Below are 72,089 nucleotides of genomic sequence, written 5' to 3'. Positions count from 1 at the left end.
TATGCAAGGTGTTGTGGACAATTACATATATTCACTTTATATGTTTCATTATGATTATGTAAATTAGGCTCAAAAGCCCAGGAGCTGTCCCCCAGCATGGCAAGAGCCCAGACAAAACCATGACCTCTTATACACCACCTTTGTAGCTGCTTGCATCTGCCTACAGGGCTGGCGTCAGCACAGGGCTTACCCCTGCAAGTGCCGGGGCCCACAGAGCCTCTAGGGCCCCAATGTTCACCCCACTCACTGTAGTGTAAGGTGAGCACTGAACATCAGAAGACACACAGGTGACGGAGCAGGACCTGAGAGAGAAAAGGGTGAAAGACCTGATCACATGACCCGAAGGTCCTCAACCTTACAGTGTGGAGAGCAGCCTGATAGAGCGGAAGAGGGAGAAGACTGAGCTTTAAGTGCTGTGTATCAGTGTCTGTCAGTCTGTCAATGTCAGTCTTTGTCAGTCAATGTCAGTCAGTGTCTGTGTCAGTAATGTGTGTTTGTGTATGTTAGTGGTGTCTCAAATGATTGTGATATAGTGTGGATGATGGGTTCATAGTGGATGGATGAGGGGCCCGCTGAGGATCTGTCGCCCAAAGGGCCTGCAAAAACCTGGAGCCGACCCTGTCTGCCTACCCCATTCAACTGACAGCCACTAGATACAGAAGACATGGATGTGATTTAGCTGGGCTCTAAACAAGCTAGGGAACACCCCTGGACTTTTGAGCCTCATTTACATATTAACAAAAACGCTTGTATCTCAGCAGTGGAAGGAACTACAGAAATAAAAAAACATACCCAGAATCCCGGGGACTAGCCCTATCCAGGATTGGGCATCTTTACACCACACTGCTTTGCTGACACTGCATATATGCAGGAGTTTTGTATGATTTGAAATTGTACTTCAACATAGTAGCAAATTAGAGACGGCATGGTTCAGTCTAACCAGGATCATTGTCAAGATGCATGTGGCAATGTGTCAGGGAGGTGGCAGGGAGGGCACTATTGGCATGCAGCGGCTTGATCCCCTGCAGTTCCCAATGTGACCTCATAAGGTTTCCTCCTTGTCATTTTTCTTTTTTCTTCCCTTTTCCTAGGTGCCCTGTTACATACTGGTTCTGAGACTAGTCCAGAGAAGAAGACTGCTGTATCATGAGAAAGACAGACTACTGCTGATATTCCAGAGAGGAGGTCCATGTGCCACAATTTATTTTTTTGTATCTTTTTTTTTTTTTTTTTACGAGCTCTTGAGCCTAAGTAGCTGACACACTTGCTAATGCTAGAGAGAGGTTCCTGTGTTGAGTGATTGATCCGCCATGTAAAGGATCTCAGGAGAGACATGTCCAGGCCGGGCCTGGTCAGGAGGCTTGATGTCAGTATGTAATTGAGAAAGAGTCCCCAAGCTTCTAAGAAGAAACTACAAAGCCTGGAAGCCTGTAACAATGGTCTGACATGAGACTCTGAGTTAGACAGTGCTGGCCTAGCTGAGTGCCAATGAGTTAAAGCACACCTGTCATTGGCCACCTTCACCCAATCCACATAAAGTCATTCCTGCCACTGGGTACTAACTATGGATACCACCACCCCAGGTGAGTTCCAATCACCAGCCCTATTGAATCAGAATAAGGCTGATGCACAGAACTCATCCCATGTAGTTGAATCCATAGTCACCCGATCTTCTGGCAGCAGGAGTGCCTGCATGTCGGGTGATCAGGTGAAGAAAACTAATGACAGGTGTGCTTTAAAGGGACCGTGGCCCTACTTATTATATAGTGTTAAAGCATTGCGAAAAATAGTTTTTACCATTTTCATCTGTATTTGTTTCCAGATAATCTGTAAAGTCTTGAGTTGTTTAAGTAATATACAGCCGGACCTTATGATGTTATTTTTCGTGATGCCAGTGTCGCTTGGGCACACAGGTGTGATGGTACGCCTGCTTTTAGTTTAGAAGGCCGGTTGTACCTTGTTTACCTGTAGACAGTGTCCTGCCAGGCTGCTACGGGGTCCCTTGGGTTAGTGTAGTCATGGATGGCCGGAGTGGTGTAGTGACCCTCCCGGACTATTGGGACTGCCACTCACAGAAAGGGGAAATGTCCCAAGGTTGGGGTATACACTGTGTCGGTGTGAGGTGAAGAATCACAGAGTCTCTTTATCATAAATAATCTTATTTATACTGGAAAAGTACATGTGTGAAGCAGGTTATACAGTTTTGCTTTGACAGTAGAGGTTTCTCTTGAGAAAGCACTTGATAATACTTTTGGACGAACACTGGATAATACAGCAGCTAGATCTGTGAGAGGAATACAGCAGAGAGGAGGATGTTGTGAGAGTCTCAACCAAAGTAGTACTGTGCTCTGACGGAATATTGGAGGATGAGGTAGAAGAATACGAAGAAGAAGAAGAAGAAGAAAATACTTGTACCCCCTGTATTGACCTTTGGGTCTTCACACCACCTAATGCCCACCAGTGTCGGGTGACCGGTCCTATGAGGGTGACACAAGGCTCCAGACCTTGTTACCTGGGATAAGTGGAATGCTGAGGGTTCCCTGCTGACAACCGCGCTGGGAGATAGAGTTCCTAGGCTCTTAGCAACTTTGCTCTCTTCACAACATTTTCTAGGTTCTTTGGCTTTTTTGTGGATACTGTCCTGCTCTTTGACTCTCTTAGTCCACGGTGTGGGTTGAGGTTGTCTCTGTCTTGTCCTCTTCTGTAAGGGCTTTAACCCTGCATTGTGTTGTGTAGAGTAAACTGAGGGGAAACTGTTAGCTGTGTCTTGTCTTGCTCCCTACCCATATGGGGACCTGACTAAGACTGAACTTCTTAAGAGCAGGGGGACCTGGCAGAGGGCCAGAACCCGAAAGGGACCACTGAAGAGAGCTGTCTAGCTTGCATACTTCCTCTACAATGACCAGCTCAAAAGACTCATGCACTTCCTCTACCCATGTGACTTCCTTCCTCAACGTATCTAAAGTGCGCCGTGAGTGGGTGAAGAGTGTAATAGAAGAAGTAAGAAGAGAGGTGATAGGAGAGAAGAAGAAAAGATTCCCATAGGTTCACAGATCCATGTGACACACAAATAAACAATAACCCTTTACATACTTCAGCCTTGCAGCATCTGAGTACATATAGCAAAAACAGCGACATCTAGTGGCAAAACTTTATCACTACCTTCATCACCACTAACTAACAATAAGTACAGACTTTTACGAAGGGTGTAACCTATAGCAACACCCGTGGTGGGACACCACATACGTTTATCCTGGCAGGTTTACGTTCACTTACTTTAGATTTACCTACCACATCTGCTGGAACTTTGTTACAAGCATCTACTATTCTTAAAATCCAACATGCCTGTCCATCTGCCATAAGTCAGGCGTTCTCCATACATCAGGCTTTGCCCACATTAATGTGTATGTGTAGTTTTAGAGCCACCTAAACAAAGCAGATCTCCCTTTCTCTCTAGACTCCTACATATCTGTTTCCGTGTATAACATAGTCCTGTGGGCTTGTAGGAAACGCTATACATCAGCCATCTGTATGTAAAATACATTTCTGAGGAGCTGGTGCGTCGTCTCCAATAATTCCCGGATTGGTCCTGGACGCCCTAGTTAAATTAGGTCATAAATGGATTGAACTCTATTTAATTAAAGCAGCATGAAGGATATGCTGTCATTTCTCAGCAGAATCGTCTCCTATTGATGCCAGGCTATTTATTGCTGTCAGGGCTGTTGTGAAGCTAATATCCCCACTCGATAGCTACTAGATGGATAGTGTGTAATCATATTTACAATGACTTTCATTCTCACTTCCAAGCGCATGATCTCCATTTTTAATGCAGACTCAAACAATTTACATTCTTCATCAGATTTTGCACAGTTCACGATATTTCGTGGCCCTCGCAGCTTGCATGTGTGTGAACTGATAATATATTAATGTGCAGTCATTCTGCATGTGCCCAGCATATTTACTTTCTCCATTACAACAGGGATTGCTGGATTTATAGAGAATGAGGCCCTGGACAATGTGCATAAGTGTAACAATTTCCCCCATTTTATTCATCGCATGCAATTTCCATACAATACAGAAGCAACATGAGAATACCAGGAGCAACAGGAGAAAATATTGCTTTGCTGAAAGAGTAGTAGATGCTTGGAACAAACTTTTAGCAGATGTGGTAGGTAAATCTACAATAACTGAATGTAAACCTTCCTGGTATATACATATATCTATCCTAAGATAATAAGAAGGGATAATACGAAAAGGGCAGACTAGATGGACCCAGAGGTTGTTTTCTGCTGAGAATCTTCTATGGGGGAGATTTATCAAACATGGTGTAAGTGAAACTGGCTCAGTTGCCCCTAGCAACCAATCAGATTCCACCTTTCATTTCTGTGTCTGTGAGGAATGAAAGGTGGAATCTGGTTGGTTGCTAGGGGCAACTGAGCCAGTTTCACTTTTCACCATGTTTGATAAATCTTCCCCATAGTGTTTCTATACAATACAGCTAATCAGAGCCTAATGGCCCTATTCCACGGGTCGTTTTAGAGGAGCAAACGAGCGCTATTAGCGCTCGTCTGCTCCTCGTTCCCCGCTCGCTGCCGCCGCTATTCAACGCGGCTGCAGCGAGCGGGTGAGTGCGGGAGGGGCGGCGGGGAGCTGCGGGGGGGCTGCCCGGGGGATCGCTGATCGTCCGGGCAGCCCATAGGATATAGCAGCGTCTGCTGCCGATGCTCCTATTCAACGGAGCGACGGCCAGCAGATCGCTGCTATATCAGTCGCTTGTTTTTCAACATGTTGAAAAACAAGCGACTGCAACGATCAGCCGACATGAACGATGTCGGCTGATCGTTGCACTCTATTCCACGGAACGATTATCGTCCGTAGCGGTCGATATCGTCCGAAAACGAACGATAATCGTTCCGTGGAATAGGGCCATAAGTAATACCACCATGCACTACCTAAATAATACACAAATACAGTGTCTACATATTACCTCATATAGTAACTGACAGCTGCTGAAAGCTACAGGATGGTCTGGAAGCTTCTCGAAGCTTTACATACAATAGTTCCATTAAAACTGGGCTTTACCTATAGCAATCCCACCCCATCCCCCAACAGTGGCCCCCAGATAGTGGAGAAACTAGGATGGAAGTGAACTATGGTATAACAAGGCATAGAAAGGAACTCTGGAAACAAACACAGAGCATACACTATAATCCACACAATACAGAAGCCAGAGATCTTTAATAGTAATAATACCGCCAAGTGCTTAAATGGTAATGATAATCAAGGCGAACCTCATAGAGGGATTAAGATTAAAAATTGGAAAAATATATAAATATGATAATGTAAGAAGTGGAAGGCCAGAGGCTGCCATATTGGAAGGCCAGAGGCTGCCATATTGGGCCGAGTGATCCTATACAGGGTTATACGCTCCCAGGGGTGGCCTAAGTGTCTCCTGTAGTGGTTAAAAGACCAGGGGGTTATGTCCCCAAGGGTATCCTGCTGAGAAGAGGGAGCTAAGTAGGGGAGAGAGCCCCATAGGGTCTGGATGATATTTAGAGAGTGTAAAAGTAAAAGGGGTTCGGTGTGTAAGTTGGAATGAGGAGAAGGGACTTGTCTGTGCCTGCTCTCCCCACTGCTTCGCTTAGGATCCCTTGGTGATATTGGAGAGGGTAATCCTTATCTTCTACCTATGTTGTTAATATATGGTGGTAAAGGTAATTAGATACAACGAAAACACTGATGGAAATTTTTAAGTGTTTGTTATATGTGGTATGCTTAATAAAAAGATTTAAATATAAAAAAAAATTATAATTATACCGCCATATAGTGCCATACAATTATATAACTATACTATACTATTATGACCACTTCCTACTATCAATGTTGATCAACAAATGTGTAATAGCTGATATCACAAGCCCCGGAAGTAAACAAAGCCAGTGCAGATATACCATAAATGGGGGTATTACTCTGGGTTACGCTACAGCAAGACAATATAAATACCTACAAAAAACATACTGTACCCAGAAATGATATAATCAAAAAGGAATTTTATTAATCATGATCAAAGATAAAATACAATAAAATCATGAAATAATTCAGGACAGCTGATTGCAAAAAACGCATGGGAAAAGTGCATGTGCTAAAGTGCCAGCAAGCAGAGTCTTACGGTAATACAAAAATTAATAATAAATAGTTGGGTATCTTGACACAGTGGGTTAATCTATCTATAAACACAGTAGGACTCTCAATACAATAAACGACATGTGTCACAAAGTTAATGCCATGGAGTACCCTACTGGTAGAGCATTACCTAAGGTGCTGGTTCACACTCTGCCCATGCGATGCGCCCCTACTTTCAATGTTGGCAGATTAGGAAGAAAGTTGTGTATGGTGAGCCACCATGGTGGGTATGTAAAGTGTGTGATAGGCTGTCCGCACACATATCCCTTTTTGCTGTTATGGGTTAAAGGGGTTATTTATTACAGTTGCAAAAGGGATGATTATTGGCTTTTGAGCTGACGGTGGCTGTATTTCTAAAACTGGGCCGTTTGTAGCCTGTTTGCATGCTGCGGTGGTAGAAGTAAGGCTTTGAACAGCGGATCATATATATCACAAAGTGCTATATGCATCATGCAATAAACAAAATTAACGGAGGCAAAGCATGCATAAAGTATATAACAGATGTTAAAAAGGAATAATTAGCTTAAGGTGAAAAGATAGAAAGATAAGATGCAAAGTGCTAGATAACAGTGAGTAATCACCTTAGAGGCAATATTAGACACATAATAAGAAATGAAAATTTCATGCACATGAACCATGCAGCTCCCTTACCCACATGAACACCCCAACGCACGTTTCGGTACGCCCTTCATCAGGAGAGCAATTTAGCTTTTTGATTTAATTCATGCATGAACAGTGTGGCTTCCCTTTCCTTTTGTTGTGCTGTTTGGTCTGTGTTGTCCTCCTTGTTGTATTTAGAAGTTTTTATGAATTTTTTTGTCCTATAATCATGTTTTCTATACAATTGTACTAATAAACTTTACTAATCATTTATAAAGTCGGCTCAGATGTTTCTTCTTTATGAGGAATCTTTTTTTTGGTCAAGTGTGAACATAGCCTAAGTGAGCACTGATCTGCTAGATCCGTGCTCACTCATAAAGCCTATTACATGGCCCAGGGCTACAATGACAGCGTTACCCATGTTTGTGCAGCCTTTGCTTCATATAGTAAATAATAAACATCATACGTACCTGCCCACACTGATGCTTCTACACCCGTCTCTGAAGTGACAGGCTGCTCAGCCAATCACTGTATGAGAAGGGACAGCGGCGCAGCCAGTGATTGGTTGAGTGGTCTGTCACTTCAAAGATGGGTCTAGAAGGTTCAGCACCAGCTCTGATCAGCTGGGAAAATGCAGGAGGACACCAGGGAGCATGGGCAGGTAAGTATATTTGTTTATTATTTAGTATATACTTTCAACGTTCGGTGACCATGCACTTCCTATTACGTGGATCAATGCACAATGTTGGCGGATGGTAATTTTTCAACATTGTCTTTATTACACAGGGCAATATGTTCCCAAATCGGCCTGATTGGGCAGATAATCAATTTCCGAACCCAACATCAAGGACACCACATGACCTGCATAAGATGTTCCCTGGGGGAATGGATACCAACACTACCGCCCCATTTTCACTGTGCCAGCCTATAGAGAGCGAGATAGTGCTATGGAAGGCCATCTGACGGTAACAGGCAGCCCCAATAACTCTCCATCTAAGTTTCCTAATTTTTTTTTATTTTAGATGCACTGTAGCAATACAAAAATGTCTGTGGAAATGCAAATACCCTATAAGTGAAATCAGTGAGATCTGATTGGCCTCAGCGTGAGAACATTTTTGCGCCATGAATTAGAGAAGAGGAAAAAACAGATAAATTCACACCCCATTTGGAGACAATTCTGTGAGTGATATTAATAGACAATTATCGCCATAAACAGCAGTCACTTCTTCTCCGCACAGTGATTTCTGTGCTCTGAATCTCAACTCGCTCCTCTGTTGTAAAGAACCAGCGCTGCGAGCAATCACTTGTTGAAAAATGATCACAGGAACACTTATCCATATCTCAGCCTAAGTATCCCATTAATTTTAATGCTAAAACTGCTTTGGGAAATCTAAACTAATTATTATTCCTATTCCTAACTTGGGAGAAGCCGCAAGATATAAGCCCAAAACGCGTTTCTAGTTGACACGGCTCAAGCCAAACTTGCGGTGATTGAAGTTTCCTCTTTTACAAAGAAAAGGCTGCAGTGCATCAGCTATACCCAGAGGCGTACCGCCAACCCAATATGTTCTTTGTGATACATGGGTCGACTCTATGTACAAGCAGATTTACAACAACTAGTAATTGAAGGTGTACGAATATTAAGTTGTATCTTAGTAATCCAAAAACCTGATTTCTGGCATGCTGAAAGTTGCAGATGGAGGACCACAGGTTGCTAATTTCTGGTGTAGAATATAGGAGAGAAGGATTCTATCAATGATTATGATTCAACAATCTTGAAATTAATTTCGGGTCATCCATTTAGATACAGGGTCAAAGGTTATTTCAGATTCCGAAATGCTCCAACTGCCAAGAAAAGTCTTGTATTTGATTTTGAGATCTCCTAGGACTGTATATAACCTCTTTCAAGCTTCTAAAAGACAGGGCAGAATGACTTATTTAGAATTACCTGCATTTATGCACTGTGGCCAACATGCGAGACACGTGTAAGGATGTGATGTTTGACAGCTGAAACTGCCATTTATATAGGTCCCTTGATTATACTAAGTAAATGTGCAGTGAAATAACAGGGTCATCTGTGAACCATCACCATTACGTTTTTCCTGTTCCCCTGAAGATGACAATTTTTGCCGTGAAACATGTTGGGGGGGGGGGGGCACTGACAGCATATCGTTTTAGGTCCAAGGTGCAGCAATTATTTGTAGTGGAGTAACAGATATTCTGGATGTTTAGGGCTCTCAGCGTCAGGGTATTAGTGCAAGAAATACTCACATGGGTTTAACAGGATGACTAATATCCATTTCTTATGAGAATCTGCAAGCCTATTTTAAGCGCCAATAACCTTAAGAAGATTTTATATAAAAAAGAATCTAATAGACAAAAGAAAACCTAAACATAAAAAAGTTGACTTTCTGACATCAATAGCCTTCTACATTAGGTGTCTGTGGTGCGAAGCAGACATTGTGAATACTCATGCACTGACCATATTGTGGTTTTATTATATAATGTACGGCGTATAATCTGCCATTTCATTAATAATATTTCCAGTGGATTCCATGCTATACTCTGATTCTAAGATGATCTTATACATGATGATGATGATGATGATGATGATGATGATGATGATGATGATGATGCTATTGCTGTACACCTTGGAGATTTCTGATGTACCAATCCCATTTTTATATTGATGTTAGTTAAAGTACAGGGTCAACAAGTCAAACGTTTCAGGACACCATTTTATTTTAAAAACAAAAGGGAAAATTTCATACTGTATCTGAATACCCCAATATGGGTGAGGGAGCCTATTATTTAAGCTATGTAAAGAATATGACCGCCATCTTGAAAGCCACCATATTGTATCAAAGGCAATTTTTTTTCAATGAAAAGGTGGTCATGTAGCAATATCTCTTGTGGTTTGAATGATATCAACACAGAAAGTTGCTTTGTGTTTAGCTTCAGCTCGGTGTTCAGCATCAGGGACAACACATTGAACACGTCAAATATCTGTGCTTTGCAGGGAATGTTCCTAGTTGGTGTTGGTACTATCTTGCTTCTTTAGTTTTTTTTATTTTTTTATAAATTCTTTATTTATAAGAATTTTTCCAATAAAACAAACAATAGTACAATCAGAAAGAATTATCTCTGAAGATGGAAAAGTAGACACACCCTCAGTATTGTGGGTGTGCTGCGTCATACAACAGTCGAAGGCAGTCCATAACCATGACATTAAACCATAAATCACTCTCATAACAATGAAATAACAATCCAATAAGGGTGAACAAAAAAAAAACAACAACAATACTATAGTGACACGTTAGAACACTAAGACAGGGGGAGACAGGACATAGACAGACCACAAACCTGGGAAGGGGAGGGGGGGAGGTAGGATAGGAAAACCAGCAAAAAGAAAGAAGGGGAGAACAAACTATTTCTCACTAGGAAGGTGGTCAGGTTGTCTGAACATTAAAGGATCTATCATAGTATTCATCCCATAAGGCCCATACTTTTTGACACTTCTCCATCCGGAGCTCTAGCGCTGCCGTCATCATTTCCATCCTTCTAATTTCCAGTATACGAGCAGGGAGTTCAGCCGCAGAGGGTATGGAAGTCTGCTTCCAATATTTGGCCAGCAGGCATTTCGCAGCCGTCAGAACGTGGAGGAGCAGTCTGGCTGTATCTTTAGACATAGTTTTGAGCGGTACATTCAGAAGAAATATCATGGGATCCAGTGGGAGAACTGCACCAAGGACTGCAGCCAGTAGACCCTGTATACCCTCCCAAAAGGGGCCTAGCCTCGGACAGTCCCAAAAAATATGTTGAAGTGAGCCATCTGCAGTAAGGCATCTCCAACAAGTGGAGGGGGTCTCTGGGTATAGACGGTGGAGCAGTTCTGGGGTATGGTACCAATAAAATAAGATTTTATATTGATTTTCCCTGAAGGAGACACAGGAAGATGATTTCGCCGCTTGCGACCAAATAACCTGCCATATAGGGGGGGGGGGGGGGGGAATCTGTACATGGTGTGTCAGGAAGGGGTCAATTTTTGCCACCTATGCTGCTGATTACGTTTCCTGCCATTGGCTAATGTTGGCCCATCTGACTTGTGCACTTTTGAAGAACAACTAGAGAATTATAGGTAAAACAAAGACCAACAGGTAAATCTAGTCTTTGACATTTTTTTAATTATTGAAAAATAAATATATTATAATAATATATTAAATAATAAATATATTGATATTTTGAAGGGAAAATATTTAGAAGAGTGCAAATATTTTTTAACAGAAAGAAGTTAAAGAGTTAAACCTATAACACCAGTAACTATTCCCCATACAACAAAACCATTCCCCATATTCAAAACTTTTTCTACAAATTTAAAATGCAAATATTTACAAAAAAACTTTTGAAAATAAATAAATCTAATAGATTCAATTTAAGTAAAAAGTTCTAAAACTTTTCACTTGTTAATTATTGGAAGAATATGTTTTTTTGTTTGTTTTTTTTAGTAGATAAGGAAATGCTCTTAAACTTTTTATAAAGAGAGGCAGAGGCGCCTGGAGGATATCACACACAGAGCTGTATCTTTAAAGGGGAAAAAAAAAAAAAAAACACTTGCCACCCACTAAGCAGAAATGTGAAATCTGAGAATGGAGGCATCAGGAAAAGCTATTGGAATACAAGAGGAAGGAGAAGGGAATTCTCACACACACAAAGAAAACCTGTGGGGTGGGGGGGACAACAGCTTCACAGCTCTGTATGAAGGAGGCTGCTGATGACAAGGGCACAGTCACATCCAGCCAATCTATGTAGGTTATTGTGCATTATATGACGTTGACTCCAGCCTGAATTCGCACGCCGTGCCTTTATCCCCGGAGAAACTCGCTGCCTCTAAAGTTTGGATGGACATAACTAGGGCATCCAGCCACACCAGTCTGCGGACAGCTCTGCTGCTCTCAGCCCTCAGCACAAGTAAGTCCTCAGCACTCCCCTCCCTTTGTTACTTTGTTAATTAACTTGTAAAGATGTAGCAGAGCTGAATTTGTCATCTAACACTGAGAAAAAAAGGGATATGCCCAAATTAAAAGTTATCACTTATCCAATGGCCTGCCACTCTTGTTATTGGTGGGGGTCCTAGCAGTCAGCCAGCTTCCTGTGGATAGATTATAACTTTTTGTCTTGGGATGACCCCTTTGAACATAGCGTACAAACCCAGCTCTGCTACGTCTGTGGCCGTGCAAAAATACAGATATCTTGGATTTTAATATATTTGAGTATGGACAAAATATCAGTTAACAATAGGAAAAAACTTGTTCAGTAGATAGACTGGAAATGATGGGGCATGGAGGCAATACATGTGTAGAAAAGATGAGTTTGTCATTTGGCACAACTCCCTGTGTGTTGGATATCACTGAATGTAAACCAACAATTAGCTGAGAAAGTTAGCACAATGCTTCAAGGCACAAACTCAGCTCCGCTTCAGTAACATAGGAACCTTATACAGTACTAGGTCATATGGGGACAATGGGAAACATTAGGTTGGATTTGTGACTTGGGGCAAAACTTCTGCCTGCAGCTGTCAGTGCATGATGGGAGTTGTAGTTTTGCAAAGTTGAGGAGCCATAAGTTGAAAAATGTTGATTTCGAAAATTGGGGTTTGGAGTGTTATTGGGGTGCTCAGGGTTCAGGTAAAGCCATGAAGTACAATATATTGCTTGCTGCCATAGTGTCTCCTCTATAGATCTAGTCCCTGAAATTAACACATGGTTGTATATTTGTATTAAAAATTACTCAATAAATAAATAATAATAATATGAAGAAGAAGAAATATTTCTGGATTATTAGAAGGTCATAAACAAGTATATAATGGTAGATAAATATCTACACATCTGCTTTATAACTTTGCTTTTCTGGATTACTGGATTATTGGATTTTCTGGATTACTGGATGACAATTATTGGAACGTCTGTGTTATCATAAGGGGTTGAGGGTTGGCTCCCCAAGACATAGTAGAAGCACATAGCAGACGACAGGACAGCATGCTGGTGTACACACAGACTGACCAGAGCACCAGCTGGAGGAACAGCTGTATACACAGTGCAGATCTGCCTCTGTATTGGCCGGGGACAGGTGTATATACAGTGTGCTGTGCAGAGTGTTATTTATTGTAAGCCGTAAAGATGACCATGTGATCAAAGGTCAGACAGCCATAAAGAGAACCTATAAAACTCATTTATAGACATAGAATAAAGCGCAACCTTACTTTACAAATATCATTTAGTGTGTGCAGTGTATACTGGATGAAGCTCTGCGCTGTACCGTCTGCTGGTGTCCTCTGCCATATATTGCCATACGTTTGCCAAAAAATACAACAATAGTTGTCTATTTAACAATGCTATCTAGTGATAACACCGCAATACACTGCAAGAACATTATGCTGCACTGCCAAACAATGTCTAAGTAATACCGCCATACAGTGCTGAAATAATACCAACATACAGGGACTAAATACTGGAGATACTGAAGCACTCAATATCCTTATAGAAAGTTTACTTCTTTATTATAATGTTTCCTTTAAGGGATATTCCCATCTCAATGAACATAGTTGCACGTGTAGGTCTTGTCAAGTTAAATATATTTGCAGATGCATTAATTTAGTAAATTTGCCTCATTCCCCTGATATGGCCAACACATTGTTTAGGTTACCGCCACCACTCTGCTTCAAAACCAGTGATTTGGCTGCTGTATATAAAGCTACAGCATACGTGTGTGTGTGTGTGTGTATATATATATATATATATATATATATATATATATATATATATATATATATATATATATATATATATATATATTAGAGTGGTGCCTTAGATTACGAGCATAATTCGTTCAAGAACAGCGCTTATAATCCAAATCCACTCTTAAACCAAAGCAAATTTTCCCATAAGAATTCACTGATATGCAGACAATTGGTTCCACACCCCAAAAATAATGATTTATTATTCTGAATAACATGTAAAACAGATGAAACAAACATTCAGAAACAGCAGAATATGTGATATTATAAGTTACTGTACAGTAATGGAGAGGATGAGAAACACCAGGGAGGACAGACACTGCAGGAAGTATGAAGGAATGAGCAGGACAGATGTGGGCACATACATGCAGCATTCACTGTCCGGGGAGAGAGGGGTTACAGCTATGGAGAGATTACCTCCACAGTCCTGTCCCCTGATGTAAGCCCCAGCCTGAAGTGGATCTGCTCTGATTTTTAAGGTGAGGGAGACTCCCTGGGTCAGAGTACAGGGCTGTAGACCTCGCTATGCAGACAATACCCCTCCTTCACTCGCGTTCCCACCCAGTACAGGGAGCTCTTAAACCAAAGCAATGCTCTTAAACCAAGTCACAATTTTGAAAAACTGTGAGCACTTCAACCAAAATGCTCTTAAACCAAGTTACTCTTAATAAATATAAATAAATATATATATATATATATATATATATATATATATATATATATATATACTGCGTCTCTATACATATACACCAACCAGACCACTCCTTGTAGAGCAGAGTGGTGGTGGTCGGGAACCAAGACAATGAGCTGTCAACAATGAATGGGAAAGAGCTACATATCAGAAAAGAAGGCATTTAGCATATCTCCTGATATAACCACCTTTTTCATCCTGTTGTTGAGGGGAGGGGAGGGAATTCTCTCCCACTGGGGGCGGCCCAGTCTGCCTTCTGTGCTTCAGCCCCGGCCTGGGACTTGTGGATAGAACCACACTGTACATGGGAACCGGATCACGGTTCGAAAAACGGGCCGCGGCACCGGCTTCCCTTTGAGAGCGCCGTTCTATGGGTCAGATTAAAGAGGCTGTAGAGAACAAATAGAATGTCCTGTGCTATGGAGGACTCAGTATAGGCCTGAATTATGTGATGTCCCATTGATTTCATGGGTCACCTGTGATATATTATATATCTCCTACAGGGTCACAGCAGTTAATTCTTAGAAGATAGCAGCATCTCCTGGCAATATCAGCTAAGACAACAATATTTACCTCCTAGCTGCCCTATATATTAATAGCTATGGGTCTTCACGTGAGAACATCAATGTATTTGGTGATGAGGATCCACACAAAGTCTCCATGACAATAGTGCAGCTGTTAAACAGTTATCAGTAATGCAGCCTCAGGCTTCAGGCCTGTAATTAAGATCAATGATATTGATAATGTACCTTCAAGGTATTCTGTACAGGCCAGAGGTCGCATTAGGCTAAGTTTTAAAATCCCCAAAATGGACATCTATGGACTGGACTCACTTAGTAGTCATTTTTTATGTTTTTGGGCTCATTTATATTAGTGTTAAAGGGGTATTCCCATCTTAACTAATTTAGTTATACTTGTAGGACTTGTCAAGATAGTAATATTGTTCAGTGTTAGTAACTGTACTCACTGCGCTTACTGACAGCAGCTCCCTATGTACTTCATAGAGCTAAAGTCAGACTCCCCTCCCCAGGCTGTGTCGTCCTGTTCTATCGTGTGTCTATCCAAAAAATGGCCGACATGAAGAAGCGTGTGACCATGTCCCGCACCCAAGTATCCAACACTGAGCCTGTATATGCCTATGGTGGACACTGGGGAGGGTGGGGCATGGTCACATGCTCCTCCATGTCGGCCTCGAAAAGCAGTGGCTGGACTGATGTATACACGTACATGAATATAATGTAACTGTATAGAGATATAGGTGGAGATTTATTAAACATGGTGTAAGGTGAAACTGGCTCAGTTGCCCCTAGCAACCAATCAGATTCCACCTTTCATTCCTCACAGACTCTTTGTAAAAGGAAAGGTTGAATCTGATTACAGCATGTTTGATAAATCTCCACCTATATCTCTATATATACACCAGCCAGACCACTGCTCTTAGAGCAGAGTGGTGGTCTGTAACCTAAACAACGAGGTGTCAACAATGGGAGGGAAAGAGTGGGCAGGAGAAGGAGGCAAGTAAATGAATGTATTTGCAGAAGTATATAACTAGATTTACCCTACAAGTATAGCTATATTGGTTGAGATGAGAATACCTTTTTATCTTGGTTGTCTGGTGGTCAGCCTTTTTTTCTATATTGCTGTGGGTCCATATCCTTACCTGTGTGGCCCTCTGTGTCCTCTTCTGGTGCCACCAGTATCCCCCGCTGACTGCAGAGCTTCTACTTCCGAGACTAACTTGTTTCTGGAATGACAACCTGCTCAGCCAATCACTGGCCGTGGGGGCTGTCCCGTCTCATTCAGTGATTGGCTAAGTGGGCTGTCACTCCCGAGATGATATAGTCTCAGAAGTGGAGACTCTGCAGTTATCGGGGGACACCAGTGACACTAGAAGAGGACATTGAGGGCCGTACAGGTAAGGATAACATGTTTACTGGTTTATATGCACCAGCAGCAATAAATTTAAACAGGCCGATCGCCGGACAACCCCTTTAACTATATCAGTTGAGATTGATGCCGTCTAACACCTGGTTCACCAAAGTGAATTTGGTCGTCAGAACAGAGATTTCCTGTGATGAGGAATCAGGTTGAGAAGCTGGTTAGGAAACAGGTGTTGGTGAGCAGATATTTTCCACCATATGAGTAGGTTTTGCCATGGAAAATCATTCATACTGTGGGAAGTGTTGAAAGGTTCCAGAATAGGTTTTGCATTTTTCCCGACTGATAACAGAAAAAGACAATAATTATAAGAATTAACACTGATGGCCGACAACTTTATGAAATGATAAATGAAGTATGGATTATTAGTGAACCCAGACTAAGGGTCATTATAGGATGGCATCATTAGAAGATACCGTAGGCCGCAGTCCAGTCTAAGGTTGCCTTCACACGTACTGGATCAGGCTTGCTTCAGTGGTTCCCAGCGTCTGCACGTCCCTCTCAGCCAATCAGTGCGCTGGGACCCCCAAAGCAAGCCGCCGACCAGGTAATGTATGCTCTGGCCAGCAAGGGTTTGAATTACACACACTGCTGCAAGGGTGTATTCTCATAGAAAAGAACTGGCAATGGATCCACAGCGGATTTTGCTGCAAATTCGCAGAGTGAAATCCGCTGTGGATCCTGTGCAAGTGAAGCTACCCTAAGGCTGGTCATACACGCTAGCTGTTCTCTCTGAATGCCTTTATAAACATGCATGCTCATACATGTGTTCTCAATAGGGAGAGGAAATAAGTCACTGCCAGACACCTCATTCGGACAGAGCAAGTTGACATTTCAAGCTGGCCGTATACATTAGATTAATATTCACCAATAACAGAAGGATCGGTGGTCCATATAATATGCATGAAGACCTCCTGACTCTTCGGGTTATTGGATTTTTGGCAAGTCTGATTCTATTGTTCTCAGGAAAGATAAGCTGTCTGGTAGTGGCTTTCTTCCCCCTTTCCCATTAGTTGCAAAACTACAATTCCCATCAAGCCTGGATAGCCAAAGCTTTAGCTAGAATATGTGTGGGGGGATCTGTATTAATACCGGTCAACCAAAGAACTCGCTTACTTGTCTGATCAGGTATTTCTATGTATTAAGAGCAGGATGCACTAGGGAGTGGGGATCAGTGTCAGGTGAGTACATGTATTTTACTTTTTCATCTCACTCTGGGCTTAGTTAAGTACAATGTGAATTCTCTGAGCAGCTCCTTTAAAGGGGTGCTCCATCGTGGGGGCACTTTTTTGGGGGGACCGGGGAGGAGGTGGCTGAAATAAAAGACGTCCACTTACCTCCCCGGTTCCAGCGACGGGTCCCGCATCACTGCGCTCCGGTGCCCGGTTCCGGCTTCCGGCTGTCTGGCGCGGGCCCGAGACGTGACGTCTCAGGTCCGCTCAGCCACTCAGTGAAGGAGGCGGGATCCTTTTGAAGTCAGCTCGGATCCCGCCTCCTTCACTGAGTGGCTGAGCAGCCCTGAGACGTCACCTCCTCCCCGGTCCCCCCAAAAAAGTGCCCCCACGCTGGAGCACCCCTTTAATATCTAGGACCAACATCTCAGATTTGTGGTATGATACAGATTTCTGCTCAATAATCAGTTAAAACGTAACTTTTTTATTTAGTAATGGTAGCTTCACACATACCGGAACTGCAATGGAAATCCGCTGCAAATCCTGGTAGTGTGAAGTTCAATGGGGTTACATACCCGGCCCCTTTAACCCCCCGCAGCCCGTAGCATACATTACCTGCTCAGTGCGGCGGCTGCATGTGAGGCTCCCGGCTCCCATCGGTCCTGCTGCTGCTGTGCACTGATTGGCTGAGCAGGACCGACGGGAGTCGGGAGCCTCACATGCAGTCGTGGTACCGAGCAGGTAATGTATGCTAACCCCATTGAACTTCACACTACCAGGATTCACAGTGGATTTCGCTGCAAACTAGCAGTGTGAAATCCTCTGCAGATTCGGTACGTGTGGGGGCACCCTTAAAGTGTTTTTGAGTCTTTTTCATGACTGATTAGTTTATTTTTGGTTTCATACTGTAAAAAATCATAAAACCTATGACTTTTCCAGCTTAATTCTTTTTTAATCACAGGTAGAAACCCTAAAATAGAGTTTATATTTTTATCCACTATCACCTAGTAGTTATTTTAGTATTTTAGTGACCTAGTTTGGGGGATTGCGTGGGATTAGGCCATATAACTGTATTTTTAAAGTGAAACTTCATCAGTGAGACCTTTTTGACACTGTAATATGAGGGAGACAACCAGAGGGGGTGCCAAAAAGCCACTTTCCTTTGGCCATGGTGCTTAGATACAGGACTAGGACAATAAATGAAAACTTTGCCCCAGGCAAAAGAAAGCCTCATTGTAATAAATGGACCCAAGCTCATCTGATGGGTATGGAAGCACTTTCCATATTTTTGGCATAAGAGATAATTTCTAACATCTGGTTCCTTGCACTATTAGAGGATTACTGCACAGGAAATAGCCCAGAAGGTTATTATGCACAGTCACATCTTTTACGCTATGGATGACAAGGTCAAAGGTCACTTCCTGTGAAACATTAGTATCCGGTCCACATACTAATACACGTCTAAATCCTTATTTCCTTCCATTCCTGCCAGATGACTTTAAGTTTACATTTTGTCAAAAAGGGCAATTGCCTGGGGGTCTTCAACACCTTGGGTCTTCACCTTAGCCGTACATCAGAGGGTTAGATGACATCATTGGGATCTGCCGACAATTATGTGATGTTTCTGTTCAATATAAGATAACTACTCACTGCCACAATGGGAACCAGGTGGTTTACCTTACAGAGCATTTTCTAGACTGGATTCTTAAGACCCTATTACATGGGGCAAATTATCTGCCCAATCAGACTCGATTTGGTTTAATAAACATACATACTTACCTACCCACGCTCCCCAGTGTCCTCTTTCCCCTTCCCAACTGACCAGAGCCGCTGCTGAAGCTTCTACACCCATCTCTGAAGTCAAGGTTACTCAGCCAATCCCTAGCCAGTAATAGGCACTGTAAGCGGGCACCAATCAAGTAGATCGGCGCTCGCTTATGTGGTAAATCGGGGCATGTAATACGCCCTTTAGCTGAGAACAGGACTAGTTACAGGGTTTGCAGCTCTTCGACTGATAATGTTCTCATTCACTGACATCACACTAAAATCTTGAAAATGCAGAGGAACTGATATTATAAAGTTGTAGAACTTTTAATTATACAATGATTCTGCGTAGTTTACATAACATAGAAACCCCCTTTAAGGCCATTTTCATATGGCGGTATTTTGGTTAAAATTAGGAGTGGATACTACATGAAAAAGAAGTATTTAGAAACATTTGTACCTCCTCTGTTTTCCGGTCCCAGTTCCATTTTTGGATTACAACTACTGAAATCCTGTTGTGTGAATGTGGTCTAGGTATGACTTTTATCTCGTATCATCACCGTCGGAGGCCCCTCTACAACCATATACTGATTTCTGATTAGGAAATACATTGTCCTGCGGAGGAGCTGGGGGCCACATCAATGAGTTTGGTCTCCAGAACTTGTGGTCCTGCATCATTCATGCACATGTCATTACATAAGCTGGATGTCACCAGTGTCGCCAGGCTTTGTGGCCAGTCATTTGCACTTGACAGAACATTTTGTATCACATTTAGCAAACTAATTGGCTCCCTTAATATGTAAATGTGCGGAGAGTAATGGAAATGCAAATGATGAGCGGCTTTGTTTCTTTATAAATCAAGTGCAAATTAAGGTCAGTGGGATAGAGGTTGGGGGGAGGGCAGGACATCTTTATTTATTTGACAATCTTTCATCTACTTCAAGAGTTTAGCTTTTCCTCTCCCTTTTTCATAGGATGTTGAACTTATTTTTAAAGACTTTGTTGGTATAGATTCCATATTCTTCTTTCTTTTCTTATTGTCTTTTTGATGTACAGGAAACATGGCCTCTAATTCCAATGGTGACCTATTTCGTCTTTTGACTTTGTGGAGGTACCTCGTTTTTGACCTCAATAAAAGGGCATCTTGAAATTTAAAGGGATACTCTAATGCACATTTGACATGTATTGGCTAAATCCAATGGTAGAAGTGGCTGACCATCTCATGTGTATGGTAGCCTCTTGACTAGTCTTGAGCGGGTCAAAATGTTCAGGTTCGATAACATTATCCAAACCCCAACGCTCAGAATTTTGATTCCCAACAGCTGCAGAAGTTGGATCCCACTCTAGGAAGTCCTGGAAAACATAGATAGAGCCATAGCCTATGTTCACACAACGTTTTTTCAGCTCCGTTAAAATGACATCTGTCATTTTGAGGCTAAAATAATGGACGTTGTGGCCTCCCCTTAGGGCCCTATTCCACAATAACGATAATCGGCCAGATCGGCCCCATTTGGCCCGATTCGGCCGATTATCGTTTGGTGAAATAGAGAGAACGATCAACCGATGATCGTGTCATCGGCTGATCGTTCATTTAGGGCTAGACCTAAAATCATCGTTCCCCCACCGCGCATCCCTACAGTTGAATAGCGGTACGCGGTGGGCGACCGACGATTTGACAACCAGCAGCATACATTAGCTGTCAGGTCTTCTCGGCGCTGTCTTCATCCCCGGGTCCCTCGCGCTCTATCTTCAGAATGGCAGGTCAGCTGACAGAGCGCTTAGCCAATCACAGGCCGGGACCGCCGCGGCCTGTGATTGGCTGAGTTTGGCCAGTCAGCTGACCGGCCATTCTGAAGATAGAGCGCGCGGGACCTGGGGATGAAGACAGCGCCGAGAAGACCTGACAGGTAATGTATGATGCTGCAAGGGCTGCAAGGACATCGGTAACGATGTCCTTGCAGCCCTCGCTCAACGATCATCGGGCCGTGGAATAGGACCCTTAGAGCAATGACTGGTGTTTGTACATTATTCTAGTTTGGGTTACTAATTGCCCTTTGGGTGTGGCTTAATTGCAAAGTCCATTGAATTTAATAGTAAAAGCAGAGACAAAACGGTGACAAAACTATTTGTGAACAACTAATAACAAAGGTCCGCTGTTTGCAAAAGATGTCCAAATATAATGATCATGTTCATTATTTTGACATCCGTGGTAAAATGTCTGTTATTCAATACATTGTGTGCACTGGACATCAGTCTTCCCGTTGACTTTAATGCATTGCATTGCAGTAAGTTAAATCGCACCAATAACTGACTTTTTTTAAAATATCAAAATCGTCCGCCTTTTCTCTATTTTTGACGTTGTGTGAACATAGCCATAGGCTGTTCTCCTTTACAGAGGAAGTTGGGGAAGACAAAAAGTTTCAACTACCCAATCCTCTTGTTCTTTAGCAGATAAGCTGTCCTCTTTCTACTCAGAACATGGAAACATTCAGACACGCTGAGCATTTAGGTATATGGGGGGATTTGGAGAGATTGTCGCTAGTATTCACCTGCCATTAAATAAAAATTGTTAGTACAAAAAGTTGTTGATAAGTGGCACTCTAGCAGGAATGGTAGTTTAGGCTATTGGCAGACTTTGACAGATGTATGGGTGTTCAGCCATTATTTCTCAACAGCTTGGCCTTCTTATTAACGCAATCTCAGGACTTCTGGTTATGGGGTTTTTCGAAGGACCAGGTCTACCGTGACAGAAGGTTGGGAATCGTCAGCATGTTGTGGGGATTAAACCTGAATTAACATTGGAAAACCAAAGGGGACATATTAGACATTTGTAGTGTAAATTGCATAACTATAGGGCCATCTATCTGCAACTTTTTGTACAATTTAATAAATAGCAAGTACCCATTGTCCAATCTTTGTCTCATCTGGAGCAGGGGAATGCCCTCCGGAGCCAGAGTTTGGAAAGTTTACCGGGTACTTTGTTGATTCACCAAAAGAGGAACAGCCTTTGCCTTTCAGTGGAACAGCCTTTGCTTTTAGTGTACATGCTGAGCATATTCTTGGAATATAGCAAAATATCTTTAGAAGGTGTTTGGTTAACTCTATGAAGCTTAGTCATTGCCAGTATCTCCCCTCTGTACTTTCTCCTGAACTTCTCCAAGAACAAACAGGGAATTAAGGATTTCTCCTGGCAACCGAGTCAGTATTTAAAACTTCAAGTCTTATTCTGGAGGAGGTGAGAAGTTTTGAGACTTAGCACCTTAAATGTGCAAATCACACATGTGGCAGAAAACAACACATTGCTGTACTATAGTAATTTAGTTAGAGGTACTACACCGAAAATTAATTCGGGGGGGGGGGGGGGGGGGGGGGGGGTTACAGCTGATCTCTGAGCCAAGACCAACAATAATGTCTGTGATGAAATGGGTGATACATGGGGGGGCTGTGATTAGCAAAGTATCTCTCTGCAGGTACATGAAAGGTAGACTTTAAATTGCATAGGGGGTGGGTACTAAGATACTATTATTACCGCTCCGGTCTTCTATCTGTAATCACTATCCCTGTTCAGCTAATCAGTGGCTGAGGTGGGTCACCACCCCCACCCCAGCGCCACCAACATGGCACAGTTAGTGCCCTGGGGTCCAGACTGTCACTTTAAGATTAACCAGGTACCCTCCACTCTGCTGAGAGGGGGGCACCTAGTTAAAGGGGAACTCCGGATAAGAAAAACTTGTTTTCTATTAAAAGTACATTAAAAGTTATATAGATGTGTCTATAGAATGTTTTACCGTATATGTACGGTTCTGCCACACTGGTAGCTGATAGAAATCCAGGAAGTGAAAAAAAATGGCCTATGTGCCAATTCACATTGTCTCCTGCTCCTGCTGCTATCCCCCCTTAGGAGACAAATCTTCCATGCCTCTGTCTCACATTGTGTGTGTTTGCTGATGATGCAGACAGGTGGCAGGGCGTGATGTCACAGGAGGCTTGGCTGGATCCCACAATCCCCTGAGTGATTCACCATCTCTGACCGAACAGAAGCAGCTGCTGCACTAATTTTACTGATTGCAATGGGTGGGGACTGTGATGGTCACATGAGGGAAAGCATTGCATTCTGGGAAATGCTAAACCAGGAAGGACAGAAACACAATACAGAGAGCCCCCCCCCCCCCAAACAAATGGATTTTTGGTAGCTTAACACTGGGATAGACAAGTAAGTAATGCGTTATGCTTCTGCAGAAGTTTCATTATTTTTAACCTCTTCCTGGAGTTCCCCTTTAAATACTTGAGCCTTCCTTTGTTTTCAATGTAACTAGGAGAGATAGAAAACACTGGGGGTGCACATAATGTGTTACCGCAAACTTTAAAATTGGAGTTTATCTGTGGCTCTAGAGCCGCTCACCTGGTGTTACAAGCGCGACACCGCAGATCACTTGATTAAACACAATGCTTCTTGCAGCCAATCCACAGGGCCGAGGGATCCTGATTGCTTAGCCAATAGTTATTGAATACGTATAGGTTCTCAAAGATAAGGTAATGGGTAAAGTAATTTTTTTCAGTTCAAGATTTGTCACCTGCTCCTACGGCAGTCTTTGGGTAAGCCGTACTAACAGTAACAAGTCTTGCTAATGCTGCCTTCTTTGAACTCTTGACCAGGCCCGCGGCCATGGTTCACTTCTCCCGTCTTTCTAGCCGACTGAGCCATGCAGGTAGATAACCGCTCCATATATAATGCATAAAAGAAAATCACATTAATTAAAAATTAGATCCATTAAGAAAATGATCTGTTCCTTACCAGGCTCCTCAAGCGCCATCTTCCATCTTATAATATGGACATTTTCAATTAACCTTTTATGCCTCATGTAACTAAATGGGAAATAATGAACAAGTGTTCTTCATTCTAACACCATGGAAATAAAGTTGAGATTCTCTGCCGCTATTCTACGGGCCACCAGAGAAAGCGGCCGTTGCATTCTGTCATCTACCGCTTCAAGGGCGGCTTCGAGGATTGCCTTTTTACTCTGTGGTTCTGAGACATTAACCCACTTTATGGACAATTTGATTATCAACCTGATTTAATGAATCCGTTCTTACCTTGTAATTGGTTAATATCTAGTGTTCTACACAATGAGAGCCCGGTGGAAGCTGCCTCATCCCCGCAACTGCACACAATTAGATACAGAAAATTAGGCTCCATTATTAGCCATTTTAATTGAAGTTGGTAACTAGTAATGAAAGTTGATCTTTGTCTCTTGGCCCAGTGCTGGACTGTGAAAGAAATAATCTCATCTCTTCTCAGATAATGTGACTTTCTATAGGGAATGGCCTTTAAAAAGATAGAAATCTGGGAAATGACTTTAAAGCTGTTTATCCAAATGTAATTATTACCAAAACAAACATTCGGCTCCATGGAATATCCGAGAATTAAGATTAATTACAGCTGCCTACAACGACGGGGTATGCGAAGCAAAGGACACAGGAAAATAACACAATAGAAATGAAGTATTAAACTTCCGTGGTCGAAAGTGATGGATTGTTGAGTCGTCCTGAAGAGTTTCTAGGGACGTTAGAAGCAATTGTCTTTATATTACTATAAATATTTACCTAAATAAAACATTAAGAAGAAAGGGAATATGAGGTGAACGGTTCATACTGTAAGTAGATAATAGACTGTCTCATAAGATGACCCACTTACCTGAGTGTAAGGGGCAGCATTTTGGCCAGTATGCCTCCCACTAGTTGGAAAATATGGATTGTTGAGTTATTATAGTGCTTGAAAAGCACTATATTGTAATCCGTATTCTTCTTCTTCTTCCGTTTCTTCTTCTTCTTCTTCCAGCTATTTTTCTGCGCATAATACAGCCCGAACCGCTTTAAACACACGAACCCTGTCCTGCAAGCCCCCCTTGTCCTGCAAGCCCCCCCTGTCCTGCCAGCACCCCCCCCTCTCCTGCCAGCACCCCCTCCTCCGTACTGCCAGCCCCCCTCCGTCCTGACACCCCCCCTCCGTCCTGACACCCCCCTCAGTCCTGTCAGCCCTCCCTCAGTCCTGCCAGCCCCCCCTCAGTCCTGCCAGCCCCCCCTCAGTCCTGCCACCCCCCTCCGTACTGTCAGCCCCCCCCCTCCGTCCTGCCACCCCCTCCATCCTTCCAGCCCCCCTCAGTCCTTCCACCCCCCTCCGTACTGTCATCCCCCCTCCGTCCTGCCACCACCTCCATCCTTCAAGCCCCCTCCATCCTGCCAGCCCCCCTCAGTCCTGCCACCCCCTCCGTCCTGCCAGCCCCCCCTCTGTCCTGCCAGCCCACCCCCCCTCCGTCCTGCCACCCCCTCTCTCCTCCCACCCTCTCCTCTTACCCTCTCCCCTCCGTCCTGCCACCCTCCCCTCTTACCCTCTCTCCCCTGCCACCCTCTCCTCTTACCCTGTCTCTTCCGTTCTGCTGCCCCTCTTACCCTCTCCGCTGCCACCCTCCCCTCTTACCCTCTCTCCCCTGCCAGCCTCTCCTCCTACCCTCTCTGCTCTCCCCTCCGTCCTGCCGCCCCTCTCCCCTCCCCTGCCACCCTCTCCTCTTACCCTCTCTGCTGCCACCCTCCCCTCTTACCCTCTCTCCCCTGCCGCCCCTCTCCTCTTACCCTCTCCCCTCTGTCCTGCAGCCCCTCTACTCTTACCCTCTCCCCTCTGTCCTGCCGCCCCTCTACTCTTACCCTCTCCCCTCTGTCCTGCCGCCCCTCCCCTGCCACCCTCTCCTCCTACTCTCTCCCCTCCCCTGCCACTCTCTCCTCTTACCCTCTCCGCGGCCACCCTCCCCTCTTACCCTCTCTCCCCTGCCACCCTCTCCTCCTACCCTCTCTGCTTTCCCCTCCGTCCTGCCGCCCCTCTCCCCTCCCCCCTGCCGCCCCTCTCCCCTCCCCTGCCACCCTCTCCTCTTACCCTCTTCGCTGCCACCCTCCCCTCTTAAAAAACACACAAATAAAATGTAAAAACAGTACATAAAACACTAACACTAACACTAACACTTACACGTGTAAAAGTATAACACTTACACACCCCTCTAAGGATGCCTTCACACACACACCGGATCCGCAGGGGATTTCACGCTGCAGATTTGCAGCAAAATCCTCTGCGGATCCAGCCCCAGTGCATCCCTATGAGAATACATACACGCAGTAGGAATGACATCCCGCTGCGTGTATGTAAGTTAACCCCCCGATGGCCGGAGCATACATCACCTCCTCCCCACTCTGGTTTGCTTCGGGGGTTCTCAGCAGGACATCCCGCTCAGCCAATCAGTGGGAGGCGGGAGCCCCGAAGCAAGCTGGAGCGGGGAGGAGGCAAAGTATGCTCCGGGCAGCGGGCGTTAACTTACATATAGGCAGAGGGATGTCAATCATAGGGATGCACTGACGCTGGATCCGCAGTGTGCGTATCTGGTGTGTGTGAAGACATCCTTAGGAAAAAAAACAAAATGGCCCACAGGTTGTTCTCGGCTGAAGAGGCATTCGCCTGGATTGCCTCCGATACTGAGACAACCAGTGAGGGAGAAGAGGAAGATCCCTCGTTCCCTCTTCCTTCCTCTTCTTCCTCATCGTCATCACCATTTAGTGATGACAAGCCCCCAAGGCGCTGCCCCAGGACTAGGCCCCAGGAAGCCCCCCCAAGTGACCCCACCCCGTACGAACCACAGATTCCTGAGTTCGTTGGGGTCACTTTTGGGGGGTTTCCTCTGTTTTGGCAGCATGGGGGCTCTGAGAGCCCTTCGTCCTCCATTCTGGCCAAATCCAGCTTCCAAAATCCAAATTACGCTCCTTCCCTTTGGAGGCTTTCCGTGCGGTTACTTTGCACTTTGTGTCCCCATGTGGGGTACTCTTGTAATCGGGGGAAATTGCGCTACGTGATTAGGCATTTATTTTTTTCTTTTAACCCCTTGTGAACATGAAAAATTCAAAGTTACACCAACGTTTTAGTGTAAAAAATTAAATTTTTCATTTTAACAGCACATTGTTCCACATTTGTGCCGTCACCAGTGGGGTCCATATGCTCACTATACCCCTTGTTACATTCCTTGAGGGGTGTAGTTTCCATAATAGGGTCACTTGTGGGGGTTTCCAATGTTTTGGCAGCAAGGGCACTCTGCGAACCCGACATGGCCTTCGTCCTCCATTCCAGCCTCTAAATGGCGCTCTGTCCCTTTGGTGGCTTGCCCTGTGCCCATATGGCACATTATATCCACATGTGGGGTATTTTCGTACTCAGGGGAAATTACCCTACACGTTTTGTGTTAATTTTCCCTTTTAACCCCTTGTGGAAATGAAAAAATCAAGGCTAGACCAACATTTAGTGTAAAAAAAAATTAAATTTTTACACTAAATCATTGATCTAGTCTTTATTTTTTCATTTTCACAAGGGGTTAAAAGATAAAAAAAACACGAAATGTGTAGAACAATTTTCCCTGAGTACGGAAATACCCCACATGTTGACATAAAGCGCCATGCGGGTGCAGGGTAAGCCTCCGAAGGGAAGGAGCGCCATTTGTCTAGAATGGATGGTGAATGCCATGTCGCATTTACAAAGGCCCTGTGTGGCCAAGACATTGAAAACCCCCCAGAAGTGACCCCATTCTGGAAACTACACCCCTCAAGGAATCTAATAAGGGGTGCAGTGAGCATATGGACCCCTCAATGAGTGGGTCCAATGAGTGGGTCCAGGCGGCGCCACGGCAGTCTGGGCAGGTGATAAAGCGGCTGGAGGGGCAGATGATGGGGTAATGGGACGGGTGGCTGGGGGATGACAAGAGCGCCCCCTAACTGCCGCTGCCCTGTGCAGTGGCCCAGCCCGCCCGCCTCTAGAAACTGCCCTGATCTTACAACTATAAATCGACTTTATTCACAGCAACACCAATTGGTCACAGTCACAATGCCACTTCTTCTTCTGTCCAGACTGTAGTGTCTCTAACTCGCAGTGGTTGCTAAAAGCAGTCACAACTATGGTGAATAAAGTTAATTTTCTTTGCTCCGTGGCAACATAAGGTGTTCAGGAGAACAACATCAGAATGTTCTTCTCCTTATCTGTCAGGTCTCTGGGCTGGTTTGTTAGTCCCTGGGGACCTGACAGGTTTCCTTTAAAGGGGTAGTGCGGCGTTTTTAAAATTATTCACTAAATAACACACATTACAAAGTTATACAACTTTGTAATGTATGTTATGTTAGTGAATGGCCCCCTTCCAAGTGTGTCCCCCCCCCCACGCTAGACCCGGAAGTGTGATGCATTATACTCACCTGATTCGTGTCGACCCCGTCCGCCATCTTGGGGCAATAATGTCATCTTCGGGAGTCCGGCCGAACCGCTACATCTGTCCCTCATGCCGGCCCCCCTATGCCACGTCATTAGCTGCTCGGCCGCGATTGGCTGAGCATAACTGTGCTCAGCCAATCGCGGCTGAGCAGCTGATGACGCGGCAGAGGGCGGGGTCGGGGTCGACACGAATTAGGTGAGTATAATGTATCACACTTACGGGTCTAGCGTGGGGGGGACACGGGGAAGGGGGCCATTCACTAACATAACATACATTACAAAGTTGTATAAGTATAATGTGTGTTATTTAGTGAATAATTTTGAAACGCTGCACTACCCCTTTAAATATCCGACTTCCTCAAGTGCAATGAACAACTTCTTGGCCAGTATGCTATCCACTAGTTTCATGGTCTAATAATATGTGCAGATTCACTGAAGATAGAAGTAAATGCCCTTTTCTTTATATAGATTCCACACCGCTGGATGCATGAAGAATGTAAAAAAGAATGTTATAAAAGAATGTTATTAAAATACAACACGTTTCACAGCCGTGCCGGCTTCTTTTTCACATGTTATAGATCAATAGAACAAAGGCACGTACAAGTACACGTATGACATCACCATGCGTCAGCTACGTACAGTACATCATTAGCCATGGTGTGGCTGCGACCACCCATCTCACCGCCTTATACGCTTTGGAGTATTGAGCCTCTGGAGTTGCACAACCACAATCCAGGTGAGATTTATTTTGTAGCACACATTTACTTTGGTGTGAAGGTATCTACACCATGGAGCGCTGTCTGTGCTCCTTTTTATACGTTATATAGGCACAGCACAGGCATACATATAAGAGGGTCCAAGGGGTGAACCGTCTATCAGTGAAGGAGAGTCCTTGTCTGAAGATTGCTGACTTCCATGGGTGTAAGAAGCAGGATTCTGGCCAATACATCATCCACTTGTTTCATAGTGGAACAAATGGATTTTTGAGTTATTCAACAAGATTTCCAGGAATATTAGAAGTAATTGCTTTCCAAGTATTATACACTCAAAGGGGTCAACAAGCCATAGGTGTAAGGCAGATGGCTGATTTCCTAAGGGCAAGGGCAATTTTTTTGCCTGATATATCATCGACTAGTTTCATGGGCTAAAAATATAGAATGTAACACCTAGATTTCTTTTCTTTACTGATTAAATGCCAATACTAATATGTTACTTTTTAACACCAGGTTTCATTTTCTGATTTTTTTAAATAAATTATTATGAAGCCAAGTCATCTTGTTTGAGCAATTGTAACAGCATTTAGAGATATGTTTTATATGAGGACATTAACTCAATGGACTGTAGGGGACACTAGTCATATGAATGGAAGTATTTTCTAGGCATGCTCTGGGACCTGTCTAGATGTCATTCTACAGGGGTGGGGGTTAGCTCTGAGCTTCAGCTGGTGCATTATCTGCTGGGGTTGATGATGGATTCTAGAGATGCAGCATTTGAATATGGGTGGCTGAAGAACTTTGATGCAGCCATAGGGAATCCTGGAAAGCATGGATACAGTCTCCGGCCTATGTCTGTATCCATGTTTTCCAGGCAGCCTTAAGGCTGCATCAAACTTCTGCAGCCACTGGTAATCGAATGCTGCATGCTTGTGTTGTGCTATTCTTTACGGGCTTCCACCCTTAGTAAAATAGAAGATTGTTGACAGAAAAGGACCACTTGGTCCATTTAGTCTGCCCACTCTTGGTCACCTAGATCGCCTACTTACAAAAAAAATCTCCTTTTCTTTTTCATGAAGAATATTGGATTAATGGAAAAGAGCCATACATGCATAGGTCAACCTAAGTCAACCATGAGGAGCCACATCAGCTCTGGTGGGATCCTGACCTAATAGCAGCTATGCATTCCATGACTACACATACCAAATTATTTCTTTGGCCAAAAAAAGTTGAACAAAACTTGAGTCTGTTGGCAGCCTGACTAGGCTCCTATAGCAACTGCTATGTAATGGGGTGCCATATAATTTCCCATACTTAGAAATCCATAGAGAAGTGGAGCTCCTAAAGACCCAATGAAGCAACAAGTTGATTGAATTTGGCAATCGGAAAAATTCAGATATTGGAGATGTTTTACAAGTCGTGATGTATATATACAAGGCTTCTGATTGCATCTATGTATAAATACTTTATATTTGGAACAGCACTGGCTCAGTAGCCAAGTGTCCCCGAAAATCACTTAAAACCATTGCCAGTGATGAGATGTCCCAGTATAATGTACCAGCATTGGAACAATGCTTCAGTGATTACCTCTTTGTCATCTGCAAATCCTCCAAGACCGCAGTGTTGGAGCAGCTCAGAGTTTTAGCATTGTAATCATATGGGTATTGTTAGAACCATCTGGTAGGTGGTAAATCGTATGGATTTTACGTTCATTCATTTAGAAAAACACTCGCCAATCCATTCTGGTGTTATGAACAGGTACGGTATAATGCATTACGAGACACGATGGTTGTCAGATTACAACATATTCTGGATTGTTGGATAGTGATAAGTATAGAGATCCTTCCGATTCATAGCCCGAAATACAGTGAAAAGATAATAGGCCACTATTAGGCCTCATGTATATAGCTGTAGCTGTATCATGTGCTTGCTCTGTGTGCAGAGGTGTAACCTAAATGGGCACTGTTGCTTAAAAAAATAATCTTAGCCAATCACTAGAAGTAGCTGGTCGAAGTGTGTGCGTTAAGTGTGTTCTCTCCCATCTCTGTGCCATGTGACCAAGTCAGATCCCCAATGCAGGTGTATGGAACTGCACAGATACAGAGAGTGGGAGAGCGCTCAGCTTCACTCTTCTCTCCCGGCTTGGTTTGGTGAGTATTCAGGGTCTCAGGGTTTAAAACACATCTAAAACAGGTTTGAGACGTGTGCCTTTTTGTATTCTCTCCCAGCTCTGTGCCAGGTGACTTAGGGTCCTATTACACTGAGCTATTTTTAACGATTAACGACTGACGATAACGATAGTTAACTCGAAATCGTACACCATATTACACAGAACGATGTTCGTTAGTTACAATCGTTACTATGATCGAAATTGCATCGTTACCATGATCGTTTACTCCCTGTGATCCCAGCAAAACAATGAACCATGTGCTATTACACTGAACGATTAGTGAAAAATGCGGAACTTGAGCGAACGAATGTGGAATTACAGCGAACGATTAACGATAATTTTAGTTTCAGATCTAAATCAATGATCAACGACATACAAACGATTTTTCGATCGTTGCCTGCAATTACACAAAGCCATTATCGTTTAAATTTGAACGATACAACGATTTTTCGCACGATAATCATCCCATGTAATAGGGCCCTAAGACGGACCCACAATGTAAGTTGTTGGGACTGTCTCTGCCATAGGTACAGAGAGCGTGAAAGAAGAAATAGGCTGTATGCTTCACTTTCCCCGAGTTCTAGTTATTGGTTGAACCCTCAGACCCTGATCAATGAAAAATATTGACATGTTAAGTTTAAAGTGACAGGCTGTTGTGTCTGCTTTTGTAGCATCGGGAACCATCTACATCTACTAATTCTAGTTCCCCTGTATATACAGTACTCACCTAGCTTTAGAGCTTTATATTATGGTGCCCATTGACTGGTATGGTACCATATATCAGCTCAGTATTCCTTAAATTGATTTTTTCAACTGAATTTTATGGAATCTCTTAGTATAAAATATTATAGCCTAATACATCACTATATTATAGACGTATTCTCCATTCAGTGCATTACTGCTGGGAAAAACCAAGGTGCCTCAAGATGGCACCATACGGCGGCAAATGGATTGCCTATGAGTCTGTTCTCTAGATCCATAGGGAATTCATGCACAGTATTTACAGTGCTGTCTGTATACAAGCTTTATATTGCGTATTTCCCTAATGTTCTGATTGAGGAATTTTGAGATTACAAATAATTTTAATACAATAACCGGATCATCAGATTCCATATAATGGTAACATTGTACTATGAATGCCTTTGCAGTATACATTATACTATATTATAACCCTGATCCTATGATAGTTGCTTCCTATCTTCTTGGTATTCCGATATTGGAACCGGTCTCATTTGATGACCTTATTCAAGGATGTATCCTCCCACCCCCTACAATTATTTCTGGTCACATATCACTTCTATGGTTAGCGCTGGATAAGCAGCTCTGTACACCTGGGAACTCTCAGAGGACTTGCAGAGTAGCATGAAAATAGGTGAGACGCTGCTTTCACCTCTGTTCCCATGGGAAATAGTGGCAGATGAAGTCACTACAACAGCTGCTGCTCGCTCCTTGTTATGTGCCAGGTATCCGCACCGTGCTGGGAGTAAAGCCTCATAAAAACATATAAAGGATGACGCTTCTGTCCAAGTATCTTTTTCTGCTGGAACATTTAGGGTTAAACCGGGCCACCAGAGTATCAGAGTGCTGTCCTGTGAGCTCAGGCTCTAACTTTATACAGTACAGCAGAAGACAAACCCATTTGAAGGTGACTTTGGAGACAGTCACTAGGGTCTATTTCCTATGGGATGCATCACAAATAACCTATTATCTATTACATCATATTCAAGTTACATCCTGTATGTACAATAACAGCAAAGACGCCAATCCAGTATTCACATTTCACAAACTGAGCTCAATGGGGAGAAAGTCAACGTGAGACAGCTCTGTCCGCATCTTATCTTCTTGTGAACAAGGGGATCAGGCAGCTGTAATCAAACTGCCCGATCCTTATTGGCATATGAGTCGCAAAGCCCCCATACACATTACATGATCAGTCCTGCTGGTATTTAATCTCTATGACCTATATAGGGAGCCTTACTATGTAGAACCATAGAAGCTCCATGTAGTGTAAGTAAAGCCTTTACTTTAGGCCCTGTCTCTATTCTGTTTCTCAGAGCATCTTCCTAATCTTGTTTCTTTTCAGTAGAGACAAATCACAGGACAATTTGCTTGTCTAGTTTATCCGAGAATATGAATAGTGGAAATCAGTCCTCAATGGGATCACTAGAGAAGATAACTGCGTTTCTGGGCACAATCCATTAAATGAGCCTGCTCTGCTGCAGTGGACTAGATTTTATATATATATATATATATATATATATATATATATATATATTCTCTTTTTACTATATGTGTATCCATTGGTATTAAGGCCCTATTACACGGATCGATTATCTGCCAAACTGAGTACCGTATTTTCCGGCGTATAAGGCAACTGGGTGTATAAGACGACCCCTGACTTTTAAGAAGATGGTCAGGGGAATGCCGGAAAATGTAACCCCTGCCTGACCGCAGCAGGGCTTAACTGCAGCTAAATTAAAACAAAAAAACAGTTAACTCACCTGTGACCCATTCCCGGCATCCGCACGTCTCCTGTCCCGTTCCTGGGATGTACACTGCCTGCACTGGGGATCCCGGAAGCTCTCCCGAGCAGCCGAGCATCTCATTGGAGAAGCTGGAAGGCGCTCGTTTGCCGGGAGAGCTTCGGAAGAATGACAGAGGCTTTGGGTACTTCCGGAGCCTCTGCCAATCTCCCGAAGCTCTGCAGGAGCTGCTTGGCTGCTCAGGAACGTACACTGCCTGCGCCGGCAATGGGCCCCAGATGAGTTAACTGTTTGTTTTATAGTGGTTTCCCCTATACCATGAAGATGCGGCCATTTTTAGCTCCTCCATCGTATGAGGTAATCGTACCCGGCGTATAAGACGACCCCCGACTTCTAAGAAGATTTTTCAGGGTTAAAAAGTCGTCGGAAAATACGGTATAGTAATAGAGACAGCGATCAGCCAATACTAACTCGTCGGCTGATCGCAGCCTTTCGGGCCATCTAATACGGCCTTTAGTTACTGCTTAAAGTTTTAAGGTATTCGTAAAATTAAACCCTAGGAACCTCTTTAACAACATGCTCAGAATGGACAGTCAAAGGGATTGTCCACCTTCAAGACTTTTTTGAGAAGTCTCCATGAAAATAAGCTGATCATAGATATCCCACAGCAGTGATAGGCCCTATAATTAGTTTGTCTAGATCACAAGTTAAAAAAGCATTGAAATCTACAATATGTGCTATTTGTGTATTACATGGACATGTCAAGTCCACTAGAGCATTGTCCCTAAAAGATACTATCCAAGACATTATCTAACTCATGGTACTAGGGTCGGGCAGGTTTCTGGCATGGTGTATCTAGAATTTTACCACACAAAATATCATGTTTTATATTTAATTAATGTTTTTGTAATATTTAGTCACTGGTCTTGATTTAGGTGTTAAAGGGTTTTTCCGGTCTTATGTGTAAATGATTTACAAGATGCCTGCCTTACTAATGTTCTATCTGTAACTAAAAGGCCTCTTTAAACCAGTCTCTCACCGCTCCATGCAATAGAAGCAGCAGCAGCAGACTGCCACTAACTTCAATGGGCCACCTTAGATCCTCCAAGCATCCTCCTTGGATTATCCGGGCAGCCCCTCCCGCTCCTCCCTGCTGCTTTTTGTGCATGTAATAGCACAGACAGTGAGCAGAGAATGAGGAGGAAGCAAGCACTGAGCTGACAGGTTGGCACCCGCTTTCTCCTCAATATCATGCTGTGTAATATGGCCTTTATTATAATTTTTTTGTTTTGTTTTTGTTCTCAAGAGGGATCATGTTTGACATGCTGGGCAGCAGTACAGTGTTAGCAGCCAATATGTGTTGTGTGTAAATACATTGACTACTTATAGGACTACCTTATACTTGGTAATAGAAGGTCAGTGTCTGTGAGAGAAGCCCTGGCAGCATCAAAACAACAGAGCTATACAGAAATGGAAGATATTATGTAGCTAAAACATAATTATGTCTTAGCTATGGTGGCATCACTTGGTGAACAACTTGGAAACCCATCTGTTATTTGGATGTAAGTCATGGCTGGATAGGGGTTTATATGGCTACTGGTAGTGCAGTGTAGATTTTCTTAATAGTGTTTGATATGTATATGAAAAGTGAAAAAGATACTATACCACCATAGAACTAATAACTTGATCATTGAGAATCCAACATATGAGCCTAGGAATTGGGGCATCTAATTAAAAAGGTTCCTTATGTGACAAAATTCTATTAAAATGCACAACACCTATGTGTGTCTATTTCTTCCCCTAGAATCCTGCCTTGCACACTGTGGAGTAGACTGCAAATCCTATTGCTGTGATGGGACTCCTCCATACTGTTGTTCCTACTATGCCTACATTGGAAACGTCCTTTCGTAAGTTCCATCTCTTTTATTCCATGGTTATGTGATTGCATTGCACTATACTTTATTTTGCTTAATGAATATATATATATATATATATATATATATATATATATATATATATATACACATATACAGTGGTTCCTTGGATTACAAGCATAATTTGTTTCAGGACCGTGCTTGTAATCCAAATTTTCCCATAAGAAAGCATAGAAATGCAGACAATTGTTAACACACCCCAAAAATAATAATTTATTATTCTGAATAACGTAAAACAGATGAAACAAACATTTAGAAACAGCAGAATATGTGATATTATAAGTTACTGTACAGTAATGGAGAGGATGGGAAACACAAGGGCTGATAGAGACTGCAGGGAGTATGAAGGAATGAGCAGGGCAGATGTGGGTACAGTATAGCAGCACTCTCTGTCCAGGGAGAGAGGGGTTACAGCTATGGAGAGATTACCTCTGCAGTCCTGTCCCCTGATGTAAGCCCCAGCCTGAAGTGGATCTGCTATGATTTGGAAGGTGAGGGAGACTTCCTGGGTCAGAGACCAGGGCTGTAGACCAAACTATGCAGACCATGCCCCTCCTCCACTCCCCCTCCCACCCAGTACAGGGAGCTCTTACACCAAAGCAATGCTCTTAAACCAAGTCACAATTTAAAAAAACTGCGAACTCTTAAACCAAAACGCCCTTAAACCAAGTTACTTTTAAACCAAGGTACCACTGTATATACCACTGTAATACAATTCAGCTCCATTCACTTCAATAGAACCGAGCTGCAATACCACACTCAAACTGAGGACAAAAATGGTACTGTTTCTAAAAGAAAGCGGACATGTTTTTCTACCCCTTATTTTGTATATATTCATATATTTGCCACAAAGCAAAAAGCTCTGACCTTCCTCTAGGCTTGGCGATTCCATAATTTTTGCCAGGGCTTGTATATCACAGTTGAGGATTTTAGCCGCTGTATTTAGCTGCCGAATGCAATGGACAAATCTTTCTTTGTTTTACTAATGCCAGTAACGCTTTCCAGAGTTAAATGCAGGATTTGCACAGTGGGGATATGTGACATAACGCCGCTGCCGTGCTTGATGTTCAGTGAACTTTACTTCAAATAAAATATCCTATTAAAAGAGATGGTGTCTGCAGCCAAGTCTGAGCCGTGCTCGGCCTATCTCAAGACAGCAGACATTCTGCACTGGAGCGCTTCTGAGGAAATCCCTAAAGACATCATTATTGTGTGGGCATCACAGGGCATGAAATCAGTCCGCCATCAGCCGCGACAGGCTTAAATCTTCACGTCTCGCCTGTCTGTTGTTTCAGGTTCCATTCATTTGGATGACAGTGTTCTACTTTCTATAGATTTTTTTTTTTTTTAGCTATAAGACCAGCCATGGTAGGTATGAGATTATATATGCCTTTTAGTATAGGGTCTGTGCATAGGATACAAAAAAAAAAAAAAAAAAAAAATCATATTCCTTAGGGATCATGCACACTTAGGGATCATGCACACTTCAGTATAGTGGCTCAATATAGCCCCCAAGGGCCACCATATACCAAAGAAAAAAGGCTGTAGGACTTTCTAATGTGTATGGGGGCTTCCTTCTTCCATGACACATAATGTTTGGAGAAAGATCAGACAATTTTGTCTTCTTTCCCTTATCCACCCTATCCATCCTTATTCACATATGGGTGGATAGAGAGACAGTACTGACATTTCAGCTATCATATATGTGTGGCTACCATATTTGCTCCGTATTTCTCAGTTTAAGAGAGGACTTGAGTAGACTTCTCCATAGGAGAACATGTTTTAGGGCAATTTTGGGTGGTCCTCCGATAAAGGCTTTAATGTATATCCAAATCAAAGTAAAGTACAGAGATCACTACCATGATGTGTATATACCTAGGACTCTAGCTGAAAGAAGGCTTCTATGCTAGTATGGAATGGGATTCTTTACTGTAAGAGCAGTGAGACTATGAGAGTCTGGTTTTGGCAGCATGTGGTGACGTACAGTAAATGTGCCTAAGACTGATCTAATATCAATAAAATGTTCAGAGAGTAGAAAATCATGATGCTAACTGGTGAGTGAAGATGGGGCGTCTGCAGGTTTAGTGCCTAGGGCAGCAGCAGTTGGTAATATGGCCCTGGCTGTATCCATGTTTTCCAGAACTCCCTTGGGCAGCATCCAACTTCTCCAGATGTTGGGGGTCAAATGCCAAGCGTTTGGGTTCAGAAAACGTTGCCGAACCCAAACAGTTTGACAAGTATGCTCATCACTTTTTTATGATTTAGACATGGGAAGGAGTTTTTTTCCCCCTAAAATGAGGACAAACTGGTTTCTACCTTGTGCAGTAGATCTATAGCTGTAGGCTGAACTCATTTTGGACAAATTCTTAGCACGTTTTCCTCTCCTCAGAGTTTTAAATATATTTCCAGGAATTTGATATTGATGGCCTATCATTAGGGCTGTGGTGTTACATACCCCAACCACTGCCCAATATAAGCACCAAGCTAATAGATTTGTAGTCCTTTACTGAACCTTTAACATGGCTCAGTATTGGATCTCTTGAACCATCACCTGGGCAATCAGAGTCAGATTGGTGCCAAGTCCCCTCGTAGCAATGAGTGCTCCATCCCCTTCTCTGTTTACTAGGCACAGACCTATGACCTATGTACACTGCAGTGGCTGTACCTGGTACTACAGTATAGAACCATTCACTTAAAGGGTTAGCTAGGATTAGAATATTATATCTTCTTTCTTCCAAAAACAGTGCAACACCTATCCTCAGCTTGTGTGCAGTATTACAACTCAGCTCCATTTACATCAATAGACCTGCACTACAATAACACACATAAACTGAGGACAAGAGTGGCGTTATTTCTGTAGATAGATAGAAAGAAAATGCAAAATAGCTCTCACACTTCTTGAGCAAAGAGATGTCCCTTCAAGTCAAGTCTCGCTCAGTCAACGAGCCTTAGAACATTGACTGGGGAATGGTCTGTAAGTCTCTACACGTATTTATGATGAGCTCCCCTTAAGGAGAGTCACTACCCCTTTGACCCATGTAGATAGATAGATAGATAGATAGATAGATAGATAGATAGATAGATAGATAGATAGATAGACCCTTTAATTAATTAATTAATTCATTCATTCATTCATTCATTCATTTATTCAGACAGCTGCAGTACCAGGAACAGCCACTAAGAAAAGTATGGAGCTGTGGTATGGAGCTGTGTGTTGCAAACAATAACCGGGTCATAGCTCACGCTGTGGGGAGTCTGAATCCCACTGATCTCATATCATAAGGATAGGTCATCTATATCATATACCTGAATTATGGTATAATAAATTAGATAGCACAAGTATTGACTTCTCTTTATTATTTTACATTTTATTTAATGATCAGAAACTATTCAGAGTGGCAAATATGCAATAAAAAGGAAAAGAAGGAAGGGGGCAGATAATATTGACGGCCCCTCATGCTGTCATTTTCCCATCTGTCTGTGCTGCAGGTTTCTGCCATTAGGAATAAATAACGTAATGTTTTCGGATCCCGGTTAAGATCCTCCATTAGGAAAAGCATTTTAATGTCTTAGTGCGCACTCAGCGTTATTAAAGTTTAAAAGCCAGAACATTACAGCTGTGCAGGTGAATAAAAGCTTTTCTCCCCGTGACAACACACACACTTTCTGCGCCTCTCTTATACAACCTAATGCAATTTATTTTTAATGCTCTCTCGCAGGGCAGAAAGTAAAAGTATTCCACTTGGCCGAATAGTCACAATCATCAGCAAAGTGACGGCTTAGGATTTATCTGTGCTTTGTTTTATTGTTTTGCGGTCATGTGTATGGTGCCTATGTGGCGGTTCGGTTTTATGGTGTCTCCATGGGGCACTATAGAAGCAACATCTCTAGAAGAGTTTAAGGTCGTATTACGCGGAGTGACTGTCGGCTGAATAGGCCAATTTTCCCTTGTGTTATAGGGTCAGTGGTCAACAGATGATGAGCAAGCACTCGTTTGCTTTGCTTTGACTTGCTAAAACATCTTTTCCATGTAATAGGAAATGTGCGGCCAACAAATGATCTATGAGATTGGTGTTCTTCACAGCGAACGTCAGTCCATGGAATAGTGCCTGTACTACATCTTACAGCATCCAATGAAACAAATCTTGACTTCTTTTTCTACCAGGTAAAAGAACAGCAAAGCCAAGGGCATACATAAGATAGAGCAGAGATGGGGAACCTTTGGCCCTTCAGCTGTTGGAAAACTACAATTTCCATCATGCCGGGACAGCCAAAGCCTTGGTATCAGTCATGATGTGAATTCTAGTTTTTCAACAACTAAAGGGTTGAAGGTTCCCCATCCCTTCCATTGATATAGATCATGCAGCTGTTTTGGGGCCCTTGAGGAGAAGAGTTCATGCCATGATTGGTCCTAATGGGTGTCTAGGTCCTGTGAGAGTTACCAACGAGAAAAAGAATTAGCCCATGGGTGATGGGGAAACAAACAATGGAGTGGCCCGTTTTAATATTCAAAATGGGGCCCATTCTCTACTATGTATACCACTATAACCCCATAAACTACTATGGTCGGTGCATCTGCGATGCCCTGACCCGTGTGGGTCACTTCGCAGTGCAGACGTTGAGAGCGGGCAGGAAGCGGGGCAGCTGCAGGGTATAGGATTGTCACAGTACAGGGCCTGAGGGTGGCACAGCTGAGGGACCGGTCTGCAGATACTGCGGTATACTTGCTACTGGGCATGCGATTCTTTCGCTGTACCTAGTCAGGGCACCAGTAAACGGGACACCAATGCCAGGGTTCAGTAACAGCGGTGGTTACACTTTTATTGTAACTGAGGCCACTGGTAGCAACAGTCTCTTCCGGATGCAACCGGGTATATAGCAGACATATTTAGACAGAGCAAAGGTGGTGCTGCATAGGCTGAGGTGAAATGTGCCGGATGATGGGAGTAGTAGTGAGAGAAGAATAGAGATGCTGGGTGAACTTAGAGTACTTGCGGTATAAATCTAGACTTGACGAGGAGATGAATAACAGGAACGACACCCAGATGAGAAGATACTCCAGGCACTTGAGCAGGCGGACAGCCAGGATCTGTTACAGCAGAGCACCAGCCTCTCTTCTGAAGGTGAAGAGAGACACAAAACACACGACCTCCTTGCTTGGGAGCAGGGGCCGGAACTAACTAGCAAGGGGAAGTCACATGGTACCCCTGGCCAAAGCTCGACGGCCATTGGAGGAACCATGGTTACAGGGCTTGGTCACGTGATCCTCAGCCTTTGCATACCACTGCACAGAGTTAAACACATGTACAATATACAGGAACCTGAGAATAATAGGGACTATATCACAGTTGCAGTGCAAATAGTTTCCAGAACAGGCATAGCTGTAATAGCAAAAATAAACTGACAGTGAGAAACAGACAGCGTGTTCTGGGACACTGCACATCCATGTCTGTCAAGGGTTGTATGGTCATGTGTATTCTTATCAACTATGGGACTTTCACCAGTCTGTGCACTAAAGGCACTTTAATGCAGCTGAGTTAAAAAAAAAACACCCATGTGGACAGTAATAAATACTTACCTTAACACAGATATTACTTAAATAGAGCCTGTCAGGTCCCAGGTGCCCCAGGACCTTACAGATAAGGAGATTAGTATTATCACAGTGTTCTGCTATTTTCTATGTGATTCCAGTGTAATGACCCTGGATGTCAATGTCATAAGCCACATTGGGTCCCACTGTTGGAGCAGCCCATGGGAGCTGCTATGGGGTAGAATTCCACAGCTCTGGATGATCGTCATACACATAGCGGTGGCTTAGGTTAGCTCACAGCAGCTGATAATAACAACCAGCAGACTTGTAAATGCAGCTCCGGACTATAATAGAGGACATAACTCAGGATGATGGATTACATGGTGCACATTGAAGTCAATGAGCTGTCTATATAATGCATGGATGTTCTCGGTACTTCACAGTAAGTGATTGTCTTTGTAGATCTTCTCTACTCTGGATGAGAAATGAGGGTCCTGAAGAAGGACAGGGACCCCCCTCTAATAAGATAGGTTTTGTAAACCAGACCGCCACTTACGTATGTGCCAGCGATGGGTCAGGTTGATACATGCGATCTTGTTATTGCACTGAAGTTATTGCATGACGCCATCTCCGCCACCCACATTCCTACAGAAATCCCTTTTATGAAAGCGATGACAGACAACACAAGGGGTCAACTTCTGCATATCCTGTTGTGATACGGACCATCAATCTGCATCCTGTCTGGAGCTATAACAGAGGATACATGCTCCAGCCACCGGCTTAGCCTCCAGGAATTCTTTCCATTCTCAGATATTTGGATATTTGGATGGATCTGTAGCTGTCCAAACATTAAAAAAAAGAAGAAAACATTTAGCCAGTACTTTTCCACTTTTATTGCACCTCTTTATTTGTTTGCACAGTTGGGCCGGGCGATCCGCAGCTGCCGCAAAGAACTTAACACGACAGAAGTGAAATGAGATTCTAAAGTTTCCCCTTTAATAGCAATCAAACAGCAATTAGAATGGGGAAAAAAGAGATAAAACTGTTGTGGCAGCAGCTGCTGTCTGCTAGTTAAATTGACTTTATAAGTGATGTCCGACCACCCCATTACCAACTTCTGCTGAGCTGCTTTATAGGAACTTTTCTAATGTTATATGGCTATGGCTGGAGTGGAGAGAGGGCAAAAGGTGGATATGTCTTGGGGCTTCCAAAAACCTCCTTAGAAAAACTCAGAGCATCTACTTGCTTGAACACCTGGGACTGGATCATTGTGATCTGAGTATTGTATATATTGGATGCTGGAATTAAAATAGAACTGTATAGCACTATATTAAAGGTCCCTGGCGTTACAGCTGTCACATCTTCTATTCCCTGTCTTATTCTTTCTACTTCTGATGACATTTTGCTTCCTGCTCAGCCAATCACAGAGCTGAATGGAAAGCCAGGATGTCATTGGAAGAAGCAAGAACAGCACAGGAGCGACCAAAGGAAGAAATGACAGCTGCAGCACTGAGGGTAGGGCTGCATTCACACGTTCAGTGCAGGCAGATGTGTAGCTACCATGGAGGCAGACTGCGCAACTGATATGGGGCCCATGCGGCAGAGGGGCCCGGGTCTCCTGGCGAAACACGGTCTGCCTTCATGTAGCTACAGATCACAGCACCCACTGGCAGGGCTCCCTGCCCTGCCACTTTCTCTTGTGGCCGGAGGCAGCATTGCGCTCCCAGCCAAAAGATACCCCCCATACACATACCCATAGCTCCATGGCATGCCAGTGTAATCACTGGTGCGCCAGGCATCTGGTAGACAGGAACACTGTGGGACTGTGCCATGTCATGTGAGTATGGGAGGAGTGTTCAGGACTCATGGGGCCCTGTACAGTTTCCTGCTATGTTGCCTCATGAATCCCCCCCTGCGTGCACGATCCATATATAGGGACAATGTTCTACAGACCGGACTTCAGAACTTCAGTCATCATCATGCATAATGATGCCCTGAGTTTGAAAATAGTTATAAACATTTTAGTAAATTGATTTTGAGATTTAACATTTTCGGAGCTCATGGCTTCATTATGAATGATAATGCCTGGAGTTCTGAAGTCCAGTTGGAGACATATCTTCTGTATATAAGAACTGTGCACAGACTGTGAGAATAAGACCTTAACATGAGGCCTTTTATTTTTTAATGCCAGTTAAGGCACAGAGTACATTTTTATATTTCCTGAAAATTTCCAGAGTGAAAAATGCATGCAAGGTGGTACACATTAAACATTTGCACAATTTCCGATTTGCACAAAAATTTGCAACTTTCTTACTCCTATCATCATGGGAGTACTTGTTACCCAGATCTTGTCCACAATGTCCTCAGTGCTCTACCAATGAAGTCCAGATGTCCAATATAAAAAGGAGTAAGAGACTTGCTGAAAAGTTCAGATTGAAATCTGTTATCCCCCATCATTGGACCTAGACATCAGATAGTTGGTTGAACCCTCTAAAACCATTGGTATCACCACCTTATTATCTTGCTCAAATTGGCCCAGTCTTCAGCATCCACAAATTCAACTTACAGCGTACCTGTCATTAAAGGGGTTTTCCGATTAATTATAACTAATCCCCTAGTTAAATGGACCATAGTTAAATGGATAATACTTTAGTCATGTCCCTGAAATGTCAAAAGTTTTTCCAATTTGTTTTTACTGTCTCCAATCCACAAGATAGGAGACAAGTATGAAATCATGGGGGGAGGAGGCACAGGTTGGGATAATACATTTTTGGCTTTGCCAGTTCTTTGACAGATTTTATACTTCATCCACTAAATATTTTCTTAAAAATAACAAAAAAGGCTAAATTCCCACAATGCTCAATTTTGCCTCTGCACAGGACCCCTGGCGAAAAAGATGTTTTTGTAAGAATTGATTGACAAATGTTCTTTCATGGATGATAGATTTACCTGAACATGGCTCTTGTGGAAGGAGAAAACATTTTAATGATTTCTAATGTGGTCCTTTGGAGACTTCCATCACTTTGTTTTTCAGAATTGATTTTTCCTCTTCCCGTGTGCAGTAGTTATACTATTAAGGCTTGTTGAGTTTCCATAGAACAGAGAGTTTTTCTCCACGTCAGTACAATATGATATTTTTCACAACCAGTATAAGCTGCAATTAAAGTAATTGTTTATTTTGGACGTCGCCCCGTCCATTACAGAGGTTAATAGCATCTTAAATTAAACTTTTTTGCTGGTTTTCCATTATACAAATGAAATTTCTACACTTAAGATGTGTTTGGTTATAGTATGGAAATGACAAGTGCCAAAAAGCTAAAGCTTAATATGAAAATCACCAAATAATTCTGGAGCATACACTGAAGAGAAGAGGCCCCCAAGGTCAAATGGGTCATCCTACTACTACAAGCTCCATTCCCTTTCGGCCATCCATTCAAAAGGGGAGTAAATCTCATATATTTATATAAAAGGCTGCATAGAGCACTTTAAAGGGGATATGTCACCTAGATTATTTTTACTGATCAGTGTCAGGTACTGAAACATTCTCTTTTTCAAATGTATTTGCTAATTTTATTTTATTTATTACATTTTTGTTCATCTTTCCTGAGTTATTTTACCAGCATTAAGAGATATGCTTTACTGTAATTCCCATTGACCAAATGCAACAATAGACAGGACATGTCCTATTTGGATGATGATAAGGAGGGGACTGCTGGGAAGTGATCTGTACACAAAGGCGGACCTATCACTTGTGCAGCATGTTCAGCTGCACAGGGGCCCAGGACAATAGAGGGGCCCGTCAGGCTCAGACTCTAAAGTGTCAGCTCAGCATCGCACATGTCTGTAGTGGGCCCCCAGGCGGTATCAGCACCCAGAAAGCGTGGGCCCCATGCTCCTCTACGGCCCCTTTAGTAACTGGATGCTGTGCCCGCTGGGGCTGGTTCTCTTCTCCTCCTGCACGCTGCTGCTGGCAGCCCCTCCTGTACTTCGCTGTCCGGCATACATTGTGTGAGGAGGAGAGGAGAGAGAGCATGTGGTGAAAGGGGCTGGAGGGATCCTGCAGGGTTATGGCTGCCAGGAACAGGACTGTGAAGAGGAGCAACAGCAGCAGCTCTGACAGTGAGTGGTTATTGTCAGTGTGTGTCTGTCAGGCTGCTGGAAGATGTAGGATAGAGGGTGAACTGTGTAAGAGAAAGCGCACAGCCCCCACCCCCCTCTCTGGTGCTGTAAGTTTTATTGTAAGTTTATGCCTTTTAGCCAATATCTGTGTCCCCCTCCCCCCTGCAGCATGGTTGTTTTACTCTTTCATCTCCCCCTAAGCAGCCACATACAGTACATGTAACCCACCTGTGCAGTCACACAGAGTACATGTATCCCACCTCTGCATCAACATACAGTACATGTATCCCACCTGTGCAGCCACATACAGTACACGTATCCCACCTGTGCAGCCACATACAGTACATGTCTCCCACCAGTGCAGCCACATACAGTACATGTCTCCCACCAGTGCAGCCACATACAGTACATGTCTCCCACCTGTGCAGCCACATACAGTACATGTCTCCCACCTGTGCATCAACATACAGTACATGTATCCCACCTGTGCAGCCACATACAGTACACGTATCCCACCTGTGCAGCCACATACAGTACATGTATCCCACCTGTGCAGCCACATACAGTACATGTATCCCACCTGTGCAGCCACATACAGTATATGTCTCCCACCTGTGCAGCCACATACAGTACATGTATCCCATCTGTGCCCCAACAGTGATTACGGGCCCATTTCTTCTATCCCCTATTAGTGCTGTTCTGGAGTCACTTCCACATTCTGAGCTATATACTCCCCTACACAGCATGCAGTGTTTAATTCACATAGGACCCTGCAAGTACAACAGCTGCAAACACTACAACTCCCAGCATTTACTGCAGTCTGAACTCCTCAGGATGTGCTGGGATTTGAAGTACAAATGAGCAGACAACTCAAGGGGTTGTCCTCTCAGAAACTACAACTCACAGCATTCTCAGAGAGCTTCATAAGTGTAAGGCATTCTGAGAGTTGTAGTTATTGTTATTCAGGCAGCTGTGGTCACAGATACATCAGTATGGGATGGTACCAGGTCAGCATGTCGCTTCTGACGGGTTCTTTATTTGGGTGCCCAACATGATCAGTTCTATTGGTTGGCCACAGGTTCCCTAGTCCCACACTGGGGCAGAAGGGTGGAGAAACGAATAGGTTATGGGGGCCCAAACACATTTTTGGAGCAGGGGCCCTCTGCAGTCTGTGTCCGCCCCTGTCTGTACAGGCAAAAGCATCAGCTTAGTTTCAGGCCTAGTGGCCAAAATGGAAACTGAAAGATTTTATTATTTTATAATATAAATAGTAAAACGAAAAACCACTAAAAAAAACTTAAATACTATGCTTAAAGGCGTGGTGTCTTAAAGCAAAGAAGGTATAAATAGATGTGTGCCACATACATATATGTAAAGGAGGACAAATGGTTCAGCATACATCCCTGTACCATTTTTCTTCCCTATACATCTTATTTCTTCCTGGTTTCCTCTTTGACCTGTGACCCTGTGGTTGCTAGGCAACAGTGCAGGCACTTTCCCACAATCCCCCTTGTTGCACGTAAAGTGAAAACCAACTGCCAGTACTAGACAGATCATGTGACTGGGATTGAACTGAGCATGAGTGACCCAAGAAAGTGGATGCCTGGTGGGCCATTACCAAGGGCTAAAGGGTATGAAACTAAGTGGTACATAGGGGAATAGTCAGCCTACATCTCTCAAATAATACATTTTAATAAACGCCTGTAAATTTGGAATATGTTTCATTTAACATAATGCATCAGTAGATACCTAGTTTTAACATAAAAACTTGATTTATCCAATAGGTCCAATTCTGATGACACATTCCCTTTAAATTCATAATAATATAATCTTCATTCGTGTTGCCATGTTGGTATTGTTCTGTGATATGTTATACTCCCACCTAAACCTTTTGTTTGTGGGTAGTGCATTATGCCATGCGCTGTGGACAGGAGGTGGCCATCAAATCCGAGAGGGGTGGGTGCAGTTACGAGAGATAGAACCGCTACCACTGTTAATGAGAGAGAGGGCTTACACCACAATTTTGTAGCATCGACCTAGACCTAGAGATAGTGATTGTACAGATAGCGACATTACAAGTTGTACTGTTCATGTCTACAGCAACACATGTGCTATTCTATTTCCCATATATACGTTGTTCCCAAAGCCTTGTGATATTATTTTACCAACATGTCCTCTGATGAAGACCCAACTTAGGCTGGAGGCCCCTGTCAGGCCTCCTCTCCTCCCCCCTATTCCAGAATCTGTGGGCCTGCCACCAGTGTCGAACTGGGGTATCTGGGGCCCACCAGAGAAAGTGATCCTGGGGGCCCACCAATGGAGAACCAGTGAGAAACAACATGTCAGTCAGTGTTAGTGCATGTTCTAAAGCTGGGGGGCCAACCGAAGGATCCTCTGGTCCTCTGGTGGGCCAGTCCGACACTGCCTGCCACCTACCTGTATTGTACAGAGAGATTGGCTGCCCTAAGTTTAATGGATACTGGGAGATTGGAATCTCTGAGTTTAGCGGATACTGAAGGACTTGCTGCCCCAAGGCCTATCTGAACCCAACACACGTGCTTCCTGGGCCTTCCAATAATACAGCCCCAATAGTGTGAGTGTGCAAATAGATTTGTGTTGATGTGTACGATATGTATTTATGTACTGACCTCAGTTATGGATTCTTTGTCTATCCTGAGTATTGTATTTGCTTCTCTAAGTGTCTGCTCGTTTCATTAGTCCCCCGAGACATCTCTGTCATCCCGCATTAAGTCCCGCTCTGTAAAATCATTGACAAGTACCTGTTGAGAAGAGTCTTTTTATATTTAATATATGTAATCATGATCCTCTCACCTGACTTTAAAATGACTTTCCCTTTCTGCGGCGCAGCGGACCGCGACATCCCATTAAGAAATGCTAAGCTTGAATTCTGCTCGAAAAGTTAAGGCATTTGGGTCTAAATGTGGAAACCAGCGAAGTGTATATTGAATTGTACATGATAGATTAATTTGGCAAGGAGCGGGAAGGCAGACTGCTCTCGGTTCATTATATAGAAAGTTTATGGTCGAGCCTTTATTAGAAGCTTTCACATTTTTATTTGCAGAGAGAATCAAATTTTCTGAAAAGAGGTGATTATGATGTTACGGGGATATGTATATGAGTGACTAGGTAAATTCACTACACGTCTTATATAAATAATATAGTATAGAGGACATGAAGAAATGCCGCAGAGCGTTACAACTGTATATAACTAGACTGTAGCTCAGGGGTGTCACACTCACAGCCTTGCAAAATTACAATATTCATCATGCCTAGGCAGCTACATTCACAGAGTTACCTATCCAGCAGGATGGGAGTTGTAGTTTTGCAACAGCGGGAGGGCAACAGTTTGACGCTCCTGGTGTATCTGATGCTGAAGACTACACGATGGTGGCGCCGACTGGGTAATATAGTTCAGTTACTGAAATGCGTCACTATAAAACTTGTAAAAAAAAAAAAGCAAAAAAAGTGGTGGTAAACATCTACAAGACAATCAAAACATGACCTGAAAGCCATGCCCAATTTTCCTAATGCTATACTGTACATCGTACAGTTGCATTTTGGCATCCATGTTACCACAGCAAGTCCTGGCCAAACTACATTTCTGATGGCCTGAAGTGACGACTATTATAATGTATTTTTCACCAGTTTTCCCCTCTCCAAGTTCCATCAGTTATCACCGAGCTAGTGGGTAGAGACTAACTGCCATGTTGCTTCCTATAGACTGCTAACACACAGAAAACTGACTTTTCCCCCTTACATATCTTGAGCATACCTTTAGAAGCAGCAGCAACCTGAAGGACATTAGAGAGCAGTACTGAGCAGTATATACTGTAAATCAAACACTGGGATAAGATATAATAATGCTTACTTGAGGTTGAGAAAACTTTTAGACCATCACTAACAACGCATGTTAAAGGCACCAAAGCCTGAGGGAGCCTAAAAGGTTTCTGCCCTACCATTGAGCATGATATTTGAGGTTTTGTATCAGGTTTTATCTTGGGACCAGGAGCTTTACATTACACTTCCAGCATATTAGTTATGGTAGGTTTATTAACCCCTTAAGGTCAAAGTCAATTTTCGTTTTTGCGCTTTTGCTTTTTCCACTTTATGTTTAAAAGACCATAGCGCTTGCATTTTTCACCTAGAGACCCACATGAACCCATATTTTTTGCGACACCAATTGTACTTTGCAATGACAGGCATTATTTTTTCATAACTTATGCTGCGAAACCAGAAAAAAATAATTTGCGCTGTCAGATTGAAAAAAAAAGGAATTTGTTTTCATTTCAGGGAGTTTCGTGTTTACGCCGTTCACCTTGGGGTAAAACTGTCTTGTTATATATGTTCCTTAAGTCGTTATGATTAGAACAATATATAACATGTATAACCTTTATTTTTATCTGATGGCTGTTAAAAAATTCAAACCATTGTTAACAGATATATGTTCCTTAAAATCGCTCTATTCCCAGGCTTATAGCGCTTTTATCCTTTGGTCTATGGGGCTGTGTCAGGTGTCATTTTTTGCGCCATGATGCGACCTTTCTATCGATACTTTGATTGCGAATATACGACTTTTTGATCGTTTTTTATTACATTTTTTCTGGATTTGATACGACCAAAAATGCACAATTTTGCACTTTGGAATTTTTTTGCGCTGACGCCGTTTACCGTGCAAGATGAGGAATGTGATTAATTAATATTTCGGGCGATTACGCACGCGCCGATTCTAAATATGTTTATTTATTTGTTTACTTATTTATATTTATAAAATGGGAAAAGGGGGGTGATTTGGACTTTTATTAGGGGAGGGGATTTTTTATTAATAAAAAAACATTTTTACTTTTTTTTCACATTAACTAGAAGCCCCCCTGGGGGACTTGTATATACACAGTACTGATCTCTCATAGAGATCAAAGCTGTGTATATACACAGCAAAGATCCATCAGATCGGTGATAGATTGCTTTGGCCTGCTGCAGGCCAGTGCAATGTATTGCCCAGCCGGGATCAGCGTCATTGCGACGCTGAGTCCCGGCCTGGCCAGAAGCACGAATCCCCCCCCCCCCCCCCCCCCCCCGCGATCGCATGGCTGGGGGTAGATCCGTCCCACTAGACACCAGGGACACCGGGAGCAAAGCATCTAAATGCAGCTGTCAGGTTTGACAGTTGCATTTAGAGGCTTAATTAGCCGGCACGGCAACGGGACCCGCGCCGGCTAATAGAGGCGCTTTCCGGCTGCACATAACAGCCGGCGGGACCCCTCTATGAACTCCCCCCGCGTCACCATGACGTATCAGATACGTTATGGGATGCTAAGAGGTTAAAGGGGTACTCCTGTGGAAAAAAAATATTTTCGAATCAAAAGGTACCAGAAAGTTATTCAGATTTGTAAATCACTTCTATTTAAAAATCTAAAGCCTTGTAGTACTTATCAGCTGCTGTATGTTCTGCACAAAATGGTGTATTCTCTTCAGTCTGACACAGTGCTCTCTGCTGCCACCTCTGTCTGTGACAGGAACTGTCCAGAGCAGGAGAGGTTTTCTATGGGATTTGCTACTGCTCTGGACAGTTCCTGTCACAGACAGAGGTGGCAGCAGAGAGCACTGTGTCAGACTAGAAAGAATACACTACTTCCTGCAGGACATACAGCAGCGGATAAATACTGGAAGACTTTTTAAATAGAAGTAGGTTACGAATTTGCATAACTTTCTGACACCAGTTGATTTGAATGAATATTCAAATGCACCTGCTCCAATAAATAGTCCCTATTCCTTTTTTCCTGGTAACCTATATAACACATGGTTGATGGTATCCGGTTGCACAATATACAGTCACACATTCATGAAAACAGTTTACTCTCTTAACATAGAACAGAATTAAACCGCACATTCAGCACTGCTAAATCAGGCTCTTCCCGTGTTATGTGGCATGTGTAAATACCAGCACCCAACATCACATGGGTGCAGCGTCATATTTATTCACCTCCCACATGAATATCTTCCATCTCTTTATATGCGGCTGTAAGCTTTCCACTTAGGTGATAATATATTCTGAACAAGCACAGCTGAGATTTGTTTTGACCCCTCCCCCGCTACCTGCCCCCCCTTGGGATCACACATACGCCTTTGTGTGTCTACCCCCTAATATGAAAACTGAAATGGAATTGCCCTTGGGGCTATACTGTAATTGCAGCGAGTTCTCTGTGGACGGGAGATGCTGTGATTTTCTTGCAGATGTAATGAGATTGGACTGTAAGGCACGAAATGTGGTATAGTAACCCTTTATGCACTGTATAAGAAGCCTAAACCTTTGGCAGAGCGACAGTTTGAGAACAGAAATGATGACATTTGATAAAGAGGATGGTGAGGAAGAAGAGAAGGAAACGGATCATGGTATTTGACAATGACATAATGAGGAGGAGGAGTCCTGGGGTAATGATGTGTAATAAGGGTAATGATAATGACTTTTGACAGTGATGACATCATGATACTGATGATGACATGTATAATTTAATGATAAGGAAGAAGACATTGATAATGAGGAGAGTCTTGATAATGACATTTGATAACAATTGCATCATGATACTGAGAATTACATAATTTGACAATAATAAGGAAGGAGATATCGATATTGATGATGATCTTGATGATGATGTTTGACAACAATGATATGATGCTGATAAAATCAATTATTTGATAATGATAAGCAAGGAGATATTGATAATGGCGCTCATCTTGATAATGACATTTGAGAAAAATGACATCATGATACAGAGGATGACATGTAAAATTTGAAAATGATAAGGAAGGAGATATCGATAACTTGACAATGACATTTGATAACAATGACATCATAATGCTACTGCTTATGATGACATAAATTATTTAAAAGTAGATAAAGTAGAGGACATTGATAACGGTTTAGTTTGTTAATAATAATAATGAAGAAGCCTTAAAGATGATACTTGATAACAATGATATAAAGAGTAGAAGGTGATGATATTTGATAATGATGACATAATGATTATTATGATCTGACATGAAAGATAAAGTGAACTTTCATAATAAGGTTTCAGAATCATGACATCACAATGATTATAAATAGTGAAATAATGATGGGATGGAAAAGGATTATGATAATGATATTTGATAATGACATGTTGCTGATGAGAGCAGTAAAATAATAATGAAGAGACAAATATTAAGGTAATGACATTTATAATGGTGATAAGGATAACACAGGGATATAACTATGAGGATGAATCATGATAATGATATTTGATAATGATATAATGATGATGACATAACAATGACATAATGATGAGGAGAACAGGCTTATGATAATGAAAGTTGATAATGATATAATCATATTGATGACAGCTGTGACAAAGTGATAAGAAGGTGAAGGATAATAATACTCGATAGCGATGCCATGAAGATGAACAGTGACATAATGATGAAGCAGAGAAGGTTCACAATGATATTTGATGACCAAATGATTATTCTGATGATACTTGACATGAATGACTTGATGAGGAAAAAGTTGTGGACAAAGATGATGATGAAATTTGACAAGAGCAAATTATGAAGATGAGGAAAGGACAGCGATAACGATAACTGATAATCATCACATAATGAAGATATTTGGAAAGGATGACATAATAATGAGGGGATAGTGATATTTTCTAATGAGAACAAAACGATGATTAAGATGACTATAATAATTAAGACTATGATGGTGACAGTCAACATGATAGCTGCAGCAAGATTTTGGAGATCTGTATTGATTTGCTTCTGCAAGCAGAGACATAGGCAGAGCCGGTACAATGGGCAATTAATGTTATCCTCCTTAAACAGCAATTCTTTTCCTCAATTATATATTATTAATAATTTTACATTTGTCTCATTAACTATATGGTTGGGCGCAAAGCATCACTTCATTTCACCTTACATCTATAAGGCTCAGATTTTATAAAGCATATCATACCATCGATGATTAGGGGAAAGGAACAAATAGACTTCTGTTTTAGGCTATGTTCACACTACGTAAAAGTAAGGCCGTTGTTGCCATCGGCAACAACGGCCGTACTTTGTACGGGTGAATAATACCTTATGTTCTATGGGATCCCGGCCAGAGCGTATACACATCATATGCGCTCTGGCCGGGATGTCAGTTTTCTGCGGCCGCAATTCAATGAATTGCGGCCGTAGGAAACCCTGTCAGTTCACACAATGAAGTGAGCAGCTCTGGCCGCTCGCTTCACTGTGTGCTATGGGAGGTATGGGTGCTATGGGCGCCTGCATCAGAACCCTGCAGCCAAAAGATCATCTCGCCGGTACTTAAGTACCGGCCGGGATGATCTGGGCAGAGACCGGCCAGGTCACGGAACGGCCGGTCTCTATACGTTGTGTGAACAAAGCCTTAAAGGGATATTTCACTCAAACATAACTTATAATATGTAGCTGCCTATGGTGAGACTAACAACTCATTCTATGCTTGTTATTATCTATTCAGTCTCCTTCCCCCAGATCTGAGCTGCTGCTTTCTGCTGAAAACACAAAATCTGTGTGTGAGCTTTTCTCTCCATCTCCCCCTCCTCTCCCCTTCCTTTCAACCAGGCTGAGTTAAAGAAGTCTCTATCTGAAACTTTGTAATGCTGTGAGAATCAGTCACAGTGAGTTCATCAACAACGTGATCACAAATTAACCCTCCCAGCATTACAAAGAAGCTATAAAAGTACAAATAAAGCCTGCCAGGAACTTGTTTACATCTTCTGTCTTGGAAGGGAGGGGGGAGGAGGAGGAGATGGGCAGAAAAGCTCACACACAGTTTTTTGTGTTTTCAGCAGAAAGCAGCAGCTCAGAGCTGGGGGAAGGAGACTGAATAAATAATAACAAGCATGGAAGGAATTGTTAGTCTCACTGTGGGAAGCATGTGCAATGTGCAGTGTACAGCAATGTTTATATAAGGAAACTAAATTCTAATGACTAGAGATGATCGAACCTGGAGCATGCTCGATCCGAACCCAAACTTTCGGCATTTGATTAGCGGCGGCTGCTGAACTTGGATAAAGCCCTAAGGCTATGCGGAAAACATGGATATAGTAATTGGTTGTATCCATGTTTTCCAGACAACCTTAGAGCTTTATCCAAGTTCAGCAGCCCCAGCTAATCAAATGCCGAACGTTTGGGTTCGGATCCACTCGAACCCGAACCCGGTTCGCTCATCTCTAGTAATTACTTGATAATTGATATAATCCTACTTGTTCTCAGCTACCACTAGAGGGAGCCAATTGCATACAGAGTTATCTAATAATATAAAAAATATTAAGAAAACTGGACAATAAAGCCCAAATTTTCTTGCTCACTCAGGGCTTAGCTGTATCTTTGACCCACTACCTCGACAGAAGCTATGGTGCAGCAAAAAGCTACCAGGTCACTCCCCCGCTGTGTACTATTATAGGAAACTAGTTAAAACCTGGAGCCTATGAGGCTCTTGAAACATGCATGAGAACATGCCAGGGCCCCGCATCGGCATCACATTGCTGCCGATCAGTTGCACCTGATTTCCTCTGCATGCTCCCAGAGCCTCAGATCTCAACTACCCTGTGACCAAGGATAATGGTGCAGAAGAAAGAAGCTCCAGTAGAGGACATCCTGGGAACAGAGGTTGTTTTTTTTTCCTTTTACCATAGGGATAGGATCACTAACTGGAGTAAGGAGGGAGGACAAGGTGGCATATTTATTGAATGAGGGCACAATTACTGGTGAGGGGCTAAGGGGCAGAATCAATGACCTTTGGGGTAAAGTGCCATAACTATTAAATGGGGGCACGATCACTGGCTGGGGAAGGGGGAGTTACTTATTGGGGGACACCAAGGCTGGTTTCACACTATTTTTTTGCAGTCTGTTTTTTGCAAACAAAAAAAGTATGAAAAAAATAGATGCATTTGTGTGATTCCGTTTTTCCAATATAAAAAAAAAATGGATCAAAACGGATCTTTTTTTTTTTAACGAACACGAATATGAGGTCAACTACGTTTTTGTGTATGTTAAAAAGAAACATCCTTTTTTATCCATTTTTTTTTAAATAATGGAAGTCAACAGAAAAATGTATCAAAGCAGATGAACAAAAATGCATGCTTTTTTTGCCTGTCCCCTTCCTCCTCAAAAAAAAGGATGAAAAAAAAAACAGATTGCAAAAACCTAGTGTGAACCCTGCCTAAGAGGCAAAATCACCAACTAGAAGGCAGAATAACTGTTGGGGGTGTGGGTCAAAGGGTGCAAAGTTACAGAGTAAATGGAGTTCTCCTTAAAGTCAATATACCACTTTTCTACATATATATATATTTTTATTCCAGTGTTGCCATGTAGATCACTGCCCAGTTCTCGCCATCTGCGGCGGTTTCTTCATATAAAAATAGGGCCGATCTATGCACTTGATTCTGAAGGAGGGGTGTTACTGAGGGCAGTGGATATCGGTACACTGGGGGGTGCCGGGCCCGCCTCCAGTGCATAGAACAGCCTTTTAGCATATGAAGAAACTGGCGCAGATGGCAGGAACTGGGCGTTGATTTAAAAAATGCATCACATTGCCGGGATCTAAGTCTTGGTACCAACCAGGTCATGTTAAAAAAATAAATAAACATGTATTAGTACATTCATTTTAAACTTTGTGAACAAAAGAAAATATATTCATGTTAAAATAAGGAAAAATGTTCTGCAGTATTTTTCTTTTTCTTTTTTTTTTTACTTTCCTTCATTCTGCCCTGTATAAAATTATAGACAAAGATGTCTCCAGATGGAATTACCTTATCTCTATTGTGTTGATAAATTTTCTTCGCCAGCCATATACAATCAAAGCTCCCGAGATATGCAAGAAGGAAAACTAATGTTCTTCCAGCAGATGTATTGATATTTGCATTCGTTTTAAATTGCAGTGTCAGTGACGCCACCATTTATCAATAGCACCAGCCATATGCTATTTTTATAAGCCCCGGCACGCTAGAATGGTTGAAGTCCCGCAAGGCTGTACATTCACCCTCCCTGCAGGTTCCTAGGCAACTATTCTAACACTTGGGCTGGATTGTGGAGCGAGGTTGAAATAAGGATAAAGAGACTGTGCGGGAACAACAGCCCTGAAATACTTAAAGAGAACCAGCAGCTTTGGGAGAAGACATGTGGAGCGCGGCTTATTTAACCCCTGTTGCCGTGACTTTTGACAATGGCGTTTTGAGAGTCACAGGGTTTACATTTCACTAAATTAGTTGTAATTTTCTCTAATAGTAAGCAAAAAAAATTGTAAGGTACAGTATGATGGAAAACCATCTCCAATTTGGATGGGTTGAGGGTTATTTTTACTATATTTACCATCCAATAATACATATTAACTTCATTTGACATGTCAGTACAATTACAGCCATACCTGATTTATAGAATTTTGTTATGTTTTACTACTTGTAAAAAATTGCCATGGTCTCACCCCCTATAACGTTTTTATTCCCCCACAAAGCTGTGTAATGGTTAATTTTCAGCAGGGTGAACCATAGTTTTTATTGGTGCCATATTGGGGTATAATCAACTTTTTGATCAATTTTTAATCCATGCTTTTTTGGAATGAAAGGTGACCAAAAAAACTGCAATTTTGGCATTTTTTAAAAATTTCTTTTATGGTGTCCTTTTAGTAGTTCAGAACTTTCCGGAAGCAGCAATAATCGTATTTTGAGGGCTCGGGTAGTGTAACAACTGGTGATGTAACGGACTGTAGAGATGAGTGCAAGTCGATCATTCTTGCTCACATGAAAGCATCTCTTGGTGGCCCTTTGTCTTCATAGGTGTCATGGAGGTGTTCTCTGCTCCGGGCCACTGCCGCTCCACTCTTCTCTCTGTGTTGGCAGTGGACACCGGAGCCCACGTGCTGGGGTCTGGCGCCGCTGGCTCCCGGTTGGCGCGTGTGTCCCCTTCTCCTAGACGCGTGCGCCGACTATCAAAGATCAAAAGGGACAGTGCATGCCTAATTGGGTAGTTGCACCAATCACCTCGCCTATCATTTAGACACCTGTCCTGACCTTTCCTGTTGCTGCCTCTGCATGCTTTCCTTAGTGTGTGGTCCCAGCTCTCTGTGTTTCTGCCCGTTTTTCCCGTTTGTGGTTCTCGTTCGTGATTCCCATCCGAGGTTCCTTCCCATGGTTCCTGCTGTCTGCGGCTCCTACCGGTAGTCTTGCTGTGTTCCTGCTGCCTTTGGTTCCAACTGTGAGTCCTGCCTGCCCACGTGCCTCCAGCAGCACCTCGCCCGCCACCGTTAGCTAGCCTAGCCAGGGCAAGCAGCCTGGGGGTCACCTGCCGCAGCAAGTTCATCCCGCCTTGCAGCGGACACTGGTGAAGACCAGCGGCCCCTTAGACTCCGCTCCCTGGTGCGGCTCACGTCATCACTAGCGGTGGTACACCAGAGCCACTACTCCAGTGGTTACAATAGGTGGGTTAGCACTAAGTTTACACTAAAGTCAGAGCTCTGACGTAAGTTTCATTGCAGGATCAACAGCGGACAACAAAAATTCTTCAGAATAAAGCGAGATCGGTCAAATACCGGACAAGCCTCATTGAAGTCAATGGGATCTCTTAGGATTCATTGTTGAACAGACCAGTTCTGTCTATGGCCCTGAATAGAGCTTAGGATGGAGGTTCAGCTTGGTCTTAGTTTACCGGGAATCTTTTTTCTCTCTGACAATTAAGCATAAAGGACACAGATCAGGTCAGCCATGACTTACAGCGGCGCCCTGGCAGGTTCGCTGCGGCACGGTCAGAGTGGCTCCGATCCCATTTAGTATACAAGAAATTGCTGTAAATTACATCAAACACTGTTATTTTGTGCCAGAAAAATACAGTCTGGAAGCAGCAATCTGTGAGATTTACAAAATATACGATGCATAATGTGAACGGCAGGGGGAAAATTCAGCCTTGTTATATGTGGGAACTGGGCGCCATTTAGTTACTGTTATTTACCTTTTTATGGGTTTGTTTTTATGTGTTATTTTATGTATTTAATGTATTTTAATCAGTTTATTTTATATCAATCTGGATTTGAATAAGAATTTGGTAGAATTGGATATTTGGGCTCTATAAAATACATTCATGAATGCAAATTACAATAACTAAAATGCATCTAGGGCTCCAAGGCCCCATCCATCAGCCATGATAAAACTGCAGGATTATCATATCTGCATCATCTTATTGTTTGTTTTATAGGATAGCCCAGTTTTGACTGACACAGACATTAAAGTGACAATTGCAATTATTCCAATTCTAATCTGGGACCTCAGAACATTTATTCAGCCCACAGGTATCTTTCCTGACATACACATGCACCCCCACCCACACAGTGCTCTCTGCTTCCCCCTTTGTCCATATGAGAAACTGTCCAGCACAGTAGCAAACCTCTCCTATTCTGGACAGTTCTCATCACAGACAGAGGTGGCAGCAGAGAGCACTGTGTCAGAATGGGAAAAATACACCACTTCCTGCAGGACATGCAGCAGCTGATAAGTACTTGAAAACTTGATATTTTTAAATAGTAATAGTAAATAGTAATAAAAGTAATTTAAATATCTATATAATTTTTTAAAACCAGTTCATATAAAAACTTTTTTTTTTTATCTGGAGCACCATTTAAAACAATTTCTGTCCTCTACCCATACATCTGCCATCAGAGGAAAGTCAGAGGACCCCCATACACATTAGATGAATCAGCCAGCCCTTACCAAAATCAGCCAATTCATCCTGCATTATTCTAATGTGTATAGCCATGTTTACTTCCCCATTCAATCTTCAGAACAGGTGTGGGGCAGCACAACTCTAGGTTGGGTGGTTAAAGTGACTCTGTACCCACATTCTGTCCCCTCCCCCCAAAACCACTTGTACCTTCGAATAGCTGCTTTTAATCCGAGATCTGTCCTGTGGTCTGTTTGACAGGTGATGCAGGTATTGTCCTAAAAAACAACTTTTAAACTTCAGTCCTGTGTCAAATTGGCGCGGCCTAGAGTACCCATGTCTCAGGATTGGGACCCCCCTCCGTCCCTTCCTCCCCGCCCTCTTCACCATTAGGAATGCCCCTGGGCAGGATTTCTCCTAATCATCACCTGTCTAAACACTGCACATGAGCCTTAACGATCCAACACATGTGCAGTGTCCAGACATGTGATGATTAGGAGAAATCCTGCCCAGGGGCATTCCTAATGATGAGGAGGGCGGGGAGGAGGGATGGAGAGGCGGTGCAAGCCTAGGGCACAGACACTCTAGGCCACGTCAATTTGACACAGGGCTGCAAGTTTAAAAGTTGTTTTTTAGGACAATAACTGCATCACCTGCCAAACGGACACCAGGACAGATTTTGGATCAAAAGCCGCTATCTGACAGTACAAGCAGTTTGCAGTTGGACCCCTCCACACCCAATCAGAAAAGATAACATTGGACACACTGCTTCCCATAGCACCGGATGACTTTCTCCCTATTGTAATCTAGATTTAATAAAACCCATACAGTAAAACCTCAGATGACTTTATGCCCGCAGGAGAAGAAATATCAGTCTTGTGCAGTTCGCTTGATACGTTGGTGGTCCGCCACACCCTTAATTATCGGCTTCACAGAAAGAAAGTCCTGTTCCCTGTCATCTGCCTGAGAACACAAGGGTTCTCAGCGGGGAGCTCCGCTCTCATTACTGACTGCCATGTGTCTGTACCTCGCTGCAGAGACTGTGCCTCATTCTGCCTGGATTCAAAACCACAGTCTGGTTTTTCATTGATGCTACAGATATTGTCATTCATATACATTTATTTATAGACATTGCTGCTGACCATTGATGATTGCTCAACATTTGTATTCTAAGACTTCTTACACATCACCATTTTACAGATATAAAAAAGATATGAAAAGATAAGTTGCCTTGTCTTCTATAGAATCCCAGCCGGAGCACATACACATGGTATACGCTCCAGCCGGGATCCCTAGCGGCACCGCAAACAACTGACATGTCAGTTTTCTGCGGCCGCTATTCATAGCGGACGCAGACAACCCTGTCAGTGCACACTGTGGAGCGAGCGTCTCTGTCCCCTCGCTCCGCAGTGTGCAGTGGGGAGTTCTGATGCCAGAGCGCACGGATGCACCCGCATCAGAACTCTGCAGCTGCAAAGTTCATCCGGCCTTTACTGCAGTACCGGCCGGGATGATCTTTTAAGAGACCGGCTGTTCTTTAACCCAGCCAGGTTACAGAATGGTCGGTCTCTTACGTAGTCTGCACTTGGCCTTAAAGGGGTTATCCAGTGCGACAAAAACATGGCCACTTTCTTTCAAAGACACACGACTCTTGTTCAGGTGCGATTTGCAATTAAGCTCCATTCACTTCAATGGAACTGAGCAGCAAAACCCCACCCAATCTGGAGACAAGAGTGGGGCTGTCTTTGGAAGAAAGTGGCAATGTGGCTGGATAACTCCTTTAACCGTAAACAGGTACAAACAGTAAATAGATAATGTATATTTATGTATTTCTTCATTAACTTACACAAATAATAAGTGCTAACAATATCAGTTTATCCCTGAGCTACTCTTAAAGGGGTAGTGCGGTGCTCAGCAATTATTCACAGAATAACACACATTACAAAGTTATACAACTTTGTAATGTATGTTATGTCTGTGAATCGCCCCCTTCCCGTGTACCCCCACCCCCGCAAGTGTACCCGGAAGTGTGGTGCATTATACATACCTGACGCGTGTCGACCCCCGTCTTCTGTCGAGGCAATCTTCAGGAGGCCGGCCGACTCGCTGCAGCCGTCCCGCATGCTGGCCCCCCTCTGCAGCGTCATCAGCTGCTCGGCCGCGATTGGCTGAGCATAACTGTGCTCAGCCAATCGCGGCTGAGCACATTTATGACACGGCAGAGGGGGGCCGGCAGGAGCGGGTCGGCCGGCCTCCCGAAGATGACGTCTTTGAAGAAGATGGCGGACATGGTCGGTCGACATGGATCAGGTATGTATAGCGCACCACACTTCCGGGTACACGTGCGGGGGTGGTCTGGACCCTGCCCACAACCGTTGCAGACCTAGCCCGAGGGCTGCCATCTACAAGAACTACCAAACCACCTTCCTGGGGACCCTTCCCAACAGGATTTACCCATTAAAGTTAGGGAAAGCAACTTCCCCGGCCTCCATTAACTTTGAAACTAGGGGAAAAGGGGGGAGGGGGGAGTTCCTCACCCCCAAATTAGAAACAACTTTAACTCTTTCCTTGCTGTCAAGGACCCCTTCTCCTTCCCCTTCTCTTGCGCCTGCAGCTATGACATAAGTGTTCCAACTAAACTAGACCCCCTATATTAGGGCAGCTGGGGGGGACAGCCTTTTCTGCTTCTCTCCAGGCACCAACTACGGCTGCTCCAAGTGTTCCTACCATAAGACCCACCATGTCCACCCCTAACTCAATGCTATCTACATCTACCCTACCCCTAGTCCTGGGCACCTACCATTAACCCTTTGGGGGCACTCCTGGGGCTTACTGGTTTGTAATTTGATTTAAAAACCTCACGTCTTCCGGCACTTTTAAGCTGCTTTATGTCCTGTAGAAAGTGCTGTTTTCTTTCTAGATTGACGCAGTGCTCCCTGCTGCCACCTCTGTCCATGCCAGGAACTGTCCAGAGCAGCAAATCCCCATAGAAAACTTCTCCTGCTCTGGACAGTTCCTCGCTTAGACATAGGTGGCAGCAGAGAGCACTGTGTGAGATTGAAAGAATAAACCACTTCCTGCAGGACATACAGCTGCTGATAAGTACTGGAAGAGTTACATTTGTTTAATAGAAGTAAACTACAAATCTGTATAACTTTCTGACACAGTTGATTTAAAAAAAGAGTACCTTTTTTGCTGTAAAATATTCATTTTACTATACTCTGACTATACTCTGTCAGTAGTTGTTTATGCTGAATGCATTTACTGTTGTGATACAAGTTTTGGTTTTCACACAGTTTCCATCTTTATTTCTTATTGGGACAATTTATAACGACTCTAGATGGTTATGAAGAGGGATGAGATAAATTGCAATAATCTGTAAAGTCATTCCTTGTCATGAAAATTAACTTCATCGCAGACCTCTATTTCCTCTGTAAATGACCTGCTAACAAGATGTCATCCATCTCCTCGTTATCTCAGGACAAAGTGTTAACGAGGACGAGGCAGCGCATATCACTGAATTATAAGAGCAAACTGGTTCAAAGGGAATCTGTCAGGTCCGTACCATGTACAGGGCTGCAGACAGATAGGTGATAGGAAGGTACATTTATAAAATTGCATTTTTTATTGGAAGCTGAAGTGCCATAGAAGTGATGCTGAGCAACAGCATTCATGCCTCTTCCCTCCTCCACATCTTCCTTCCTGGGTAATGGAGCATTTACACAAAGAGATTTATCTAACAGATTTTTGAAGCCAAAGCTAGGACCAGTCTATAAACAGGGAACAGGTCTTAAAGGAAAGACTGAGATTTCTACTCTTCTCAAATCCTTTCCTGGCTCTGGCTTCCAAAATCTGTCAGATAAATCTCTCTGTGTAAACGCACCATAGCTGATGTACAGGACTGGAGGCTCAGTCCTGTACATCAATCAGTCAAGACAGTAAGGGTGTGGGAGGAAAGAGGCGTGCATGCTGTGGCTGATCATTAACTCAGAGTTAGAGGAGAAGTCCGGCATGAATTGTGATTTAAAGGGAACGCGCGCTGAGAGATGAGTCCAACACCAATAGAGAATGATGGAGCGCTGGACTCTCCTGTCATTCTCTATGGGTGTTGGACTCATCTCTCAGCGCACGCGCCGGGCTGCAGCGGCTGATATCTCCGTCACCCGACCATCTCCAGAAGCGGGACCCGGCGGGATTAAGTGAGTATAAGGGGCTCTAACGGGGGGTCGGGAGCCTGTCACCCCGGCACGGGGGGTGACAGGTCCTCTTTAAGTATTGTATTCCCTCCCAAAAGTTATACAAATCACCAATATACACTTATTGCAGGAAATGCTTATAAAGTGTTTTTTTCCCTGCACTTACTACTGCATCAAGGCTTCACTTCCTGGATAACATGGTGATGTCACTTCCTGGATAACATGGTGATGTCACTTCCTGGATAAAATGGTGATGTCACGACCCAACTCTCAGAGCTGTGCGGGCTGTGGCTGCTGGAGAGGATGATGGCAGAGGGATGCTCAGTATCCCTCCAGTGCCCTGTGTCCCCCTGCCATCATCCTCTCCAGCAGCCACAGCCCGCACAGCTCTGGGAGTCGGGGCGTGACATCACCATGTTATCCAGGAAGTGACATCACCATTTTATCCAGGAAGTGACATCACTATTTATCCAGGAAGTGACATCACCGTTTTATCCAGGAAGTGAAGCCTTGCTGCAGTAGTGCAGGGAAAAAGCACTTTATATGCAATTCCCGTAATAAGTGTATATTGGGGATTCGTATAACTGTTGGGGGTCAATACAATTGTTTAATAAAAATTTTGCCAGACTTCTCCTTTAAGGGTACAAACCCACTTGACGTATTTGCTGCGTGAATCAGTCTTAAAAATAAGCAGGCAAAACTCAGGTTGGCTTTATACAATTGTTCTGTGTTAAAATACGCAATTGCGTATTTTTGAAGCGTGAAGCTTGTTGTTAGCAAAGCATCAGTTGTTAACAACCTGTGCGAAAAACGCATGTAGCTTCACGCTTCAAAAATACGCAATTGCGTATTTTAACACAGAACAATTGTATAAAGCCAGCCTGCGTTTTGCCTGCTTATTTTTAAGACTGATTCACGCAGCAAATACGTCAAGTGGGTTTGTACCCTAAGACTGACAGAAGTCCCACAGTTCAGACCCCACTTTGCATAGCACTATACTCTTTCCTAATAATACGCTGTAATACTATAAGGCTAGGTTTACACTATGTAAAAATGATGTCAGTCTTTCATAATAATGACTATCATTGTGCAAATAATGTCCGTTATTTGCACAATGGCGGCCTTTATTATTAAAGACAGACGTCATTTTTTAATAGTGTGAAGCTAACCTGACACTGAAATACCTCTTTAAGAAAAGGTTGGCTGACCCTGCTAGGAGAAAAGTTTACTTAATCTTTTCTGACTTACACCAATGAAAATTTGTACAAATCTAAAATCGACTTTAAGGGTATAAACCCACACACCGTATACACAGCGTATTTACTGCTGCGATACGCAGCGAATACGCAGCAAAAACGCAACAAATACGCAACAAAAACGCAGCAGATTAGATCTAAATAACTGAACTCAGCATTAAATCTTCACCATCAAACTGCTGCGTATTTGTTGCGTATTTGTTGCGTATTTGCTGCGTATACGGTGTGTGGGTTTGTACCCTTAAGAACAAAAGTGACAAGAAGCGGCTGTTTTACCACCGAAAGAATTACAATAATGCTGGTCCCAGCAAAATGCCGGCGTATACTACTGAGTAATTATCACTGAATTAAGATGTCTGTAGCCCACGGGCAACATTCAGAAGCTGTTTCCTTCATCTATTCCTCATGATATTAGGCAGTTGTTCTCATCAACATATAAATAGAACAAGTCTTGGATTGTACTTACTAAAGTTACTTTCGAGATGTAGTGAAGAAAATGTAGCGGACACGAGTAATGTTCCATCACTTCAGATTTTTTACAATGTTACAACTAGAGATGAGCAAACCGGACCGAGGCTCAAGTTTGTACGAACCCGAACCATTAGCATTTAAATCCCGATTCCGTGGGGAAGGTGGAGACCGCCCGAGTCCTGTCAGAAAAAAAGGAATACAGCCAAAGTCATAGGCTGCATCCCTGTTTTCCAGGCAGGACTTGGGCTGTCTCCACCTTCCCCATGGAACCAGAAGACAGCGGGATTCAAATTCTGATGATTCGGGTTGGTACAAACTTGAGCCTCAGCCCGTTCAAAATGGGGAGAGAAAAATTTCTGTGTAATATTTATTGCAGGTGCATTATAGTTTACATCCTCTAAATGTGTCCCCCAGGAGCCAGGGGCGTAACTAGAAATGACTGGACCCCATAGAAAACTTTTGATTGAGCCCCCAACCCGGAATATCGGGAAAGGACCATTATCCACATACATAAGGCACAAGCACAACGTAAGTGTCATATTAATTACGGCCGTTGTTGAAAATCTGCAACAACGGGCGTGAGTAATATGACACTTACGTTGTGCGAACATGGCCTTATCATGCATGGAATATTGCCCTATATTCCATGCATGATAAGGCTATGTTCACACAACGTAAGTGTCATATTAATCACGGCCGTTGTTGCCGATTTGCGACAACGGCCGTGATTAATATGACACTTACATTGTGCTGCCGTTTATGGAATCACGGCCGGAGTGTATGCACATAGTATAACCTTGGGATAACACCAGGTGAAAGGAGCATGGGTAAGACCTTATATTTGAGCCCTAATTCATGATACACTGGTATTATGGCATGCTACACTGGTATTATGGCATGATACACTGGTATTATGGCATGATACACTGGTATTATGGCATGATACACTGGTATTATGTTGACAAATCTCAGTTTTGTCTTTCTATTTGCCGATGTAGTGGCAATACATGTTTAGTATAGTCTCTTTATACAACGTGACTAGCTCTTATTTATGTGTTTTCCATCTTCTTTCATAAATATATTACCTTTATAATTAGTCTGATATTCTAATTCTGTCCTGTTCCCTGGTTTATTGTACTGTAACCATCCTTCCCTCATTTTTTATGCAATTCTTTGACAAATCATGTTTTTATTAATAAAGGTTCATATTTTGGTAAAGAAAAGTATGCTTATTTGTGTTTATAGTGGTTAATAGTATACACTCCGGCCTGGATCGCTAGCAACCACACAAAAAACTGACATGTCAGTTTTCTGCGGTCACTATTCATTGAATAACAGCTGCAGAGAACCTGTCAGTTCACATAATGGAGAGTGAGGCTCCGACCGCACGCTCCATTGTGTGTAACAGTGAATTCGGATCCTGGAACATGGCACATGGGTGCACCCGCATCTGAATTCAGCAGAAATGAAGATCATCCAGCGGTTACTGCAGTATCGGGCGGGAGGGTGGGATGATCTTCAGTAACATTGGCCGTTCTGTGATGAGGCCAGGTCACAGAATGGCCGGTGTTATACTGAGAGTGAACATGGCCTAACACTGTATACTGAAATACAATAATCATGCAGCTACGCTTTGGCTGCTACGGTGGTAGTTGCACCCCTGCTCGTATCTGAAGGCAGCCGAGTGTCCCTCTGCCAATCTAGGAGTCACCGGTATCATGTATGACGCATGGTAGCTAGGAGGACGACCTGGTACAGCTGTTGCATTTGAGTCCAAGGTCTTCAAGTTCTGTTTCTTTAATATTATATATTTAGTTATTATTATATAATACAATGGTCCACTTTCTATTGTAGGGGCACAGCGATAGCTGGAATAGTGTTTGGAATTGTCTTCATCATGGGAGTGATTGCAGGAATCGCCATATGTATCTGTATGTGCATGAAGAGCAGCCGAGGGACCCGCGTAGGAGTGATTAGAGCGACACATATTAACACCATCAGTTCTTACTCAGGTAAGGGGGGATATTTACAGAATACTGTCTCTAAGAGTGCCAACTATTATTCTTCTATCTTCTTCATCCTACCATAAAAACAAAGATCAAATAATAACCCCTTAACGACTAAATACATTTTTTTTTTTCTTTTGTACTTTGATTTTTTCCTCCTCGTATTTAAAGGGAACCAATCAGCCCAATTGGGCTGATATGGTTCCCTGGAGCGCTATATAAAGCTCCTGAGCAGCCCACGGCACGTGCTCGCCACAGCTGCTGCAGAAGCTTTATACCGGAGAAAAACAAGTTTTATTACCTGAGCGCGCAGCAGGGAGAGGCGGGGAGGTCGTCTTCTGGGTGGGTCCCTGTCCATGTCTAGTACCACTCTTTGTCTGTCAATCATGCCAGCCAAGCACGCTGACAGGCAGAGAGTGGTGACTAGTGACATACGGGAAGCCACCCAGATGTCTACCTCCCCGCCTCTCCCTGCCACGCGCTCATGTAATAAAACTTTTTTTTCTCCGGTATAAAGCTTCTGCAGCAGCCGCGCACATGCCGTGGGTTGCTCAGGAGCTTTAAATGGCGCTCCAGAGAACCACATCAGCCCAATTGGTTCCCTTTAAAAGGCCAGGGCACTTTAATTTTTCACCTACAGACCCATATTGGCTTTCTCTTCAATTGTTCTTTGTATTGACACACTTAAAAATATATATTTGTGAGAAAATGGAAAAAAAGCTATATTTTAAATTTCGGTGGAAAAGGGTGTGTGTCATCTTTACATTGTTTGCGTTGTGTTAAAATTGACATGTTATCTATATTCCTCAAGTCGATTATGGGCAATTTATAAAACTTTTTATTTTATTGCAGTACTTTGAAAAAATTTTGCAATAAAATTAACAATTTTGCACTTTGGCAGGTTTTTCCACTCATGCTATTTACTCTGCCAGATCAGGAATAAGATAATTTTATAGTTCGGGTGATTCCGTCCATGTATAGAGTGGGCTCGTGCCCTGAGCCTGCTCTATACAATGGGACCAGAACGTGCATGCTCATCCTGTGATGTCAACTGGTAAAATCGGTATTCTTGTAGGTCATAACTAGAGATGAGCTCAACTTGGACAAATCTGGTCATTTGGCAGTTGATTACCAGTGTCTGAAGAAGTTGGATGCAGTCCTAGGGAGCCCTGGAAAACATGGATACAGCTATGGGTTTTTCTGGACTCCTTAGGGCTGCATCCAACTTCAACCACCGGTATTCAAATGCTGAACATCAGACTTGAGCATGCTGGAGTTTCACTCATCTCTAGTAATAACTGCTATATTGGTGGGAGTCCAGCCATAGGGATCCCCTCTGATCTCCAGAATGGCAATCACATGTTTGAATGGTGCACTAGTCGAGCATGTGCACTGCTGCCCTATTCAAGGTCTGTGGGACTGATAAAACTCACCAACTGCTGTACTTCTAATATTTAGCTACAGACTTGTCTCAACAATCAGATTTGTAATACCATTTGAGGTTCAAAAGTTATCAACACAGAAAGTGGCTATGTGTTCAACTTTGTGTTCAGCACCATGGACAACACATTGAACCTTCCCGGTTGGTTTTGCAACTTCCTGTGTTGACAATTCTGGTCTTCTTTGATTTGCTACATGACCATCTTCCCATTGGAAAAACTTGTCTTTGATCCAATATGGCGGTTTTCAAGATGGTGTCGGTGTACCGGGCATAGTCTAAAAGATAAGCCGTTACTTGCTGGAGTAGACAGATTCATTTTCCCTTTCAGTTCTGAAATAAAAGGGGACTTTTGACTCACCCTGTAGTTTTAAAGAGAACCCATTTTGCTCTTCAGCACAACTCTTCAGTATCATTTGTTTTTTTATTGATTTTGAGCTATAATGGATTTTTTAATATTCATTGTGAACAGATACGGTGTGTCGTTGGCTAGAAAGTGGGTGGCAAAGAGAATTTTTGCTGATAGGGTAGAAAACAAAAGTTAGGACAGGTTCATGCTAAATTTATAAGGGATATAAATCTCAACATCTCTCGCCTACTGCTTGTAAAATGAACATTTTGAGTCACATTAAAAATACAGTTTTATACAGAAAATGCTGTGAGACAAAAAAAACACCATGTAAAGCAATCCTTAGGGCAAAGAGCAATGTCACAAGGTTAAAATAAAATTGTCAAGAATAATGTCACAAAAAAAATAAAAAGAAAGAAAAGAAAACGCAGTGATTTTGCTATACTCAAAACTGTGCAAATTTGCTTTAAGGACTTTTGTGTCAAAACCCAGGTTGTATACTAAGGAGTAGAAGAGTCAGGGTGACAGTCATCGGTTCCCAGGGCACCATCAGGGTTATAATCCTCTAAATCACATAGAAAATACAGCCGTATTATTTTAATTTTTACTTTATAGAGTGTCACCATAGCTGAATTCGCACTCTTAAGGCCTTGTTCACACAAAGTAAAATAATATCAAAATACGGCCATAATTTTGACATAAAAATACTGCTGTATTTTCACTGTAATAATTCTCTCCTTGAAGTCAATGGGAAATTTGCCGGCAGTGCGCACACTGTAAATAATAACGACAGTAATTGATTCAAGTGATGAACATGCTCAGGCTATGTTCACACAGTGTAATTTTGCAGCTGTTTTTGTGACGTAAAATGACAGGCGTCTTTTGATGATTTTAGCCACAAAAAATAATTGCAATCATTATTTACGATCGTCTTTTGGCGTCAAAATGCTGACCGTCCTGAAAATTAGCCATAAAAAAGACATTATGTGAACATAATATTTAGCAAAATACTGCCGTTTTTTTTTCCTTTTCATCTGTTCACGCTTTGTTTTATTTTCCCTCTAAAAGAGAGTGAATATATCAACTGAAATTTACATAGCAACAATCCTTTCATGCATTGGCCACAGCAGATATTCATCATCCTGTGTGCTCTGCTTCATACAAAAACTTTATTGTACATAGTTATTTTATTTAGACCTATTATATGTGTATTTTTTTCTCTCTTCCTCTAGTTTCACCTCCACCTTACAGCTATGAATATGAAATGGAGTACCCTTTGGACCTACCTCCTCCATATACTCCAACTCCCCCAGTGCCTCTACAGTATCCTGCTCCACCTCCATATCCTGGACCGCCAAGAAAATAACATATGCCTAGACTGGAGCGTTTCTATTAAAATGTTTAAAGATGATGGCCCAGAATTAGAAAAAGGAGATTCTTTTCTATAAACAGTGCCATTCATGACTATGGGCTTTCTCTTACATTGCACCATTAAAATGAATGGGCATGAGCTGCAGTACCAGACACAAGCCATGAACAAGGATGGCGCTGTTTCTGGAAAAAAAAATCTTGTTTTTCTAATTATTGACACATCTGAAAGACCAATAGAAATATGCATATGAACAGAGAAGGAAGTGTTCTACCCCGTGCCATATCTTCAATGATCTCTAAATCTTCCAGCCTTATATCCTGAAGTGCTTGAACTCTGACCTTTACGGACCATCTGCAATATCTACTCCAATTTCTGAGTACACTATTTATTTTTCTGTGCGTTGTATTTGTGAGAATTTCTAAGACTTTGATAAAGAATATGTAGAAAAGGAAAAAGTGCCAATGGTTTCTTACAAATCAGTATTACTTTATTGTGGACTGTGCATTATGAAGATCCGTCATGGATAAATATACATTTTTAATAAAAGAATTAAAAATGCGGAGAGTCTCTTTTTAATGCGGAGAGTCTCTGTTTTCTATAGGAAGGAAAGTGTTTGTGAAAAGTCTATAAATATTTAAATATTACAACCCCATGTAAAAAAATAAAATAAAATGCTGGGATACAGTGGTAAATAGGTGTAAATGCGACGATTCGTTGTACAATTCTATCACTGGCAATTTTCCCAGAAAAAAAAAAAAAAAAAAAAAAAAAATATATATATATATATATATATATATATATATATATATATACACACACAGTGGTGCCTTGGATTACGAGCATAATTCGTTCCAGGACCGCGCTTGTAAACCAAATCCACTCTTAAACCAAAGCAAAGTTTCCCATAAGAAATCATAGAAATGCAGACAATTGGTTCCACACACCAAATATAATGATTTATTATTCTGAATAACATGTAAAACTGGTGAAACAAACATTCAGAAACAGCAGAATATGTGATATTATAAGTTACTGTACAGTATAGCAATCAGCATGCGGTGTATAATGTAAAGTGCATAACCCTGATAACACAGCAGCAGTGTGTATAGCTGAGTGTAAGTGCAGGCACATTATAGCAGTGTGTATAGCTGAGTGTAAGTGCAGGAGCAATATAGCAGGAATGAAGAATGTAGGAAACACAAGGGCGGACAGAGACTGCAGGGAGCATAAAGGAATGAGCAGGACATATGTGGGCACATACATGCAGCGCTCTCTGTTTGGGGACAGAGGGGTTACAGCTATGGAGAGATTACCTCCACAGTCCTGTCCCCTGATGTAAGCCCCAGCCTGAAGTGGATCTGCTATGATTTGGAAGGTGAGGGAGACTTCCTGGGTCAGATTACAGTGCTGAAGACCCCACTATGCAGACCATGCCCCTCCTCCTCTCGCACTCCCACCCAGTATAGGGAGCTCTTAAACCAAAGCAATGCTCTTAAACCAAGTCATAATTTTTAAAAACTGTGAGCTCTTAAACCAAAACGCTATTAAACCAAGTTACTCTTAAACCAAGGTACCACTGTATATATATTTATTATTTTTTTTATTTTTATTTTTTTTTTTACAGGGGTACTCTAGCTATTTCAATTTTTTTTATATTGTGCCAGGGCTGCATAGAACATAATAAACATGCCATTCTTAGCTAACATGCCCCCCACGGTCTCAGCAGTAACAGCCCACTTAGCCAGTCACTGCAGCACAAGATGAGTCCGTGGGGGGCATGATTAGGTAAGAATGACATGTTTGTTATGTTCTATGAGTAACGAGTATCCCTTTAACTAATTTAAAACTTGAGGCCAGTGAGGCATCTTAAAAAAGTTGGGAGGCGATCATGTCTACC

General features: G+C 42.8%; 1 protein-coding gene across 1 annotated transcript; it reads left to right on the top strand.

The window, feature by feature from the left end:
* The first annotated feature begins 11,506 nt into the window (after positions 1-11,506).
* Positions 11,507-70,690, top strand: CYYR1 (cysteine and tyrosine rich 1). The gene is made up of 4 exons (XM_069945672.1): positions 11,507-11,751; positions 35,601-35,703; positions 66,882-67,039; positions 70,053-70,690. The coding sequence occupies exons 1-4, from the start codon at positions 11,682-11,684 to the stop codon at positions 70,184-70,186; spliced, it is 465 nt and encodes a 154-aa protein (XP_069801773.1). The 5' UTR covers positions 11,507-11,681; the 3' UTR covers positions 70,187-70,690.
* Positions 70,691-72,089: the final 1,399 nt, after the last annotated feature.

This window comes from Dendropsophus ebraccatus, chromosome 11 (genome assembly GCF_027789765.1).
Source record: "Dendropsophus ebraccatus isolate aDenEbr1 chromosome 11, aDenEbr1.pat, whole genome shotgun sequence".
NCBI classification, from domain to species: Eukaryota; Metazoa; Chordata; class Amphibia; order Anura; family Hylidae; genus Dendropsophus; species Dendropsophus ebraccatus.
Note: the sequence above shows the minus strand (reverse complement) of the source record. Positions and strands in the feature narration are given on the sequence as shown.

What these genes read in the sequence shown, in the direction of transcription:
- CYYR1 (XM_069945672.1), top strand. Translation starts at nt 11,682, where the DNA reads ATGGACATAACTAGGGCATCCAGCCACACCAGTCTGCGGACAGCTCTG. An exon ending in TACATTGGAAACGTCCTTTC is followed by an intron (nt 35,704 to 66,881) that starts GTAAGTTCCATC and finishes TTTCTATTGTAG; the next exon opens with GGGCACAGCGATAGCTGGAA. An exon ending in CACCATCAGTTCTTACTCAG is followed by an intron (nt 67,040 to 70,052) that starts GTAAGGGGGGAT and finishes CTCTTCCTCTAG; the next exon opens with TTTCACCTCCACCTTACAGC.